Raw genomic sequence first — 72,089 nt, 5'->3', positions numbered from 1 at the left:
TGAAATACCGGGACAAAATCTGGCTAAATTGTCTGATCCTGGATCACAAAAAATGGCATTTAAAAATCTGATTGGATCAGATAGGGATTAAAAGTTTTGAACTCCTGGGCCCAGGCCATCAGGATGCTCAATGGGTCTCATTCCCGAACGGATTTACGACAAACAATGTGCTCTCAGGCAAATTTCTGCCAATTTAAGACATATTAGCGCTAGTAGCGCGATTCCCCAAATTTTCCTGAGATCGGATTTGGCCGTGGCTGAGAGCAGAATTTAAGAGTGCTGAGGAGCACACTTATGATTGATTGACTGATTGAAAATTGTATTAGCTTGACAGACTGTGTTCTCCGTGTTCTTAATGGCTTTATTTGGGAGGAATCATAGTGATTCCTTCATGTCAACCCTATACAGGCCTCATTGGAATTAATTACTTAATCATAATTAAAATAAATATGACAATATTTGTACGATAAGAAATTACGTGGATGTCGGAAAAATAAATAATATGGATTCATCTGATCACAGGGCAGCTGGATTAACCATATCTGGACAAATGTATAATTACTTTTTAATTACTCAGATATTCAAACACAATTATTGAAAATAATCATTTTAATGCCTTCTGTGGAATTTGTATTTCTTATTTGTTACATATCTGTTTTATTGATTAATTATACATTTGAAAGAATGCAGGTTATAGCCAACATGATTGGTACAATGGGACAGACATTTGTTTGATATAGCTATAACTTGCATTCCTTCAAATGTATCATTAATCAATAAAACAGATATTGAAATACACTATGTAGACTAGTACACCAACACTGCAAATGACAGTGGATACATAAATAAATAAGAACTAAAGCTAATCGCGTGGAAATAGACTGCATTAATATTCCATAAGTCTTGTGTGCGCCAGTATGGCCTACGTGTCTAATGAATGAACAGTAGGCTTATATTATTCTAGTTACTTGTTTCATTAGGATTTAGTAGATACTATATATGCTCTGCCCTACGTACAGTAAGTACAGTACTGTACACATATTAAGAGTCGGGCGTACCATGAGCGGACTGCATGGTGGACTGTACTACGGTCTACGGGGCGGGCAGCGCAGTGTCTTTGCTGCTCTCCTAATGAAACAAGTCATTGGAATAATATAAGCCTATACTGCGTTCATTCATTACGCACGTAGGCTATACAGTACTGCGTGTGTGTGTGTGTGTGTGTGTGTGTGTGTGTGTGTGTGTGTGTGCGTGCGTGAGCGCTGCGGCAGGTGCACCACGAGCTGTATATATATGATGACATGCATTATAAATGTCTTTTTTCAGTGTCTAGCATTGTATTATAGTAATAGGAGTTCGTATCAATGGGTCTCATTCTCGAACGAAGTTACGACAAAATATTTCGTCTTAGCCAGATTTCGGCCTATTTAAGATATATTAACGCTGGGAGTGGGAGTCCTCAAATTTTCCTGAGATCTTATTTGAGAGCAGATCTAAGAGTGCTGAGGAGCACACTTAAATATGCTCTCAAGTCAAGTCAAGTCAGTTTTATTTGTATAGCACATTTCCAGGCAGCGGCAGCTGACACCAAAGTTGATAAAAACAAAATAGTGTGATGCAAGGTATAAGATAAAAAAAATAAAAAAAAAACATAGCAAAGCAATGAAAGCAACAAAAACAAAACAATATGGTGCAAGATATAGGATTAAAAACATAATAAAGCAATGAAAGTAATAAAAACTGGTAGGACACAGTAAAACAAAGAGGATAGAAGGGCCAGGGGTCTAGTGGTGGTTAAGTAGGGGGGAAGGCCAAGGAGAACAGGTAGGTTTTCAAGAGTGATTTAAAAGCCTGTACGGTCTGGGCAGTCCGTACGCTGAGGGGAAGGCTGTTCCACAATCTAGGCGCTGCGGTGGAGAAAGCTCTGTCTCCCCTAGTCTTGAGCCTGGTTCTGGGTACCACCAATAGCATCTGGTCAGCTGATCTGAGGGATCGGTGGGGGGTGTGGCGGTGCAGGAGCTCGGACAGATAGGAGGGAGCCGTGCCATTTAATGATTTAAAAACATTTAGGGCTAATTTAAAATCGATCCTGAAGCTAACAGGCAGCCAGTGGAGCGAGGCCAAAACTGGGCTGATGTGTTCGTGTTTTCTTGTTTTGGTGAGGAGGCGCGCAGCTGCGTTCTGCACCAGTTGTAGGCGGCGGAGGAGGGACTTGTCGATGCCCGTGTACAGAGCATTGCAGTAGTCGAGGCGAGTGGTGACAAAGGCATGTATCATCGTCTCTAGGTTACTTTGGGAGAGGTATGCCTTTGTCTTCGCCAGGAGTCTAAGGTGGTAAAAGCTGTTTTTAACTACGGCACTGACTTGCTTGTCGAATTTAAAATTGCTGTCGAAGATGACCCCGAGGTTCCTGACAGAGGTGGAGAGGTTTGGACCCAGGGGACCAAGTGCGTCAATGAGGGGGGCCGGGGGGGCACTATTAAAAACAATGACCTCGGTTTTCCCTTCGTTCAATGTCAGGGAGTTTTCGGACATCCAGCACTTGATTTCTGCCAGGCAGTCAAGCAGTGGTTCTATTGACGTCTTCCCTTGGGTGGGCTTTAAGGGGAGGTAAACCTGCACGTCATCGGCGAAGCAATGGAATGAGATATTGTGTTTTGCCAAGATCTGGCCTAGGGGGAGTATGTATAGGAGGAAGAGAGTGGGACCCAATATCGAGCCTTGGGGCACCCCGCAGGTGAGGGGGGCCACAGAGGAAGTGAGGTCACCGAGTTGGACAGAGAAGGTCCTATTACTCAGGTAGGACCGGAACCAGTCTAAGATGGGGCCCCTAAGGCCTACGTAATGCTCGATGCGAGCTATAAGGATGTGGTGATCTACCGTGTCAAAGGCGGCTGAGCAGTGGCGGCCGGTGGGTACTTCGCCACTAGGGGCGCTATACCAAATATTTTGCAAACATGTACAGTACAGTACTGTACCACGCAAGACTCATGGCAAGACGTGAGCGATTCGACTCACGCTCACGGCAATGAATCGGCTCTTATGAACGAGTCGCTCAGCTGTTACTACAACAACACACAACCAGTCAAATAAAGTATAGTCTAGACTCTAATTCACAACTTGAAACACAATATAAATAGAAAAGTTAGAAACAAAACTCGCCCGTCTCCAAACACAGGCAGATCTCTCCCTCTCTCCTTCTCTCTCTCACACACAGCGCGACGTGGAATCGATTCGTTACACAATCAGACCTATTATATACCAAGAATAACTTCAGTATGAGTACAGGGCTGTACACATATTTTGCATATTGTTAAACGAGCCAAGGCTAGCTCTATTAAACTATCGATATGAATCGAAAATCTGGGACCCTGATGTAAACAAGACAAACGTCTTTCTCTGGTCTGCATCCCCTTAACAATTGTGTGTATTGAGCCGTACTGTATTGTACCCATTCTGCAATCTGTTAATAAAGTTCTCATTCATTCATTCATTCAAACATAGACGATATTGAACAAGCCATAATCCACGTATTTTCAATCCGAGAGAGCTGCAGTAGTTAAATCAATGAGCCATCGACATAGTCAGTGTGGTAAGTAACGTTATTATTGCATCCAAGATTGATACACGGCTGGCTAGGCAGTTGGTAGTCATAGTCTTGTGTTATAAAATAAATAAACAATCAGCAATGTCTCGCTTCATGAATGGCCAGCAGTAGTACTGCTCCTAAAAAAAACAATTTACAAACGTTAACGTTAAGCACAGAGAGAGAGAGAGAGAGAGAGAGAGAGAGAGAGAGAGAGAGAGAGAGAGAGAGAGAGAGAGAGAGAGACTCACTGTTTAGTTGAAACGTCCAGGGCAGGAGAGCTTGATAAACGTGTATAATCCGCCATATAGCTTGTTAGCCAAGTGTTAGCTGAGCTCGTTAGCACAACACTCAACAAGTACATTCCTTTGTCCATTTCCGCTCGAACAGACTGCAAACTACCTGGCGTTCTATCGCCATGCTCTAAGACAAACTCTAACCTTAACCAACTTTGAAAGAGTGCCTAAGCTTAACAGTCTAAAGAACTTGCAGTCACGGCACGCTCTAAGACAAACAACCTAGACCAACCTAGGAACCAAGCTAGAAGCTAGAATTGGAACATTAGAAATTGGATTCGGCCAATCAGAGATCGTCTCTGTGAAATTCTGCCATGGAAAAAAATACTGGCGTCGGCCAATCAGAGAGCGTCTCCGCGAAATGCGGCTATGGAAATTCTTCACGGAAGTTCACGCTGCTGCCTAGACCGCTTCAAATCGCGCTCGGATTCCAACATAATAGTCATATTTCAACGCACAACGCCGTATGCACTGATTGGCTGTGACGGAGACAGCGATCAAACTGTGACTGGCACTCAGAGCGCTATCGCTTCTAGCCCGGGCGAGAAATACGAAAAAATTAAAAAAAACGTCACTTCCTGCTCATGAAAACGATGTTTTTTTAATTTAGATAATAACGTTATATTGTGCATTGGAAATACAAACATACTTAAAATGAGTAAATATTATTCATTTTAAACATGATTATATATTTTTTATAGGGCTATAAAACACAAAAACGAAAAAGTTTTATTGTCTTCTTCTCTGATTTAACAGCAGCTGGCCAGCAGGTGGGTCGGCGCCCTTGCGCCCCTAGTGGCGAGCCGCCACTGCAGCTGAGAGGTCAAGGAGTAATAGTAGGGATGAGTTTCCTGCATCAGCAGCTGTAATCAGGTTGTTTAAGACACGGAGGAGGGCCGTTTCAGTGCTGTGTCGTGGTTTAAAGCCAGATTGGAATTTATCATGGATGTTGTTGTGTTCAAGGAATGATTGTAGCTGTATGTAGACTATGCGCTCCAGGATTTTTGATAAAAATGGTAGTTGTTAGATGGGTCTAAAATTGGCGAAGACAGAGGGATCGAGGTTGGGCTTCTTTATCCGGGGCTGGACCACAGCGTGCTTGAAGGCAGCCGGGACACATCCAGTGCTGAGGCAAGCGTTTAGTAGTGGTAATAATGTGAGGAGGACAGGGTCAGGTACTTCCTTTATAATGCGTTTAGGGGAGTGCGTCTGAGGGGCAATTTTTGGTCGCAGGTGTTTAATGGCATCGGAAAGGGAGGAGAGGGAGACCGGGGCAAACTGGTCAAAAACAGCAGGCAGTGGGTGGGGTGGGGTGGGAGGAGGGGGGGTGGGGGGGACAAGGGGGGGCAGGGGGGACAAGGGGGGCAGGGGGGAGAGAGATCTAAGGGCAGAGACTTTGCTGATGAAGAAGTGTTGGAAGCCTTCGCATAGAGCTAATGAAGGTACGACAGAGGGGGCGGCACAGGGGTTGGTGAGGGAGTTTAGGACTTTGAACAGGGCCTGGGGTTTGTTTGAATTTGCTATGACTAAGTTGGAAATGTAAGCTGTTTTTGCAGTTTTGACAGCCGTTTGGTAGATGGACAGAGCGCTGTGTAGGATTTGGAGGGATACATGCAACCTGTCCTTCCTCCACTTCCTCTCGGCACGTCTACATGCACATCTGAGAGTACGCGTGGATTCATTTAGCCAGGGTGTGGGGAGGGGTTTTATGCGTTTAGTTTTAAAAGGTGCTACAGTATTTAAAATATCGGTGCATGATTCGTTGAACATGGAGAGATAGTCATCAATATTTGGGACACTGTTTGCATTTAGGACACAAATTGGGGAGCTGGAGAAGGCTTCAGAAAAGTGGGCAGCAGTGTCAGAGGTAAACGTGCAGGATTGTTTTGTAGGTACATGAGGGGAAATAGCAGAGCAGGGGATTTTAATGGAGAAAACAATAGGTGAGTGGTCAGAAAAAGCAGCAGCACATATGTCAATTATATTGACAGATAGCCCAAATGACAGAACGAGATCAAGTGTGTGTCCTTTTTCATGCGTTGGTACTGTGACAGATTGGGTGAGGTTGAGAGAGTCAATGAGATTTAGGAAATCTCGCGACAGGGGATGTGATTCGCAACACACATGGATATTAAAATCGCTGCATAGGAGAATGTGATCGTATCTAACCATCAGTCCGGAGAGGAAGTCCATGAAGTCATTTAAAAAGTCCTTGTTGTATTTAGGCGGGCGGTATATGACGGCGCAGAACACGACGGATGACAAGTTTAGTTCAAAAGATTGAACTTCGAAACTAGTGTACTTCGCTGCCGGCTGTGACAGGCGGCAGTGGAACGTGGATTTGAACACCGAGGCTATTCCACCCCCTCTGCCCGAGGGGCGAGGAGTGTTGAAGAAAGTGCATTCGGGGGGGAGAAGTTCAGAGAGCGGCAGTAGCTTGCCAACTTGGAGCCACGTCTCAGTAATGAACATGAAATCCAGGCCACAGGAGGTGAAGAAGTCATTTATAATGAACTTATCAGCCCACGATCAAATCTCATGATTGATTGACTAATTTAAAATTGTATTATAACTTGACAGACTGTGTTCTCATAGTGATTCCTTCATGTTAACGCTACAGGCCTCCTTGGAATTAATTACTTGATCATAATTAAAATAAATATGACAATATTTGTACGATAAGAAATTACGCATTTGATGTCGGAAAAATAAATAATATGGATTCATCTGATCACAGGGCAGCTGGATTAACCATATCTGAACCAGCTATTTTGGACAAATGTATAATTACTTTAATTACTCAGATATTCAAACACAATTATGCAATTATTGTGAAATGATTGAAAATAATAATAATTTAATGCCTTCTGTGGAATTTGCATTTCTTCTTCTGTTTTAATGATTAATTATATACATTTGAAAGAATGCAGGTCAACATGCAATGTATCCCATTGATTGGTATACAATGGGACAGACCTTTGTTTGATTGATTGATTGATTGATTGAAAACTTTATTAACAGATTGCAGAATGGGTACAGTACAGTACAGCTCAATTACATAAGGGGATGCAGACCAGAGAAAGAATTTCGTCTTGTTTACATCAGGGTCCCCCATTTTCAATTCATCATAACATATATGACACACACGACACAGATAGACAGTACTGCTACATCTATACATTTATGACATACCAGATTTGCAAATACAGTACTGTTTGTGATACAAAAAGAGTCCAGAAAAGAGAGTACATTTGACGTAGAAACTGTTGGAGGAGGTTGGGTAGGAGGGGTGGTAGACTTACACTGTACAAGCAAAACTGTACATTGGAATATTGACAAAACCATACTTGGTAATTTACTGTACATTGGAGGGGGTTGATATAGCTATAAACCTGCATTCCTTCGAATATATCATTAATCAATTAAACTTATATTGAAATACACTATATAGCCTATACACCAACACTGAAATGACAGTGGATAAATAAATAAGAACTAAAGCTAATCGGTGGAAATAGACTGCATTAATATTCCATAACAAGTCTTGTGTGCGCCTACGAATGAACAGTATAGGCTTAATTATGGAATAATAAGCCATACTGCGTTCATTCATTACGCCCGCCGTAGGCTATATATATTATATTTCATTAATTCATTCATATACAGTACTGCGCACGCGCGTGTGTGTGTGTGCGCACGCGCTGCGGCAGGTGTACCACGAGCTGTATATGATGCCAATACATTAATCTAATCTAGTTTTGATGGCTCGCAAGACTCGCAAAGCACTTCCGCCATTCCATTTTCACACAGCTGCGTCACTAGTTGCCTTATAAGGAGCTCTGGAGGCGTTGTTTTGTATGCAAATGACCTGAACAGGAACGCGCGTTTCGAGTTTAAGACAGAATGCCATTCTCCAAGCAGATATCAAATCATATAATTTGTGCGACCGTTTCAGCCACCCTTGTGCCTCCCTGGTCATGAAAACTACTTTCGTGTGTGTGTGTGTGTGAGCACAGCGGTGTCTGTGTTTATTATTATTTCATGAAATTGGGAAAATATCTTCATTTTACATATATGTTCATTGTGTCAAAGGCCTATAATTTGAAACACTCTAAAAAAAAAGTTATAGTGGTTAGAACCAACGGTGGTCCTGGTCATGTTTTCTACTCCAACCGCTCCCATGTTAAAGGGCATTTTTAATCTGCTCTCATTCGTTAAATTCTAGATACAATTACCAAACGCATTGCATAATCCACAACAGTAGGACCTGCTCTAATTTTAAGATGTGCTGTTACCGATGTAAAACACAAGGTGGCGCAATTGCTCTACAGCTCACTTTGCCATAACTCAAGGGAAGGTGGGAGGTCTTCAAGCCGGCCAAAGTGACTGAATGGTGGGATATAGGCATTCGGGGGGTGGGGGGGGGGGGGGCGAGCGAATTTTCAACAGAGTGCACCAGGAGAACCGGACCCCCCTGGTCTATAGCGTGTCACACGCTGAAACACGAGCCCCCCAGGGCCGCCTCTCTCCAATGAGGAAGTGCATGTCACGGAGGACCTCTGGTCGTCTGCCGACCAGCGACCAGTGTTCAAGATTCTACCGGGAGATTTACTAGAGACCGCCCGCAGGACTTTCTGGTAATTATAAGCGTCTACTAACGTTTAGCGTCTCCGCTATTTCTGGCCGAATTAGTCAACGTTTCTTTTTTTTTCCTTTCTGATTCTTATTCAGAGGTATTTCGTCGAGATTACATACCGTGTAATGTGGTATCAGAAATGTGTAGAAATATGATAAATATGGCTATTTATCCGGTTCTTTTCCGATAAAAACGGACGTGGTATCAAACAAACACAGATTTAAGTGGTTACAATTCCGAAATATATGTAATCTGTTAGAGATATATTGAGATTAGGCTATTACTGTTAATCATGGGGATTTTTTTTTTTTTAAATAGTAAACAGTTAAAGTTATATGGCTTTGATCCAAGGCTCATTTTTGTCAAAATCCTTCAAAATCCTTAGGGAGTTACAAGGGTTAAGACATATTACCAGCATGTTCAGGACTCAGAGTGAACTTGTCATTGATTCTGTCTTAGTAGTTCCAAGATAAGTCTTCCAGAATAACTCTTTGAACATTTTTCGGGAATGAGACCCATTGCACACACATCCACACTCACTTTTAAACAAACACTCACCTTAACACTCACTTTAGACACTTTAACACTACATTATATTTATCTATTAAAGAGATTTGCACTACATTCATACCTCATTTGCATTTGCACCTTACCTTAAAGTTTTGTATATTGTATTGTATATTGTCTATGTATATTGTATATTCCTCTTTACTTACTTCTGGGGAAATACTACCTCTGGACTACTAACTACTACAGAAAAACTTGAGTAACAAGTTTTTCTACAACTCAAGTTCAGACCTATGTTACTCCCTTTCATTAGCACTAAAAGTGGATTTTCTTTCTGGAATCAGAATCTTCAGAATGTCATCTTTCAAAAGAGACCAGGCTCATGCATGTGCTATAAGTATAAAGTATGTTGTTTTGGTTTGCAAAGTATGCAGTCCTCAAAACTGAAATGGCCACTTTTGGGGGTGCAGGTTAAGCGGTTTTAATGCACCTCATCAGGACTGAGCCTGATGTTGATTCAGCGGCTGTAGTCTTGTATGTTATCAACAAATGTACATGCTGTGTGAATTTATGTGTGCCATTATTACTGTCAATGTAATAATTGTGGAATATTTGTATAATGAGGCTGTGGCTGTATGTGTATGTCACTGAATTTCCCCAAGGGGATTAATAAAGTTCATCCTTATCCTTATCCTTATCCTTATCATGGAATCGCTTGCAACTTGACCTAAACTTGAGTTCCCTTGTCTCTCTTGGACGTTTTAGATTTTTGCCCGTCCACTGTTGACCTGTAGTTGTTTTGCTTGATTCTGTTACTATTTCACGATGCTACTACTACTGTATTTATATTTCCCCTGTTTATTCGTATTTTATTTGTGTGTTTGGATTTGTTGATGCCATCATATAAACTTGGCTTCATTGAAAATGTAGGTCCCCCTCTATTGGGACTCCAGACTCCAGAGTTTAAATAAAAGAAAGAAGACCTGCTCCAGCAGAGCCTGGCGCCTGGACCTGGCCTCTTGCTCGGGGTCTGTCTCCAGGGTAACGTCCCTCCTCTGCTTCACCTTCCTCCTCCTCCAGGGCAGAACCTCGTCTTCATCCTCTGCCTACCAACAGAAGATACTGTGAGGCCGACATCAGTGGCGGCGGGGGGGAGGGGCTAGCAGGGGCTTAAGCCCCCTCTGAAAAAGGCTTAGCCCCCTCTAAGCCCCCCCTCCCAGTTATGTTTTTTATTTTATTTATAAACATTTAGTAACGTGCATTTTCAATGATGTAGGGATCGGCAATAGGCGGCCCGTCAGATTATTTTGAGAATATGATATTTATTTTACTCGCGGAAAATATTCACTCGGGACGCCAGGGTGTCTTTTATTATGAAACTGTATCTATCTACCGGTAGTCATCAAAAGTGTCTGTCTGTCACTATAGCCAATTGAAATGCTAGAAATGGTCACGTGGATTGGGAGAACCAATGGAATAGTCCCACCGGGCCATGTGTATATTTCCCTAACGCACTTTCACTTCCGCGTTCAAGATGCGAGCGAGTAACAAACTGTTACAAAACAAACATCTTTGGATACGTTGCAATGGGGAAATATAACGCTTCTTTTAATAAACAGGAGCCATACTTAAAATACGGGTTTATCGCAACAGGTCGGTGATTCTTGCGTGCCGAGCCGACGTCCTCTCTGCATAATATGTGGCGACAACATCAACAACAACAACAACAACAACAACAACAACAACAACAACAACAACAACAACAACAACAACAACAACAACAACGATGAACAGCAATGATGACAACTGTGTTCAAGTTGGCAGATAAAGTAGCTGCATTCAACACCAATCTGGAATTGGAGGGCGGCGAGTGGATATTTGACATGTTTCAAACATTAGCAGGGATTTTGGAGGACTTAACAACAAACAAGGTATGGTGAGTCGTGTTTTCATGCTGATCTGTTCATCACTTGCCGCGGTGATCTGCTGTTCATGAATGAATGAATGAAAACTTTATTTAACAGATTGCAGAATGGGTACAATACAGTATGGCGCAATACACACAATTGTTAAGGGGATGCAGACCAGAGAAAAACGTTTGTCTTGTTTACATCAGGGAAACCCCATTTGCGCCTGTTTTTTACTGTTGTGAAGCACTGTGAACTGCCACCTCTGTATGAAAAGTGCTATACAAATAAAGTTATTATTATTATTATTATTATTATTATTATTATTATTATTATTATTATTATTATTATTATTATTATTATTATTATTATTATTATTATTATTATTATTATATATTTATATATATATTATAAGTGTATGCACCCGACACGGTGCTGCATTTTTCATTATCGGTATATTAAATTGTTGAAAAATTATGATCCTGGCCCGCCAAGCAAAGGCTTGGGGAAAATCTGGCCCGTGGCCAGACCTAATTGCGGACGCCTATATTAGCCGTTATTTTGTTTGTTATTGTTTGTGCATTAAAATTCATTAGCACCTGCTATAAACAATCCAGCGCCCCCAGAGCTCCCCCAATGCCAATTCTCTGGCGCCGCTACTGGCCGTCATAGGTGGCATGGATCCCTCCATACAACGGCGCAATACGGCATAGCCTATTTCGTAATGCCTTTTGTCTGCCAAGAGTACAACCTCCCACACAGTAGCCGTGACATTTTGTTGTTGTAATTTCCTGCTAAAGAAAAAAAGAAGACAAGAAATCCCTGGTCCTTCTTCACAAGGCCTGCGCACTTGTCGCCTTCCTAGAAAACGCCTAAAGCCCATCACTGGTCATCCCTGTACCTCGATCTTGTGCCATGCAGAGGACCGTTTTTTATAGAGCTGCCACTCTATGGCACAAATGACCCGGTGTGTTTAAAAAGTGCATCCAACGAAATCAAATCAAATCAAATGTATTTGTAAGGCCCGACAACACATGTTAATGTCCCCATGGGCCGGACACGTCTTCTTTAACAAGTCAATATCACAATAAATCAAGAACAAAACAAAAACACCATAAAGTAAAATTCTTTAAATAAATGCAACACTCCCAGACATACCCCACGCAAAGGTAAGGAAAACTGACTAAAACCTAGCAATAGGAAAAAATGCACCACAGGCAATGTGGAGGAGAGAAACCTTAGAAGGGCCGTTCAAGGGGGGATCTCCCTTCTTAGATGTCGGTGATAGTAGTGTTGCAATAAAACAGGCGAAACCACAGATAAGTGAAAAGGTGCTTTAAAAGACAACTGAGGGGATGGTTAGGAAATAGCCTGGTGCTTGTTTTCAGTTTTGATTTGAAGTTGTTTGTTATTCTCTTCTTATTTTCTATTGTTTGATTCTTGAATCTTTAAAATGTCTTGTGTGTGCTTGCATGTCCGTGTGCATGTGTGTGTGTGTCCAAGTGTGTGTGTGTGTGTGTGTGTGTGTGTGTGTGTGTGTGTGTGTGTGTGTGTGTGTGTGTGTGTGTGTGTGTGTGTGTGTGTGTGTGTGTGTGTGTGTGTGTGTGTGTGTGTGCTCGCGTGCGCACGTCAATGTGTGTGGGTCCATGCATTGAATTTGTGTGTCGTGTGTTGAATTTTTGGAAATGTATGTGTGTATGTTTTTGTTTTGTTCCATGTCCAGGAAGAATAAAATTAAGCAATAATATCAATCAATTTAAAGGTAGCTATAAACAAGCACTTATGGACACATATAAGAGAGAGGAGCTTGAGCAGTAATGTGACTGACTGCCTAATACATATATTTTCTCATTTGGATAATTGGATATATAAAAAACTGTACTTTTATTTAATTTTTCATTATTTGCTATATTATCTTTATTTGTATTAAATTATAATGTAAAATATTGTAAGGAAGGGCCAGGGCTTGATACGTTTTTTTTTTTTTTTTTTTACTTCCCCCTGTTTCTTCTCGAACACTTATTGTATGGAATATTTTTTTTTTTTTTTTTTTTTTTTCTTTTTTTATCACTTTTCCTGGTCAGACATGACCGACAGATACAGTGAGGGTGAAACGGGAGAGAGAGCAGGGGAAGACATTCGGCAAATAACGGCGGGTCCGGGAATCGAACTCGGGTCGGCCGATCCGCGACATCCGATCCAGTACATGGTGTGCTACTGGAGCGCCCTCCTTTTTGTTTTTTAACCTGTTATTTTGTAGACCGTTTTCGCCTAAAGGTACATGCCTAAGTAAATGGAAGATTGCTCCACTTCTGCAAGGTCAATTTGCATGTTCTTGGTATCTAGGAACATCTAGGGACCTGGGGGTATGTATTTCCAGTGTCAGAAATATTGTGTCTGTTACTAGGCTGAGTAAATTGTAATGAATAAATTAATTATGATTTATGATTTTGAAAAAAATTGATAACATTTCTGATAAATGAGATCATGTGTACAAAAAATCTAAGCAAATGAACCGCGGGAAGACGATTAAACAGAAGGATTTGTAGATACAGTAATTAATGATAATCGACTTTAATTATAAATTCATATTTGACCTTGAACTTGACCTTGACCTTATTATGGCCAAATCATACATCTATGGATAGGGAAAATGCTCCTCTTTCCAATGGCAGGTTTGAATCTGGATTTAGTCATTTCTTGCGGTTTTTACGATAATTAGCATTTTCCGATACATTTGTATTTCCGATAAAACATTTAAAACATCGGTAAAAATTAAAATATACACTTTGACTACTGTTTTTGATAGGGTTATGGTCTTTACTCTTGGCTACAAAAAAAATATTTAAAAACATTGACCTCTTAACATCCAAGGGCCCACATGTGGACAATTCTTTGCCGACCTCTAGTGGCTCGGGTGTGCATTTCTTTTAATAGAATATTAATTAATAATTAATTAAATTAATTAAAGCCCTATTTGTTGCCTGTCGATTGCCCTTTCAGGTGACAAAATCCGTTCATCGGTTCTCGAGTTACATGCCGATATGTGAGGCGTGCCCCAAAGTACGCAAAAGTACACATTACCACCCCTGACTCCCGGGGCTCTAGCTCCGTCAATCATTTGGTGATCTCGAAAGTCTTTGCACAGGGTTGTAGCCAATGAGTGTGGCTTTCCAATGATACCCCATGATATGATAATTGGGGATCTAATACGTATGATAAAGAAAAGCAGGGTCCCCCTATAGGGGGACCTTAAGGCTTAACTTGTTTTGTGTTTCTATGTTCGAGACAAATAAAAATCTAATAAAATCAAATCAATAGCTGTTGCCTAGGTGACAGCTAATGGGGATACGAATAAACAAATACTGGGTAACAGTGTTTTTATCTAATCCAAGTCTATAGGACTCAGAGTGACACAAAACAGAGGTTGCTGAAGCAGACAGCAGTTGAGCTGAAGGCAGCAGAGACTACAGGGAGATAAGATAATGTGAGAGAAGCCAAGAGAATTTGGGCACTAAAGCATATTTAGTGCCCTTTATTTATAACATATCACTGTGCCTCACTGCATCACTGAACACAGTGTGACAGGACTATCTGGCATAACCTTCCTGGACGTTTACTTTTAAATCGACATTTTTAAAATGTTACACTTAGTACTGTACACTTACTGTATATATCTGTATATTTTTGGCTGTATATTTAATATTTTAGAATGTATATACATAACAGAATGTATATCCCGGACCGTATTTTATTCTTATTCTTATTTGTATTATTATTCGTGACTTTTGTTTCTGACTACCTAAATGTTTACTGTTTACTGTGAGCGATCTGTAGTGCTGAATTTCCTTTCGGGATAAATAAAGTATTTCTATTCTATTCTATATTTAACACAGGAAGTCCAAAAACATAACCAACAAACTGGGGACTGTATGATTCCTCTTCGTGACCATAATGTGTGTTATAATATGTTGTTGCACGTTTTCACAACTTTCTATTTAATGGTCTTTCTGCAAGACAAACTCAGGGGCAATAACAGCTTGTTCCTTTTCTTCTCCCTACATCCCTTAGTCAGCGTTTTCAAGAGTGCCGTGTCACAGGTCAGAGGTCAAACATGTAGTGAGAGATGACCTGTGAACTAGTGCTCTGTTCTCAGGAAAAATGTGTGTAGATATAGTAGATAGATAGATGGATAGATAGATAGATCTGTGGATAGACAGACAGACAGACAGACAGACAGACAGACAGACAGACAGACAGACAGACAGACAGACAGACAGACAGACAGACAGACAGACAGACAGACAGACAGACAGACAGACAGACAGACAGTGCAGCCTAGCCCACAAGATGAGTGATTAAAGGGAGATGACACTGACTACTGGTACTCTTTCCTCTGTGATGAGTCTGAACAAGCCTCCATTCTGAGCTGGTTTGGGCCCTGTGTAGGAAATGCCAGTTGCTTAACAGGCTGCCGCTGAATGGCCACATTACAGAAGTTTATGAGCCAAGACAAGGAAGTGAAGTTCAGGAAGTGGCCGCTTTGTCTGTCCTCACAAAAGGCTGTTAGAGACACAGAATTTATCAGTCCCGTTGCCACAGTAATACTGTCACAGCAAGGCTAAGGGGGCCTGCCCTGGGGCCTGGCGTACGTCTCAGCTTTCTCTGGTGTGTGTGTGTGTGTGTGTGTGTGTGTGTGTGTGTGTGTGTGTGTGTGTGTGTGTGTGTGTGTGTGTGTGTGTGTGTGTGTGTGTGTGTGTGTGTGTGTGTGTGTGTGTGTGTGTGTGTGTGTGTGTGTGGCAAAGGCAGCATCCATCTGCACAGCTGCACTGCCTGTCACTGTAAATCATTGGTGTAGGATGCTGGCTATCCAGCTCTGCCCACTCACACCGTCTATCCAGCTCTGCCCATCAGATACTGTATACAGTACTATATAAGACAGCCCTGAGCAGAGAATGAAGGCATCAGATACTGTATACAGTATATAAGACAGCCCTGAGCAGAGAATGAAGGAATCAGATACTGTATACAGTATATAAGACAGCCCTGAGCAGAGAATGAAGACATCAGATACTGTATACAGTATATGAGACAGCCCTGAGCAGAGAATGAAGACATCAGATACTGTATAGTCTATAAGACAGCCCTGAGCAGAGAATTAAGATATCAGATACTGTATAGTCTATAAGACAACACTGAGCAGAGAATGAAGACATCAGATACTGTATAGTCTATAAGACAACACTGAGCAGAGAATGAAGATATCAGATACTGGACACAGTCTATAGGACAGTACTGAGCAGAGAATGAAGATACTATACACCAGCCATTCTTAAAATGTGGTCCACTGGCCAATGGTGGCCCGCAACTCTGGGTACCTTTCACATTTGAACCGATACCGGTACGATACCGGTACCCAACGGTACCTTTTTTCGGTACTTTAGTCTCAAGAAATTTAATTTACCTACCTCAGTCGTAAAAAAAAAATCCAAACTTCAAATAACTACAATTTCGACTGTTTTCGGCTTGTCATTGCTCCTAGGTAAGCATATATTGTGCGTGTGAACGTTGACATGAAAAGAAAAAAGTAATAAAAAAAAAAAAAAAATTTAATAACATTTTTTTTTTTTTTTTTTTCGGTTTCTCACTTGATTCGATACTCGGTAGTACCGACGTGTTTCGGTTCGGTACCTCAAAAGTACCGAATTCGGTACCCATCCCTATTCTGCATGCATTATATTTGGTTCGGTTCCAATACAGTTTTAAACCAACCTACATTGTACAGTACTTTGCTTTTAAGACGGGTAAAACTGCACCCCCTGGCTTAAGCTGTCAAGTTAAGAATGACAGCTTGTTGATAGCTTGCTAGGCTACTAGTTGCATGGCAACTAGGCATCTCACGAGTCGTCTCTAAGAGACAGATTACTAATTATTTGTGTGCACCATTTTTTCTTGGGCGGCCCTCAATTCAATGTTTGGTCCCTACATTGGCCCTCAGTCATCAAAACTTTGAGAATCCCTGCTGTACACAGTATAGCACTGAACAGAGAAAAATAAATGCATGAGTAAAAGTGAAATGAGGAATGGGGGAGGGGAGGTTAACATCTTTGAATGATTAGAACAGAAGGGCAATACTGAGTGTTTCAGTTAGTAGCCAAGACAACCGTTTCAAAACTGTTGCTAGTTTCTGCTTTGTGTTTTTAAAGTCTACACATTTCTAATAATGGACAGGAACACACAAGTGTTTGATTCAGCTCTACAGATTTGGAGAACACTGGCTCTTATTCCACCTACCCACCCGAGACATACACACAACTGTGAATAGAGCCACTATATAGAGAGCAAGATGCTTGATTTAATCAGACTGAGATTAATTCTGCTAACAAAAGAGAGGGAGGGGGGTAAACAATGCCACGATTCAAATTACACAACGGTGTAGAGAGTTACACAGTCCCCACTCGCTGTGCTAGAATATTTGTATCATGGCAGGTACCATGGAGAACTGAATGAGCCTTGGTACACACAGCACAACTTCACCCAGTGATCTCACAGTCTGCATGATGCCACAGTCAAACGTGGCATGAGGTCAGATTAAATTTTTTTTAATCAGGGCTTGTTTCTTCACTGATTGAGCTTTGACATCTGCACCCAAATAGATCAAATACTCCAGTGAAAGATAAAATAAAAGTGCTCTGTTTTTTTTAATCTTTCTCAAGTATTTTGAATTTAGTAACTTAATTACAGATATCATGTAATTAACTTACTAATAACTAGGGATGCTCGATATTGGCTTTTTTACCGATACCGATATTCCGATATTGTCCAACTCTTAATTTCCGATACCGATATCAACCGATATCAACCGATACCGATATATGCAGGGTTTCCCACCCCAAAAAACGGAATAATTTCAGGTAACTAATAATTTCACTGGATATATATATAACAAATATTGTTATTGTTTTTTATTTTTTTTAAACCGATACCGATATTTTCCGATATCACATTTTACTGCCGATATCGGCCGATAATATCGGTCGGCCGATAATATCGGACATCCCTACTAATAACCCTATGTAAAAGTAATTGATATTCAATGTAGGCTTAAAGTACTAGTTCTATATCATGTCCTCCTGTTTCAGTATTCCATCTTTGATGCATTAAAGGGGAAGCTAATGAAATATGATGGAGAAAAATGTAGGATATTTATTTTAAAATGCAGGGAAGTTAAAGCACAAAGTCTCATAAAGTGGAAATACATACTTTCTATCCGTTTAGAACATTTTTGTTACCTTTTTGAAACCAACAACAGATGGCAAGTATGTATCCAAGATGGAGGGCAGGGTGCTTGATTGGTGGATGTCTTTACACTTAGATCTCATCGCCATTCTTTTTTCTTTTTATATGAGCCTTTAGGAAAAAACAGGCAGGTCAAATTACTCTTTGTTTGAAATCAGGTGCACCCAGACAGACAGACGGCTATTGTCGTGGCTGGAACCGCCAGGACCCGCATGTCATTGAGAGTCAGCAAGCGGCCTGAATGCCCCGCTCACGTGCGTTGAGCTAGAGCAGACATGTCAGGTCTCATTTAGTTAATGGTACCACTCTCACTCTGGGTGAATATATTTAGGAAACAATCATCTAGGAAGCCCTGTTGTTCCTATAACGTACAAATAACAATTCTTTTTTAAGAATCATTCCAGGCTCTGCAAATGTCTCTCCCCAAACTTTAAATTAGTATTTTTATTTTATTTTTATAAATACCTTGTTGATGTATGAGCCCAAAACATTCTGTCTGTCCAGCATGTCAAAAGATTGAGTCCTAGAGTGTGGTCTAGTAAAACGTTGGTTACTAGGTAACACAGAATACAGTGGGATTTAAGCCCGCCCTCCCCCTCCAACACATATGCAGGAACATGTGCACGTACACATGCACACACTTCATTAGTATGTAAATGTGAGGAATGAATGAATGAATGAATGAATGAATAAATAAATAAATAAATAAATAAATAAATAAATAAATAAATAAATAAATAAATAAATAAATAAATAAATAAATAAATAAATAAATAAATAAATAAATAAATAAATAAATAAATAAATAAATAAATAAATAAATAAATAAATAAATAAATAAATAAATAAATAAATAAATAAATAAATAAATAAATAAATAAATAAATAAATAGACAAATTAGGTAGATATGTGTGTGACAGTTTCCCCTTCAAAAAACATTTAATCTTTGGTTAGTTAATTTGCACGAAACACAATATTTTCAATTAATGTGTTGCAGTATATTTCCTCCTCAGAACAACAGCATCTTCATTTCAACAAGAAATGGCTTGTTCAAATTGGCCTTGTGAAATAAAAGTAGAGGCTGGCTGCCTCTTTTTGACTTTGTTGTTGTTATGCAATTATGAAAATGAACAAACATTTTTGTATTCCTGTGTTGTTTCTTTCTCTACACATTATTTACTATAGTGAGTCAATATAGAAACATAGCATTTCTATTGTAAAACCACAGGAATACTAGAAATTCACCAGACATTTCACAAAAGAAATACTAGGTGAATCACTGCAGTATGTATGTGGTAAACCTACAGTATGCACGAAAAAAAACACAGGAATACTATAAATCAATACAGTATTTATGTGGTAAACCCCCCCCCCCCCCCCCCCCGCCAGGAATACTACAGCATTGTACTAGTTCATTTTTGTATAGGTGGCCTTGTTGCATACTAGGCTACTACACCGAGCAAGGTCCACGCCACTGACCGCTGTGCTTCACTACACAGGTCAACCCGCTCAACAGGAAATCTAAGGAGCTTAGTAGGCTAATGCCCAATTGGCTCAAGGTGGCAAATAATGTTAAACTCTGACAGCCAAATCACATTACTCTTCTGAATCAGAAGAATCAAGGTGAGCTGTATGGGCAAATGCACAGCACACACATTTTTCGTTACTCACAAATCTGCTTTTAAAATGCTCATTGGTACGGCTTTTTTTTTATTATTATTATTTTTTTTACTTCAAATTGGCATACAATTGTCAGATGACAAAATATTTGACAGTACAAACATTTAGCAAATATTGAATACTGTACAATGATACATACATCTACATCATCTACATAACGATATAAAAACAAGTGCCTCTTATAAGAGGAAAAATAAACAGTCCAATTTGGTTCCAAAAGAGCTCCGTTGCCGTTGACAGCTTTTGTTCTCGGACACAAAGGAATGGTTTTCGGGGGTGATTGATATCAGTGTTTTCAGCCTGTAATCAACTCGTCACCTGTGGTTCCGTGAAGTTTCTGCGTTTTTTTGTTGAATGATGATTATCTTGGAAATCGACCTCCCCTGTACTGGCTGTGACACTGTTTCATGGAAGACTTGAAGCGCCCGACTCCAGTGCGTAGACGGTTCAGCGAGGTCCATAGATGGCGTGGCAAATCGTCTCCTTTTACACCACCTCCTGGTGTTTCGTTCCTATACACGCTATATTAAAAAATTCAAATGCATATGATCGCTATACATTATGCTCCATCATGCGTGAAGGAAAGGGGGGGGGTCATTTATGATTCCTTGAGTGTCACTAACAGCTTTCTTTAGTACAACACCATACGTTGATCGGATAGATTGCAATGAAATAAATGGACAATCGAGCTGGAATTAACGTTAGATTCCTCTTCCTCCGATGCATCTGGTAAAAAAAAATCCAATTATTTGATGTCGATCTGCTATATCCATTTTCGGTTTGTATGACGCAATAAACGCTGAAAGCATATTGATTCTTGCGTCTCGAAAGCGATCCCATGCACTCGAGTGTGTATCTTGATCCACGTTACAAGATAGCTCTGCCGGAGCTTTTTCCTCGATGCACAGAGCGCCACATCCGGTTTAGAGTGGAGTGCCACCAGGCGGCGGTATTGAGGCGTTGAAATATCAGACAGGGTCCAGCTGGCTCCCGGAGCCTTCCTGGATGAATTATGAATGCCAATAGCGAATAAAGGAAATAACGATCATAAAAACGAGTAAACTCGTTGGTGGCGTTATTTGATTGGCGGGCAATAACGAGTAAACTCGTTTTTGGCGCAAGTTTCAAGTTTCAAGTTTCAAGTTTCTTTAATAGTTGTCATACAGAAGTACAGAATACTTTTGTACAAAATGCTTCTTACTGTTGCGCTCCAGAGACTGTGCATGACAAGATAAGTATGAAATAAAAACATAGTAAAAATTAGAAGTAAAAAAAGAGGTCACAGTGTTCAGTTTAGACATATGTACAATGTTCGTAGACGTGGTTACCATACAAGATGTGTTAATGCATCCGTACAAAGAATTAACGCGAAAACGTTGTCTCTTTCCTTGATGTTGATGTTTATTCCATAAACATAGACTCGTATAAGATGGAAACAGTTCTGAAAGTCTTTGAAAAGTCTATTAAATTAATTAATTCTACCGATCTCTCCTGCTACCCTGTTAGCCGAAGCTAGCTATCTCGTGGCTATAGAGGGTGGAGGGGCCTCCCATCCCCCACCCTCCAGCTGCTGCAGTCTCTCTGTCCACCTGTCTACGCGTCTGCCTCGTCTCCTAGTCTGAGTCAAACCGGAAGTACTCACAACTATAAAGTATATTCCTTAGCAACGGCTGCTAGCCCATAGCAACCCCACCCTATCTCATCACTATAGCAACGGCTTCTCCCCTCCCTAGCCGACCAGCTATCTTTGTTGATGCTAAAACACCTCTGCTGATGACCTCTGTGCTGCTGGCTGCTATCGCTCCCACAGAGCCTGTGCCCAGACTCTGTCTGTCTTACCGTTTCAAAGTTCAACACACAATACAATGTTTAAACTAATATCTCTATAGATATGTACTTTACCTACATGTTATAACCCTTTAGACCTACAACGCCTGCTAATAATGCATTATATATCCTGTATATACACACAAATGTGTTTCCCCGGATTCAATAGGATAACACACACACAGAGGAGATGTATGTCTCAGCGTTTACAGTTTAACACGGTTAAACTGATATCTATATGTTGTTATAACCAAAAATGAAAACCCTTGATTTCATCAGGGGGCTCTACAGGCGCGCGCACCACATTCCTTTAATAGACCACTGCACTTCCGCGTTACATGGAGCTTGCGGTGGGGGGGGGGTGTTGATTAGAGCCTTGACGTAAGTGGTTGTTGTAGGCTCCCAATGACTCAACGGGTGTTGGACTGAAGCAATGTGCACTAGTCTATCCAATGCCCGTTATCTCGTCCCGCACAGGGATGTTACTTTGCTGAGTGTTTTTGCCTATCCGGTTTTTGTTAATTTGTTTGAATTAAGTACCTTAATATTATTTTTGTTTGCACGTGGCTTTTGTTTTCAACAAGGGGCAGAAGGGTTAGACCACCGCAACACATCCGGTATTTTGAGCTCATGGGAGAGAGCGAGGGATAACATTTATGAAAGTTAATTAGAGCCTACAACAACCACTTACGTCAAGGCTCTAATCAACACCCCCCCATGAGCTCAAAATACCGGATGTGTTGCGGTGGTCTAACCCTTCTGCCCCTTGTTGAAAACAAAAGCCACGTGCAAACAAAAATAATATTAAGGTACTTAATTCAAACAAATTAACAAAAACCGGATAGGCAAAAACACTCAGCAAAGTAACATCCCTGTGCGGGACGAGATAACGGGCATTGGATAGACTAGTGCACATTGCTTCAGTCCAACACCCGTTGAGTCATTGGGAACATTATTGTAGTCTACATAAAAAAGTCAGATGTCAGCAACCTTTAAGGTGCGGTAGTGCAGAATGTCTGTCCACTTTTCCAAAAGCTGCGGCACTTTCAACTCCTTTCAGCCACTCTTTGCATTTCCGTACAACCGTCTCGTCCACATCCCCGTCAGTGGCGGCTCGCCACTAGGGGCGCTCGGGCGCCGCCCCCCCTCAGGCCCTACCCTGGTTATATGAGAGAACAAGAAAAATAAGTTTTTAGTTTTTAGTTTTATAGCCCTATAAATAATATAAACATGTTTAAAATTAATAATATTTACTCATTTTAAGTATGTTTGTGTTTCCAATGCACAATATAACGTTATTATCGCAATTAAAAAACACTCGTTTTCCAGAGCAGGAAGTGACATCACGTTTTTTTTTTTTTTTTTTTGTATTTCTCGGCCCGGGCTATACGCGATAGCGCTCTGAGTGCGCGTCACAGTTTGATCGCTGTATCCGTCACAGCCAATCAGTGCATAACGCGTTGTGCGTTGAAATATGACTATTATGTTGGAATCCGGGCGCGATTTGAAGCGGTCTAGCCAGTAGCGTCAAGAATATCTGTAGCCGCATTTCGCGGAGACGCTCTCTGATTGGCCGACGCCAGTATTTTTTTCCGTAGCAGAATTTCACAGAGACGATCTCTGATTGGCCGAATCCAATTTCTAATGTTCCAATTCTAGGTTATTCCTAGGTTGGTCGGTGGAGATAGTTGTGTTGTTGTGAGAATGATGCAGGCAGCTGTTTGTCTTAGACGAGCGTGCCGTGACTGCAAGTTCTTTAGACTGTTAAGCTTAGGCACTCTTTCAAAGTTGGTTAAGGTTAGAGTTTGTCTTAGAGCATGGCGATAGAACGCCAGGTAGTTTGCAGGCTGTTCGAGGCGGAAATGGACAAAGACACAGCTCTTCACTCACACAGCTTGTTGGCTAACAACAAGCTATATGGATGCGGAGGGACAACAATGGATGGACATCAACACAGGCTGGATGGACAATGCCATGGAGTGGATATACTTTATCAACAAGCCAACAACAAGGTAGATTAGCGATCTTAACTCTAGTTTAATACATGATACGTTGTCTACTGATGCCGCATAACGTTGTAACGTTACAGCTTTCAGCTAACGTTAGCTACTGCTAGCTGTTAGCTCCGTTATCTTAGCTGGCCACTTTTATAATTACTTCATGGAAACGGAGTAACATTAACGTTTAAACGTTATGTCGAGGTCATACAATACTACAGTCGACATAAGGTTAACGTTACCCCGTTTCCATGAAGTGTTTAAATAGCAGCAATCTTGTTGAAAATGTAACTTTACTAAAATGCTCTCTCTCTCTCTCTCTCTCTCTCTCTCTCTCTCTCTCTCTCTCTCTCCTCTCTCTCTCTCGCTCTCTCTCTCTCTCTCTCTCTCTCTAATTTCGCCGCATGTGGGGCATAACCACTCAGACAATGAATGGTAACTTGTTTAAAATAACGAGCTTTACAAATGTGTTTATTATTGAATGGATCTGACATCATCTGAGAGAGAGAGAGAGAGAGAGAGAGGCGAGAGAGAGAGCGAGAGAGAGAGAGAGAGAGAGAGAGAGAGAGAGAGCTGTGCGTGTTTGTGTTGGGCTATTGGAAACGTCGTTGCATTTGACTGACTGATCATATATTGATCGATGGCAATGGTGATAATATTCGCCAATGCGTGCCTTGTACATGTTTGCAAAATGTTTGGTATAGCGCCCCTAGTGGCGAAGTACCCACCGGCCGCCACTGATCCCCGTCCTCTTCCTCTTCCTCCACATCGTCATACTTGTATTGATCGTTCAACTGTGAGATTTTAACGATGGCGCTGATGTCCTGTTCCGCACTCTCCAGCTTGGCGACCAGGAGGCAGCCCGCCTTGGAACCTCCGTGCGTCTTTTTGGACGGGAAAACTTTTCTGTGCCGAAAGTCAGCGGAAGCACAGCACTTCTGTTGTTTAGCCATCATTTGCTTTTCTAAATTGTGCTTCTGAATAACGAGAAAAGCTTCGGGGGGGGAGACTGAGGGTGAACCGAATCTCCCTTTCCCGTTCTTCTTTGCCAACAGAACTCCGCGAGGACGGGTTGCTGCTCCTCCGATGGGCAGTAGACTCCGTGGAGCTCGAGCGCGTAATGCTGTCCTGAGCGTGTGAGTCCTGGGCTTTGGGCACCTTCAGCCACGAGCCCTTGGCCTGAGTGTCCTTACCGCCAACTGCCATCTCTTGTTGGGATTTTTGTCCCAGATTCCTCAAATTTGCTGCAGTCCAAGAGGTGGACAGCTTTTCTCTTTTGTCAGATTCCCTCTCTTCTCCCGATTTGTTCGTAAGCTCGGGCTGAGTAGGCACAATGGTTTTCTTCTTCCTGAATAGTTCCCTGCCGGGAGAGGATGAGATCCATTGGTGGAGATTTATTGGATTATCTAACATAGGAACCCCCCCGCAGCAGATGATTTGTCAATCAATCTTGAAAATGTCCTTAAAAATATCATATAGGACGGGTGTTACAGGTGTTAATCAAGTCAGTGGGTCCCCGGTGGGAGAGGCGGAACACTGAGGCCAGTACGGGATATAACTGGAACATTCTAAGAATTCACCTGCCCTAGTTTCGTAGCATCTATAACGGCACCAAACATCCCTTGTGGATTGCTTAACCCTTTCACTACCACACTACAGAAGGTTAACCCTTTACTATCACACTACGTAGTGTGATAGTAAAGGGTTAACCTGCTGTTGTGTGGCAGTGAAAGGGTTAACCGTTTGGTAGTGTGGCAGTGAAAGGGTTAAATAACCATGCTGGATTTGAAGCGCAACAATGAAAGTTGTTTTTAAAATGTAGCAACGCAGATGAAACCGCACCATGATTCTGCGATACGACTCGGCACAGTTTGTTTTTCTTTCCCATTTACATTCACGGTTTATAATCACCCCACTCTGCATTTGTTTTTAATTGTTTTGTTGATTGACTTTATTAAATGGTAAATGGTGAGTTATATAGCAGCTTTTATCCAAAGCGCTTTACAATTTGTTCCTCACATTTTACCCATTCACTCACACATTCACACACCGACTGCAGAGGCAACCATGCAAGGTGGAGGGGGTTAAGTGTCTTGCTCAAGGACACTTCGACACGCTGCCTGGGAATCTTGATCTTTTGAATACAAGGCAACTACATACCCCATATTCATACTGCATGTGAGTATTCTGATGGGAGAGTCCACTATACATATTACTCAAAACCTCTAGATACAATCCACAGAATGACATTAGTCATTAGAAGTATTTACATTAACTTAAACAATGGTGATTGTGATGATTGTGGACTTCAGGAGGTCGGGGGTCAAGGACTACAGCCCCCTCAGCATCGACGGGGCACCGGTTGAGAGAGTGAACAGTTTCAAGTACCTCGGAGCCCACATATCCGAGGACTTGACATGGACCACACACATTGACAGTGTTGTGAAGAAGGCACGACAACACCTCTACTTCCTCAGGCGCCTAAGGAAGTTCCAAGTCAGTCAGAAGATCCTTAGGAACTTCTACTCATGTACAATAGAGAGCATCCTGACCGGCAACATCACCTCCTGGTTTGGGAATAGCACTGCACAAGACCGTAGCAGACTACAAAGAGTGACACGTTCAGCCGAACGCACAATTGGAGGGGGGCTTCCCACCCTCCAGAACATTTACAACAAGCGGTGCAAGGGGAAGGCTAAGAGAATTATTAAGGACTCGAGCCACCCGAACAACTGCCTCTTTGAACTGCTGCGGTCAGGCAAGCGATACCGGAGTCTTAAGGCGAGCACAGAAAGACTCAGAAGAAGCTTCTATCCCCAGGCCATCAGGCTGCTAAACGAACAATAATCACTATGCAACAACCATCAAATGCACACAGCACACACACCCACACGCACACACTCACTCAAACAAACAACACACTGCAGCACCCACTCTCCACACTTTAGATCACACAAACACACTTACACTTTATATTTATTGATAAAGGATTTGCACTACAACTCGTACACCTACTGTGAATTGTACCTAAATTGCACCTCGTCCCATTTCTCCATTTCTGCCTTGCACTATATAGTATTGTATATTAGTACACTGCACAGTATTGTATATTGTATGGTAACTACGTCTATTCTGCATCGAACACTGTACATATGTCTAAACTGAACACTGTGACCTCATTTTTTTTACTTCTAATTGTACTATGTTATTTTATTTCATACTTATCTTGTCTTGCACAGTCTCTGGAGCGCAACAGTAAGAAGCATTTTGTATAAAAGTATTCTGTACTTCTGTATGACAACTATTAAAGAAACTTGAAACTTGAAACTTGAATGTTAAACATGGTCAGTTATGGAAAGAAACCTAGCTTTCAGCACTTATGTGTATATATCGGTACTAAATATGATGCATGTCATACTGCTCCCACTGGAGGAGACCGTGTGGGACCAGCAGTGCCTCTTAGTTGCCTCCTCACAGACTGCAGGTCTAGTTTAAAGAGCAATGAAACGCAAAGGCCTGATTCCATTTGCTTTTCATTCAAGCTCTTGGCCCTTGGATCAAATGAACACTTGGTGACATTTAAGCCTTCATCTAAAGAAAAATAAAGTCTCCTGCACTCACACAATAAAACCCCTATATTGATTTTATTTAGTTTTGTCCACTTTTTCTCCTTATTTTCTATTTTTCTCCTATCCCAATTTCGTGTTTCCAATTCTCCCCTCCCCTGTCTTGAACGTTGCTCGACTATGCCCCCCACTGGTCGGTTGTAGGGAGGATAGAAGCCTTGCATCACGCGTCCCCTCCGGTACACGAGGGCAGCCTGTCACATCTTTTCACCTGCCAGCGTGGACTCTCATTGGCGAGGTGTAACGCATGGGAGGCTCACACTACCCCCGCCACTTCCTGTCTCTGCTGTGCAGGCGTCCCTAGGCTGGTAAAGCTATGCCTCCTAAAGTGTGAAAACGGAAGTACAGGAAGTACCGGCTACAGGCTTTCCGGTTTCGACAAAACAATTATAGAAATGTGTGAAGTGCACAATATTTCCTCGCTTAAGCCACTGCAACGGCTTTGCCTGAAGAATTTACTACATGACCGGAACGTTCTAGCTTGTTTGCCAACAGGATTCGGGAAAAGTTGGGTCCGTTGGGAGGCAGCTTCCAGGGGAAGTACATACACCGGAAATTCACACTTTCGATCGTAGTGCTTTACCAGACTTTATCTCATGGAGGAGATAAAACTGGGAACGAGGTTAAGGCGTCCCCCAACCGACCTGTAGGAGTCGCTGTCCACAACGTCCAAACTACCACCCATCGACTTCCATCCGCTGGCTCTGCCAATTGAGCCAGTATGACGGCCGGCCCAAGCCGGAGGCAATGCTGACACCCGGATTCGATACCGGAGTCTCTTGCATTGGTGACGAGCGCAATCTCCGCTGCGCCACCCAGCCGCCTCCCTATATTGATTTATTAAAGTGAAGTCTGACTTTTCTTCCCTTTGGATTTGGATCTTCAAGGGAATTGATTCCCTGCACTAGGAGACGCAGCCTGCTGCCTGGAGGGGTGAGGGTGTGATTCCCTGCACTAGGAGACGCAGCCTGCTGCCTGGAGGGTTGAGGGTGTGATTCCCTGCACCACAGAGGAGACGCAGCCTGCTGCCTGGAGGGTTGAGGGTGTGATTCCCTGCACCACAGAGGAGACACAGCCTGCTGCCTGGAGGGTTGAGGGTGTGATTCCCTGCACCACAGAGGAGACACAGCCTGCTGCCTGGAGGGTTGAGGGTGTGATTCCCTGCACTATAGGAGACGCAGCCTGCTGCCTGGAGGGGTGAGGGTGTGATTCCCTGCACTATAGGAGACACAGCCTGCTGCCTGGAGGTTGAGGGTGTGATTCCCTGCACCACAGAGGAGACACAGCCTGCTGCCTGGAGGGTTGAGGGTGTGATTCCCTGCACTATAGGAGACACAGCCTGCTGCCTGGACGGTTGAGGGTGTGATTCCCTGCACTATAGGAGACACAGCCTGCTGCCTGGAGGGTTGAGGGTGTGATTCCCTGCACCACAGAGGAGACACAGCCTGCTGCCTGGAGGGGTGAGGGTGTGATTAGGGTTAATACTGTCCCCAAGGTTATTTAAAGTGGTCTTCTCATGGTTAGGGTTAAAGTTAAGACGGTCCCTGAGGTTATTTAAAGTGCTCTGCTCATGGTTACATCACAGATACACTCTCTCTCCTTCTCTCTCTCTCTCTCTCTCTCTCTCTCTCTCTCTCTCTCTCTCTCACACACACACACACACACACACACACACACACACACACACACACACACACACACACACACACACACACACACACACACACACACACACACACACCACATAAACATGTAAACACGTGCATTCTCATACACATACACAAATGTCCATATGAATACAACATCTCTCTCTCTCTCTCTCTCTCTCTCTCTCTCTCTCTCTCTCTCTCTCTCTCTCTCTATTCTCTCTCTCTCTCTCTCTCTCTCTCTCTCTCTCTCTCTCTCTCTCTCTCTCTCTCTCTCTCCTCTCTCTCTCTCTCCTCTCTCTCTCTCTCTCAGGTCTCTAAATAGCCATAACCTCCCACACTGTCTTATATAAGCTGCCAATATCACTGAGAGTGGGCTTGGAGAGAGAGAGAGAGAGAGAAAGAGAGAGAGAGAGAGAGAGAGAGAGAGAGAGAGAGAGAGAGAGAGAGAGAGAGAGAGAGAGAGTGTGTGTGTGTGTGTGTGTGTGTGTGTGTGTGTGTGTGTGTGTGTGTGTGTGTGTGTGTGTGTGTGTGTGTGTGTGTGTGTGTGTGTGTGTGTGTGTGTGTGTGTGTGTGCATGTGTCTGTGTGTATGCAATTTCCCCTTGAGGATAAGATCATTCTTATAGATCATGGGTGTTATTAGTATGTGTGTGTGTGTGTATGTTTGGGTTGTAGGAGTGTATACACACACCCATACAGTATCGGTCTTAGTGATCAAGATGTTTATTTTACACAAGAAGTCATACATTGTACAAAATTCCCAACATTATGGGAAATGCACTTACCGTCTTCTCCAGCATAGAGATACCAGTTTCCTCTCTGTGTGTTCAGTAGAAATCTATCCGACTACAAACTAGCCTATCTTAGCAGAAATTAATGGAAGTGGAGGATCAGCTAGCCTGGCTTTTAACTCCGGGAGAGGTGTTTTTGGCCAACACACAGAGAGGTAATTGGTATCTTCTTCTCTGACTCTGGAGAAGACAGTAAGCGCATTTCCCATAACGTTGGCGTGTTCCTTTGATGACTTCATACCGGTTGCCCACACTTCTCTTTTGTTAAGGATGCTACAATCACCCTACTTATAACCGTTAGTCTAAACACCTACAGGGGAATAAAGCCCATGTTTTAGATTGCTATTTATAAATCTTTCTTCAGCCTTTAACCAACCCCACATTTTTACCATGAGGCTGACGGAGCATTTGAGTTGAGTCACAACCTGGTGGGTTGGATAATGGATTTTTTTACAAACACACAAAGGGTGAAAGTGAACGCCATTTTATCAGCTTCATGATGTTCATCTACTGGCTCATCCCAGGACTGTATTCTCTCACTTTAGATTCTGTACACAAACATGTACCAAAGTAAGCATGAGAACAGGACCATATTGAAATTCAGTATAATTAGACTAGACTAGAAGTCTTTATTTGTCATGCAGTTTTAACACACACGCGCGAGATGGGCGACCCACAGGAACACACACACACACATGCACTGAGTCGCCGATGAAATGTCTCTCTGCACTTTTCTCATCCCGTTGTCCTTCCCCCCATGGGCAGCCGGGAGCAGAGCCGCGCCCCGGGGACCAATCCAAGTGCTCCTGTCCGTCTTCGTCAAGGACGCCACAGCGTTAGCGATCTGTTGTGCATGTTTTTCCATTGGGTTTATCTTATCAGGGGGGAAACCCTTGCGAGCACGGGGAGAACATGCAAACTCCACACAGAAAGGCCTGGGAGATCCCCCACCTGAGTACCTGGCATCATGGAAACCTGGTCCCCAAGCGGGAATCAAACCCTGGACCTTCTTGCTGTGAGGCGACAGTGTTAACCACTACACCACCATGCCGCAGTCATTGTGAGTCTGCTACAAAGCAATGGGTCCAGCCATAGATGAGTTTGTCACCTGGTGTGATCTTTCTTGGAGCTAAACATATCCAAGACAAAGGATATGAGATTTCAGAACTTTCAGATCTGATTTCAGATTTTCAGATTTCAGAACTTCAATCTATGAGACTATATGATCATCAAAGACCAGGCTCTTGACTGTAGAGCTACACGTATCTCGGGACAGACTCTAAATTGACATTTGAGAAGAGTTGTGAGGCAGTGTGAAAAAAGGGACATCAGCGTTTGTTTTGTCTCCGAAAACTGTCCACATTGATAACACCACGATGACCCTATTTTATCTGTATTTTATTGAATCAATCTTGTCCTTTTCCATTGTGTCATGGTTTAGTAACCTGTCTCTGAAAAATGTTGTTAAGTGGGCTAGTAATCTTATGTGAATCTCAACTAATAGAATTATTTACTATTTATACTAATGATAATTGTCCATTCATTGAGGGGTTGTCGGGCTCATATGTGGATGACAGTATTTTGTAGCTGACTCTGTAATACTTTGCAGGATGCACTTGTTCATCAGTAGTACTCAATGCAAACAAAACAAAGTTCATGCTGTTCTCTAGAGCCAAATGTACAATTTGTGATGATTTGCATATTATACACTGTGAATTGGATGAGATAGATTAAAGATTCAAGAGGTTTATTCTTCACATACACAAGACGGAATGAAGGAGATTCGGCGCAACAACAAAGACAATGACGGTGTGACCAAACGAAAACACAGAGGATGCAGAAGTGGAATTAAGAAGAGACTGAAAGGTTCTCCTTACCGGCCAGGAATCCCTTCAATCCGTAGCATGGAGAACAAGATGGACGATCTCCAGGCGAGGGTTCGCTTTGATCGCGACGTGAGAGATTGTAACATTATGTGCTTCACGGAGACATGGCTCAAAGCAACCACTCCAGACCACGTAATCTCTCCGTCGGATTCCTTCTCAGTCTTTCGAGCGGATCGCACAGAAGAATCTGGCAAGAGCGTTGGAGAAGGATTATGTCTTCTGACAAATAACGACTGGGTCAATCCGAAGGAAATAAAAATTCTGTCCCGTTCATGCTCGCCGGACCTAGAGCATTTATCGATTCAATGTCGCCCGTTTCACCTCCCCAAAGAATTCACCGCCATTATCATGACGGCGGTGTACATTCCACCACAAGCGGATACCGTCAGGGCCCTGGCGGATCTTCAAGCACATCTAATTAAACAACAGAACAAGCACCCAGATGCAGCCATGATAGTAGCCGGCGACTTCAATCAAGCAAACCTGAAGAAAGTGATGCCTAACTTTTTTCAGCACATCGCTCGACCACTGTTACACCACGTTTAGAGCCGGTTACAAGGCAGTACCTGCCCCTCCATTAGCGGGAGCTACAAGCACATCTGATCACGACGCCATATTGCTTATCCCCGCTTACAGGCAGAGATCACGTGACGCTGTCGTGTCACGTGAGGTAAAGAAGTGGTCCGACCAATCAGAGGCCACGCTACAGGACGCACTCGATGACGTCGACTGGGGAATGCTCGAGGCAAGCTCCAGTGGCGTCAGTGAGTTTGCGGATGTTGTTGTTAGCTTTATAGCAACACTAGCGGATGGCATTGTCACCACGAAAAAAGTTTGGGTCTTCCCGAACCAGAAACCGTCGGTTGACAGTACTATCCGAGCGGCTCTGAAAACTCGCACCACTGCTTATAACCTGGGCAGAGTGTCAGGAAACATGGAACAAGGCTACAGTCTATACTCTGCGCAAGGCTGTAAAACTTGCTAAGAGGACATACGCTGACAAGATGGAGGCACAAATGGCCCAGAATGACACAATAGGTTTATGGCGAGGACTACGGACGATAACTAACTACAAAGTCTGCGCCCCCTCAATGGGGAGTGCTGATGCCTCTCTCGCGGACCAGCTCAACTCCTTTTACGCACGGTTTGGTGCAAACAGTAGCGACGCTAGCTCACCGGCTAACAACGTCACTGACGCACCGGCCGCCGTGGAGGGGGGGGGGGGGCATCCGCGGGGGGGGGGGGGGGGCACTCTCTCATTGACAGAACACAGTGTGAGAAGAGCATTTATGTGGGTGAACACCAGAAAGGCAGCTGGCCCAGATGGGATAACAGGACGTATACTTAAGTCCTGTGCTAACCAGCTAGCCCCAGTGTTCACCACCATATTTAATCTATCCCTGGCTGAGTCCGTGGTCCCTGCCTGTTTCAAGGTGTCCACTATAATACCGGTACCAAAGAAATCCTCCCCAACAGGTCTTAATGACTCACCTCTGTGGTCATGAAATGTTTTGAGAGGCTGGTTAAGGATTACATTTGTGCCCCCCTCCCCAGTGATATGGACCCTATGCAATTTGCATACAGGCCAAACAGGACCACTGATGATGCGGTCTCCCAAGTACTACACAGCACCCTCTCTCACCTAGACTGTCAGAAAGGGGGCTATGTGAGACTGTTGTTCATTGACTATAGCTCAGCGTTCAACACCATAGTCCCCACCAGACTGGTGGACAAGCTGATCGAGCTGGGTCTGAGCTCTGCTCTGAGCGCCTGGATACTGGACTTTCTGAGTGAAAGGCCCCAGGCGGTCAGGGTGGGGGGTCAGACCTCCAACACCATCACCCTGAGTATCGGGTCCCCCCAGGGCTGTGTTCTGAGCTCCCTGCTGTATTCACACATGACTGTGTGGCCAAGTTCAGCTCCAACTCCATAGTGAAGTTTGCGGACGACACAGTGGTGGTGGGGCTGATCTCTGACAACGACGAGAAGGCCTACCGGGAGGAGGTTGAGGTACTGGAACGCTGGTGTCAGGACAACAGCCTGCTCCTGAACATTGGTAAAACCAAGGAGCTGATCCTGGATTTTAGGAGAACACAGCAGGGGACACACACCACTGAGGATAAACGGGGATACCGTGGACAGGGTGAGCAGCTTCAAGTACCTGGGGGTCCACATCTCAGAGGACCTGACATGGACAACACACATAGACTCAGTCGTAAAGAAGGCGAAGCAGCGCCTCTACCACCTGAGACAGTTAAGGAAGTTCAGAGTATCGGGGAAGATACTCCAGTCCTTCTACTCCGGAGCTGTAGAGAGCATCTTGACTGGAAACATCACTGCCTGGTATGGAAACAGCACGGCACAGGACAAGAAGGCCCTACAGAGAGTGGTGCGCTCAGCTGAGCATACTACGGGTATTGCACTACCACCCCTGCAGGTCTTATATAACAAGAGGTGCAAATCCAGAGCCTGCAGAATAATGAAAGATCCTTACCACCCCAACAACAGCCTGTTCAAGCTGCTGCGGTCAGGCAAACGCCTGCGAACACCAGCAACTAGGACAGAGAGACTTTGGCTCAGCTTCTTCCCCCAGGCCATCAGAGTCTTGAACACTGAACTCTCCACACACAAGCACACATGAGCACACACACAACACACACACTGTATACGCTGACACACTAGCAGTCACTTTAGCATGAACACACACACACACATGCTGCACACGCTCACACTCAACGGTCACTTTACACAATGAAAGGTCACTTTAAAAACAAGAACGGGAGTGGTTCTTTTTTGTGTTTTATTTTTTTATTGTTTTTTAAACAAACATATAAACAAACATGACAACACACGATAAGATATACAAGCATTATTAACAGTGCACATCCAATGAAATCACCATATAGTTAAATGTCTTATACAGGATATACCCCCAATACCTGCTATGTAATACCCTACACACATATGCTCTAGCTCGTACCCCCCCCTCCCGGACCCCCCATTGGATAATCCATCCATTATCCCTCGCTCCTAACCAGACACTACCATTATGCTAGCTTTTATTTTCTCCACCACTTCTAACCACATTGTCATTTTGGATTCATTGAGACCCAAAATTCTTGCTGTAGATATTTCTTGATAAATCACATCGAGATATGTAATAATCCAGACCTTTCGGCACATTTTTTCCGGTTGGAACCATCGTGATGCTATCAGCTTTTTAGCCACTGTGATACCCGATAAAACCAATCTCTTTAGCTGTGGATGTACTGCATACTCAAAAACATCATTCAGCAGTAATACAGAGGGGTGTACAGGTATATTCAGAGTTAAGAGATTTGATAATTGCTGGGTCACCTCTTTCCAGAATATCTTAACTGGTGGGCAGTCCCAGTACATGTGCATAAATGTCCCCTCGTCCCCATTTGTACATAAGGAGCATTTGGAGTCTTGTTTAAGACCCATTTTTTTCAGTCTTATAGGAGTCAAGTATGTCCTGTGAATATAGTTAAGATTTATTTGTTGATGGTCCGGGTTCCTTGATGTAAATCGAACATTTGCCCTGGCTTCTTGCCAATCAAAATCGCTTTCCAGGTCTGGTATATCCCTCCTCCAGACGGAGTCTAGGTGGAGGGTTTCATACGAGGACGTTAGTAATTGATGATACAAATCTGAAACAAAACCTCTCGATGTCTCTCTTTCATAGAAGAATTTGTGGTATCTGTGGTGTTCAATTGGTATCTTTAATGGAACACCGTGAGACTTCAAACATAACAATAACTGTGTGTAAAAAAAAAATGGTGGACTCTGTGAGATACATTTTTTTGCATATTTCTTCATAGCTACAGAAACCCTGTTTGTTAAAAACATCACCTAATGAGTGTATGCCTTGCTTTTCCCATATAGGGAATCTTATAGGTCGTTTTCCAATCAAGAGTGCATTGTTATTGAATAAGGGAGTATGATTATGCCATTTATGTGGATTAGAATGTTTTTTTTGTGTTTCACGCCATATCCGGATCGCATGAGTAATTATGGGGCCAAATTTCCGTTCGCATTGCTTAATTGATAATTTAGTGTATGCTATGTCCTTCAGTCTATGTGGGGCTACTATATTTTCTTCTAATTTTCTCCAGGATACTAATGCTTGGGGATCAAACCATGTTGTCAATGGTGTTAAAGTGTACGCCTTAAAATAGTGGAAAAAATCAGGAAATGCCATACCACCGTCTGCTTTGTTTCTCTGTGCGGTGGATCTTTTTATACGTGGTGGTTTGTTATTCCAAATAAATTTGTATGTGGAGGAGTGTAATTTTTTCCAGTAACCCTCTGGAGGGGGTAACGGTAGCATTGAGCAGAAGAAGTTGATTCTAGGTAGTACGTCCATCTTAACTATTGATATCCGTGCCTGTATTGAGTTTTTAAGTTTTGACCACCTATCAAGGTCGTCTTTGATTTTGTTTTGGATTTTTATGTAATTGTGCTACACCGTTTGTCTTATGGTGGGGAATATTTCCACTCCCAAACATCTAAAGTGTTTTACCATAGGTATCTCTACTGGGAGGGTTATATATTTTTTTGCAGGGGCGTTAAGTGGAAGGAAAGCCGACTTCGGCCAATTTATCTTAAATCCCGATAAATCTCCAAAGTCCTCAATCAACTCGAGCAGATGAGGCAATGTGGTGTTGGGGTTTTGCATGAACAGTATTACGTCGTCCGCATATAAACTAATTTTATGTTGTGTGCCCTTGATTACGATTGGTTCTATGGATTGGGATTGTCTTATATATTGTGCTAAAGGCTCTAATGATAGATCGAATAGTCCGGGACTAAGAGGGCAACCCTGTCTAGCTGAGCGTGATACCGGAAAGATTCCGGAGGTGATTATACCTGTTGTAATCATGGCCGATGGGTCTTTGTATACTACTTTAATCATATCAATGAAACCTTTACCTAACCCCATCCTTTCTAATACTGCCCATAGATACGACCATTCCAGTCTGTCAAAAGCTTTCATTGCATCCAGGGACAGCATCGCCTTAGGTATGGTGTCGTCCTTGTCAGCATCTAGTACGTGCAGTATTCGTCTTATGTTATCAGTGATCAAGCGGCCTCTTATGAAGCCAGTTTGGTCCGGATGAACTAAAGACGTCATATGCTTTTGTAATCTGATGGCTAATACCTTAGAGTACAGTTTGATATCGGGAGTGGTTCTTGTATAGTAAACAGATGGATATAGCAAGCTAGCATAAGGACACATAGTACAACTGTAGATTGTATAGTATAGCATTGTATTGTAGTGTACATAAGACCCAGTGCCTCATCCGTAGCTAACAGTGTATTGCACTATCGCAGGATCTTAGCATGTCTTACCATGCTTTTTGTAAACTTTATGTACATTATACCTGTTATGTCTTATTCTTATTACTTGTATTATTGCACAAATGTCTCATTCTCATCCTATTCTTATTACTTGTATTATTTCACAATCGCTGCGGGCATGAACCCCCGCATTTCACTGTATGCTTGTATGCTGTGACAAATAAAACTCTTGACTTGACTTGACTTGACTGGAGACATATAGTGAAATGAAGGTGGCCATGCCCGCTTCGATTGTGCAAAAAATACAAATAATAATAATAGAATAAAATAGAATAGAAATAATATAGACATGATAGGTCTGCAAGGGCCTTGAAATTAAGCCTGTGCCCAGCCCGAGCCCATGACGTTCAGGCCCTGCCCGAAAATAAGCCCGACTGTAATGCAACATTTGAAGCCCTAGCCCGAATGAAAACCAGAATTTTTTATTTTTATTTAGACTTACATTTAAAAAAAAATTATTTGTTTCTACTTTTCGAGGCATGTGTGCGGAGTGGACAGGAAGGGGAGTACAGTTGCAATTATGCCACAACACAGCCGTAAAAAATGTGAATCCCTACCCACCTTCAAAACCGCTCTCAAAGAGCACCTACGCGAGGCTGCAATTCTAAACTGGCCCCGGAAATGTCCGAACACCCTCCCACCCACCCACCACCTCCTAATGTGCATTTCCCTCCCCCTCGTATGTATATTTTTACTGTTAGGATCTCTGTTTAACAGTACTGTATATTTGCATATCTTGTATGTCACAAATGTAACAGTACTGTATATCTGTATGTCATGTATGTCATAAATGTCATGATATGATTAGATTAGATGATTAGATTCGATTTTTATATCTGTATATCTGTATGTTGCGTATGTCATAAATGTCATTATGAATTGAAAATGGGGGACCCTGATGTAAACAAGACGAAAGTGTTTCTCTGGTCTGCATCCCCTTAACAATTGTGTGTATTCAGCTGTACTGTACTGTACCCATTCTGCAATCTGTTAATTAAAATGTTCAATCAATCAATCAAGACTAGAGTGAGAGGAACAGCCTCCTACTGAACACCACCAAGACCAAGGAGATGGTTGTGGACTTCAGAAGATCCAAGCCCCCCCCCCCCCCCCTTCATCCAGACAACATCCATGGGAAGGACATCAAGGTGGTAGAAACCTATAAATACCTAGGCACGCACCTGGAAACAAACTGGACTGGTCCCTGAACACAGATGCCCTCTACAGGAAAGGACAGAGCCAGCTGTTCTTCCTCAGGAGGCTCAAGTCCTTTGATGTCTGCAGCAAAATGCTGTACAGGTTCTACCAGTCAGTAGTGGCAAGTGTCCTTTTTTATGCTGCAGTCTGCTGGGGAAGAACACTGGGCAGCTGGATACGCTGATCAAAAAGGCTGGTTCACTGGGGGTTGTGGTGGAAAGATGCACAAGGAGTAAGCTGCAGGCCATCATGAAGAATGACAGCCACCGTTTCCATCACACCTTGGCAGGACAGAGGAGCAGCCGCAGCGGATGGCTCATCTCGTTGCGCTCATGGACTGAGTGGTAGGTGTTAGACAGCAGTAATTAGTGATAGAGATTTAAAGGTCTGCTGGGTAAGCGTCAGCCAAGCGTCGAGAAACGAAGAGGGACAAAGAGGAGTTTTCCTGGGAGTTCTCCGCTGAGAGATCCGACCCACCCATCTAGTGCTAAGTATACCATAATCCTATCTTTCCCTCCCACTCTGCTATTTCTCTACCTCTCTTCCTCCCTACTCCCTTCACCTTTCTCCCTGCCACTCTTGACACCATAATGTGTCTCATACCTATATGCACTAGCCACAAGCTAGCGGCAAACATTAAGGGACAACATTCATTCATTTAGCTAGCATCACTAACACAGTGCACATGCAAATATTATCCGCAGGCTGCATTAGCAGCCAGCAGCCAACGTGATACATTACATTGTGTTCATATGTGACATAGCCAAGTTAATAAAGTTTCAATCAATTAATCAAGTCCACTCACCAACGGGCGATGTGATTCTGTCAGTGCTATAGTGAGAATGACATCAGCCACCATTTAAAAGGCAGCTGCGCCAACTGTGCATGCTCACAAGCACAAACACCTGTTAAATTATTTAGGCCCCTTTACATGGATCTGATCCTTATATTAAATAAACCAAAAGTCTTGACACACTCTATCACCCTCCAGGTCCGCTCGATCACTTCCCAGATGAGCTGGACATGCTTCTAAGCTCCTTACCGGAAGATGGTACCCCCCTCCTTCTAATGGGCGACTTCAACCTGCCTGACTCATCTCAGTCGGACACAGTGGTCTCCCTCCTACAATCCTTTGACCTGACTCCCACTGCCATGCCTCCCACCCACAAAGCAGGCAACTCCTTGGATCCCGTAACTCCAGCATCATTAACACCACAGTAACTCCCCTGCATGTGTGGTAACATTGACTGTGTATTTCATAACTAATATGTGTGTATAAATTAGAAAACCAAAATGCAAGAAGCTTGGTGTTGCTGAAGCGGAGTGTGACATGCTGGGAGAGGTTTCAGACAACCCCCACACAAACAGATTACTCAACTGGTAGCAGACTTCAGGAGACAGTCATTTCAAACCCCCACTCTAAACAAATGTACTCAACTGTTTGGAACAGAAGGAAACAGCCACTCAAACCCCCACTCGTGTGACTGAGTACTATATGTAAATGTAGTCACACTCAGCTGGGAGCAGAGTTCAGCAGCAGATAGCCTAATAGATTACAGGCAGAGAAACAGAGGTCTGATTACAGACCTAAACTGTTTCTGAGAATAGTTTAAGCTTCATGGAAATGGTCATAAACAAGATCATATTAATTAAACCATATTAGATAAAAGGTATTTGAATGCCATTTAGAAATGTCAAACTAATTATGAAGATAATAGTGTCATTTCACTCCTGGTGTAAACCATATATATAGAAAATAAGGCTTAATTACCAAAGCTTAGTCTGGTAAAATACGTATCAAGTTATCTATTAATCAACTGTTTAGTATCAAAATGTAAGCAAAAGAGTAAAACTGTGATAATACTGGAAGAGTGTAATTCATAATACACTAGAGATACTTGGTAAAATGTTTAAATAGGAGATGCCTCTGTGGAAGAATACTACAGCCCAAAGGAGGGGGGGCCACATGAAGACCCCCCCTCTGTTTATACTGGAAGAACACACGACAAGAAGAAGACAGGGGGGGCGGACCGCCCTCCCAGAAGACAAACCTGATTGGACCAAAACGTACTACTAGACTGCTATTATTGGTGGATATCAGGGTATATAATAGAAAACACAGTGTTAGAGAGAGAGGCCAGACACCCCCACCAGGGGGTTCTGCGTCTTTCACTACACGCCCATCCAGAGACTACTGTGAGCTGTTTCATGTGAGTAAAATCATGGACCCATTATGGTTGGTTAGAGTAAAGATGTACAGATTCCTATCTGTTTGACCAGGTTTACTCATGTGAAATGCTCAGACTATTCTCTATTTCATTTGATAACCATGACTACTGTTTATGTGCATACTAGGTTTGATGTGCAAACCTTATTAAGCCTATGTACAAACATGTTTGATGTACTATGAAATAATCCTTGTATGTAAACAACAACCTTCTGAATTCACTCTGAGCCCTTTGGCAAAATAAACGCTTGGAGTTGAACTAAAGTTCCTTTTGTCTGGCCTGCACAGTTTATTTCTCCACTCAGTAGAGAAAGACCATTCTATCATTATGACCTTCTTCCTTCCAGATAGCAACCTCATTGTACTGTAAATAACCTTAGATATTGATTAGAAATATACCACACATGTATCTGACCATTCCTTCATATCCTTCTCACTAACTCTCATGCTTAACCGAAAGCCCTTCACCTCAACTCAAACTGTCTCACTCAGACGCAACCTGCCCTCCCTATCCCCCTCCACCCTCTCCTCTGACATACTATCCGCTCTACCTTTGAGTGACACCTTCTCTGCTCTCCCCACAGAGATGGCAACCTCCACCCTCCTCTCAGCCCTTGCAACCTCCTTCAACAAGCTCTGTCCCCTCATTGAGAAACCTGCCCGTCGTTCCCCACCCAGTCCATGGCTGATGGATGCAGTGAGAGAACAAAAAAGTCATAGAAAGTCATGCCTCACTGCTGACATCGACACATATCACAATCTCTTGTTAACATTCTCCAAAACCATTACTAATGCCAACGCTTCTTTCTTTCACCATAGGATCGAGGCCTCTGCCAAGAACCTTCACAAACTGCATGCTACCATGTCTTCCCTCCTCACTCCCCCCCACCCCTCCCCCCTCATCTTTCTCTGCCGAAGACTTTGCGATCTTCTTTGAGGAAAAAGTGGAGAACATATGTATGTAATAGACTTGTCCTTAATATCTCCAAGACTAAATGTATTGTGCTGGGAACAAGGCACAGGTTATCTACAAATCCATAGCTTCATTTAAAGTTGAAAGTACTAAACTCCTTGGAGTGATGCTGGATTGCACTCTGTCTTGGTCTCAGCATATTAATTATATTGTTTTGAAAATGGAAAGAGCAATTGGTATTTCTAGGAAATGTGCTTTTTTTGTTGCCCGTCCCCTTTTATGTCAGATAGTGCAACGTTTAGTTTTATGTCATCTTGACTATTGCTCTGCGATGTGGTCATCTGCTGCCAGTGGTGACCTCAGGAAGCTCCAGGTGGTCCAGAACAGGGCAGCATGGTTGGTACTGGGCTGCTCACTAAGGTCTAATGTGAGCCGTATGCATGCCCGCCTCTCTTGGCTTAACGTTGAAAATAGATTGTCTTTTAAAAGTTTTAATATACTTGTGCTGTTCAAGTTGGTCATGAGCAGTAAAACTCCTGTTTTTATACATAAACAGATTGTTTTTAGTAATACTGTGCATGAGCATTACACTAGAGGTTCCAGTCAGGGGCGGATTTAGGATTGTAGGAGATCCGGGGCTTAGCCCAGATAGGTGCCCTTTATTTTCAATTTTTCTTTATTTTTAAATTTTTTTTTTTTATTAAAAAATGTTTTTCTTTATTTTTGGGCAGGCAAGAGGTGGTTTGGAGGGGGTCAGGCACGCCTCCCTCCACGGCAGATTTTTTTTTAATTTAATGAACCTGTACGTGCAATTTCCTGCAATATAGAGCCTTTAATCTTGACCAATAAAGCTGCTCTTTTCACTATAAAACTCAGTTAACCATAACGTAGTTATGGTTAGATTTATATATTGGGGGGGGATATATCATATTTTTCATATAATCAAAAAGTGGTGGAGCAAGATCATACCTTTGCTCCCCCAAGTTCAATAGTGGGAGAGCAGAGATGCTCTGAATGCTCTTATGGCCAGGCGTCTATGATTCACTGATACAAAGTAAAATAGTGCAGTGCAATAAAATAGTTAGTAAAATAGAATAAAATAATGCAATAGTGCATTGCAATAAAATAGTTATTGTTGTGAAGGGCCAGATTAAACCGAATATATATATTTATTTATATATATATATTTAATTGTATTTGTATATTCTCTAATATTCCCTGATATCCCTTGTATATTCCTTGTACAATATGCATTGAATATCCATTCTAGCCTACTGAACATCCCATAATAGTCTCCATTCTACTATTGGTCGAGACCTTGGTGCCAGGCTGCCATACCCCTCAGACCCAGTTCAAACGTACCGCTCGACATGTACGAACAAGTCCTAGTTCCGCGTAGGAATTTGGCTACCGCACCACTAATGGGACTATTTGTTCATAGTGCGTATATATACTGCGCTACTAAAGTAGGACTTTCTTTTCAGTCCAGTTTCTTACCCTCCAATAGAGTCACAGACGTAAAGCCTCCCCGCGATGCCACGTGTGGGAGTAAGGCCAAGTTCGGCCTACCATCGGTATTGAGACATCGTGTATATTAATATTTGAATAGTCATATTTGGCACTATATCGTCGAGTTGGACGTAGTCTATTAAGCTAATAATAGTCTGTTAATATATAGTGCTTCGTGCGGTGAGAATACTACCGTAGTCAGTACTCCATCGTTTCGGGCAGAGAACTGGCTGCTTACCCAGGGTGGTTGACCCTATGTGAAGCTGCACCCGAGGAGCCCCAGAGCCGACGAGCGAGTGGACCTGTATACCGGATTATTCTACCGACGACAGCCCGCCTTCCCAGGCACGGATTATGCTTTGGATACTTTGATTATTCTATGGATAAAGACCCCCGACACTACCGTGTGTTGGAACCCCCCCCCCTGGAGAGGACGCAAGGTGAGGAGACGCTCTGCAAGACGAGGTCTCTCCACATCTCTCCCCCGTGGACCGGAGAGAGCCGGCCCACAAAGAGTCCACCTGCTTTCATCTGTGGTCCAAGGATCGCCGGCGCATTGAACGGCACTACAGTGGGTTCACCTGGGATACCCTTGGCCGGACGAGGCAGCTGGATTCTACCCCCCCCCCCTCCTACTCCTGTCGGCTTACAAGCGACCGGATTAACCCCCTCTAGTGTATCCAGCCTATAATCATTAAAGTATCATTGCTGTTATTCCTTAACTATTCCAGGTCGTATATTTACCACCTGCGCCTTCAGAGATTGGACATTATCTATTGATATACCGACGAATACTCCTTGCCATATGTGGTAATATTGCCTTGGAATTTCATAATTAATATGTGTGAATAAATTAGAGAACCATACTGCAAAAAGGAATGTGTGCCCTTTCAACAGTAGAGGGTGTTTTAAGTGATACTGGTGTTACAGAAATAGTCAATAAACCCCCACTAACAAATGTGCTCAGAACAAAGAGACAAGGGTCACACCTACTGTGACCAGATTACCGCAGAGACAGCTGGGTTGAACACAGGGCAGACCAGTTTAGACTTGTTGAAGCATGGACACTAACTCACAGACAAAGTAATCTATTAATCAACTGTTTAGTATCAAAAGGTCTCATATGATGTCTGGTATCAGTCTAAGAAAGCACTGACTGTACTGGGATGATATTAGACATCTATAGCCATATAGAAGGAATGTTAAAGTTGGGACCTGTTGGGACAGAACCATCAGGAAGACAATGACGGGGGCCACTAGCGGCCCCCTCTGGGTATTGAGTCAAGATCCACACAGGAGATCAAAGGGGTAACCAGCCCCAACAGGAAGAAAACACCAACCCCCCACAAGAGATCAACCCCCACAAGAAGACGCTGGATTGGACCAGCCATATGTAGTATTGGCTAGAAATGATAGTATATAGGAGGGCCCTAAATGATAATTCGAGAGCTCTCAGGCCGGACCCAACCAAGAGGGTCTGGGGGCTCCACCGCTTCGTCCACCCAGAAACTACTGTGAGCTGATTGCATTTTACGTGAGTAAATCATGGGAAACACCAATGGTTGTTTATAGATTAGAGTAATGTACAGATCCCTGATCTGTAGACCAGATTTACTCATGTATAATGTGTACAGTAAACCATGTATGTTCAAATTATGTTAACCAGGTGACTGTTTGATGTGCAGTATTGAGGTTTGAGATGCAAACCTGATTGTGATATTTCTGTACAACAGACAGCTGTTAAGGTTATCTGATCATCTTTTGTATGTAAAAGTCAACCTTTTATTCACTCCTGGCCCTGACTCAAATAAATCAGTTGAGTTGAAATACAATTCTGGTTTGTCTGGCCTACACGTTTTATTCCTCATCTGCTAAGTCAGAATGAGGAGACCAACAATTCTATCAGTATGAATCTTTCCTCCTCCTTCCAGATAATCAATCTCATTGTATTGTGCTACAATAACCTCAAATTATTGTAGAAAGTCTGTGGGAATTTACTACAGAAATGGTGCCGTTCTTCCCTACCCTTTGTGTCTCCCCCTGAAAAGGTGCGGTAGGGTCTTGTCATAACAAATCTGGACCTTGCTGTGTGTTGGGGACACGGGGCGAAGAGCTGGGGTGTTGCTGCGTTTGGAGTGATTAACGATGGGCTTGTTGTCTGAATGGAGGAGGGAGAGAGGGACGGGATGAGGGTTGGTTGTGTACGCCACTGTTGGGGCCCACGGTGAATATGGCTTTTTGCATGCAGGGTTGGGAATTGCGGTGTCTTAGGTTAGGATGTCCGGAGGTATGACGATCGCGCTTGTTGTGCAGTGAACATGCAAACGTGGGCTTTTTGTGTTTGTATGTTCATTCAGACACAGGAGGCCGGTCTCGGCCCAGCGGGCCACGGGGGTTGGGTTGGTTGAACTCGTATGGAATATACTTTATGAACTGTACGGGGAAGTTGGAGTAATTACAAGGCCTCATGTTATATTAATGTGATTGCGTATTGGTGCCGCACAGGATATCTGGTCATGTTATAACGGGGGTGGCGTCATATCAGACGGCAGGTAAAAGGCTTTTCTTGCTAGGAAGCACGGTTATTCTGTTGTATACGACAGGAGCGCGTTCTGAGTATGTAATTGCCCTAAAATTATTCTCAGGAAGAGGGCGCAGGTAAGACGAGGAGATTTGACTGTTCTGAAATGGAAGGGGAGCTGGGTCCAAGGTGCATTATGTCCCTGCTTGTAGCCACAGAATAGGCGGGACGGGGACCGTGAGTGGGTCAGTATGGGCATAAATGCGTCGGGCTAAGGGCTCGGTTACTATTTCAGAACATGCAAGTCAAGTATGGTGAAAGATTGTTAGACCCTGGCATGATCAGCGCAGGGGTCTGTGCGATTACAGGACAAAAACGTAGTAATTGATAGGAGTGTAGGGTGCCGGCGTGTTCAGGGGGCGTTGTACGTTCTATGGTAGAATTATAGCACAATAATCTTGAGCGAAACCGGCCTGTTGATTGAATTACGTTCGCTGTGATACAAAAACAATTCGGTCGAACTGACTGATAAGTACTTAATGGTTTTGTTATGATATTTTAATGGCCAACGGACATATGTTTGAGGCGAGTCCCTGCTGGTCCGCGGTGAAACTGGGGACGTTACAATGGCGTTATGAAAGAATTGATTAAACACTGTGGCGGCGATTACAAGTAGGAGGCGGTTGAGACGCAGGGTGGCGAAATTGTTGCCGTTTTGGGGGTTATTATTGATGCGGTAGCGATAGTGTTTGATGTTAGGGAGAAGCTGCTTGTTGACGTCATAGTGTTGTGGAGAGTATGTAACGTTCGCGGTGCTATGAAGTGAGGCGGAGAAGGTAGGAGAAAGGATTCGTGTTGAACTATATGTGCGGCGTTGGTCGGTGTAAATGTTTTAGAAAATTATTTTCTGTTAGAGTGGTTGGTTATTTTAAGCTTGTGTGAGTTGTTTATGCTTTGGTTGGTACTGAGCGAATTGCGTGGATGAACGGATCTTGAAAGGCACGGCTCCCGTGAGGGCCTTGAACGTCGCATTAGAGCTGGCTAAAGCTAGTTAGCTTGCATGCCGTTGTTTTGTAGCGTTTGCGGGCGGCAGAATGTTACATTTCGAGTTTTGAGAGTGATGTTGGGGAAGGGGTAGATAACGTGATAGATGTCGTGGCAGATTATGAATGTCGTGGCAGATTTATGAATGTCGTGGCAGAATTAGGTTGTCATAGCAACGTTAACAGTCGCTTCGGTTGCCACTGCGCATGCGCGGTACAACGTGGATTGGGTCTGGTGCATTCGGTATAGTTCGCTCAGGGGATAGAAATAACGGGTAAGAGGATATTCTGCATTATGTAATATGGTTGTATTTGTATATTGTGCATTGTATTTTTGTGTAAGCAGGGGAAGGGATGTAACATGTATAGTGGTTAGGTTAGGGGAGATAGTCATTAAGGGTTTACTTAGGCTGCAAACATTACAGTGAGCCTATTGAGGGGAAATGGAATAATGGATACATTGCCTATGATAAATCTGGGGTTCACAATCCGGCTATACTGGGTAGATTGTAGTATTGTCTTTGATGCACAGGGATATATTTTTAACCAGGGGGGAAAGACTAGGGATTGATTAAAAATCAGTACAGCTCAATACACACAATTGTTAAGGGCATGCAGACCAAAGGAAGACTTCTGTCTTGTTTACATCAGGGTCCCCCAGTTTCACACGTGTATGAGGAAAGGAGCATTTAAAACTAACCACTATAAATGTTATGCTAGCTTGAATTAAGATGCTTGTATAGAATGCATTGATGTTGAAATGTCAGATGTTGATACTTGTTATAGCTTTAATAACGCTGGAGATTTAAATAGGATAATGTTTATATTATTTGCTAAATGTTTTTGTAGTGGAATTTGATACAAGCCCGGTTGTGAAGCAGGATAATTTACTGATGCTTGTTTTAGATTGTTAAATCTTTAATACACTGTTAATATGGTTAGGACATGTGTTTATGCTTGTTTTAGATTGTTAAATCTTTAATACAGTGTTAAAATGTTGACACAAGCCTCCGACTTGTAGGATAATTTATTGATGGAGGCTTGCTGAAGATGACAAATTTTGACATGATTGTTTTTATTAATCCTTAATAATTTTATACGCTGGGGAGGGGGTTGGCCTTCTCCCTGGGAATGTGTGATTAATTCAAAAACCTGGGGGCGGCTTGCCTCTGGGAAGATGAGAAATGTGATTAACCATTTAATGATTTACAGATGAAGGTTATTTCATGAAGTGAGGAGATAGGGTCTTTGTGTCAAAAGCCTTTGTGCTCAGGGGAGACTGTATGCATGAGTCATGAAAGAGGCAGAAGTTGAGAAGGTTATATTACCCAGGGGGGTAGGAATCCTTTTGAGGCGGGCCAATATGCCCAAGGGGGGTCAGGATGTACAGCTGCTTACAATAGCTGTTCTTTTATGACAGGATGAGAGAGATTAGATGCAACAGGATGAGAGAGGTCAGAGGTGAAGATGCAGGAGACAGTTGCTAATACAGAACACAGCTGGGTTAAGTGAGTGAGACAATCAAGAAAGTGGCATTCATTTGGGGTTATGACTTATGAAAGTTAACTGGTTGATAAGGGAATAATTTGAAACTGTCTGTGCACTGGACGGCAGGGATGGTTCTAAATTTAAGATGGGTCCAGTCCATCTTTGAAGTGAGGGTAGGAGTGCAGAAATAAGGGTAGATTGTGTTTAGCCTGGAGACAGCTGAGAGCAGGAAGGAAGGGAAACTAACGTTGTCTGTGGACCTAAGTGATGATTAATGAGTTAAATGTGTGTGTTGAATGGGAGAGTTTTGATGCATGAGTGAAGCAAGCGTGAATGGCTTTGGTTATGAGTGTTTACCTAGACATGTGAGGATGAGCTGAGTGTCTTTTGATTTCAGTGGGTGCTTGAGCGGGGGATGGGCCCCATGTTCTGCCTTACATTACCCATACACACACACACACACCAGTGGCGTCGTTAGCCCTGGGCTTCCGGGGCTTTAGCCCCGGATGTTTTTCTCCTAGCCCCGGATCTAAAAAAAAAAGAAAAAAAAAAAGAAAATTGTTTACATTTTTTTTTTTTTTTTTACTTTTTTTTGGTGTCAGCATCCCCATTGTCTGTGCTGAATGTTTGTTAGTGTTTGGTATTTTTTGTTGGTTTTTAGTACTTTTAAAAAAATTTAGTAAGTAGTTTTCATTTGATCCTATAATTTTTTCATTCACCGATTTGTGGACTTTTTTTTAGTGTCCTGAAAGGCGCCTTATAAATCAAATGCATTATTATTATTATTATTATTATTATTATTATTATTATTATTATTATTATTATTATTATTATTATTATTATTATTATTATTATTATTATTATTATTATTATTATTATTATCATCATCCAGGAGGGAAAATACACTTTGGATAGTAGGGACTGCATCTCTGCCTGTCCTGACAAGGAAAAACTGTAAAGACTAGAGATGAACTGTTTATTTATTTTGTACATAGGCTGTGCATATGTTTGTTTGTTTGTTTGTTTGTTTATTTGCTTATGTGTATGATTCTTAACTGTGTTTTTATTTTGTTATTGGTGTATGTATATGTGTATGTATGTACAGTATATGTATATATATTATATATATATGTGTATATATGTATATTTGTACTCCTGTTGGGGCTTCTTGGACCAGATCAATGTTTTATCTGGCTAAATAAATAAATAAGAAACTGATGATTTGGTCCTGTTAACTTTGAATGTTCTATGGGGACTGCCCAGATCCCTCTCATGGACCTGGACCTCACTTTGAGAACCTCTAATGATTCTAGTTATTCAGTATTCATCTCTAATTACTCTAAAATTGCGTATTTCTGTGTTAAAAAAAAAAGAAAAAAAGGGGGGGGGGGGGACCACCCCCCTCCACCCCCCCGGGCTGAAGCCCCCAATGTTTTCTAACCCTAAAAACGCCCCTGACACACACACACACACAGACACACACACACGCAGACACACACACACACACACACACACACACACACAGACACACACAGACACGTTCACACAATTTGATCACACATGCATACACGCACACAACTTAGCTTTTACTTAAGGTGAAACTAGTCTTAAAAATAACAAAATGTGTTTAAGTAGGGAGTGTATCGAACCACTTGGGTTATACCGTTATCATTTGTTTCATATCATTTGTTTTACTGAAGGAGTTTGTCTTTATTACGTTCATTTGATTTGATTTCTGTTGAATGTTTTGTAGGGATGAGGTATTGAAGTTGAATTTTTAGATTTCTTTTCTATTTTGAATCTATGTTGTGTGGCCTGAATGGGTATGGATGGAGCCTGTAGAAAGAGAATGTGCTGGCTTAAGAGGTGTCAGAGTCACTGACATGTGTGAATGGTACGGTTGGGTGATGAGATGTATTGATTTTCTGTTTTGGGTATGACAGGTTTAGATGTAGAGTTTTGATTTCTTTTCTTTTCTTTCTAAATAACCATTAAGGTGGTCTGCGGTTGGAGCTGGTTAATTTCATTTGCTTTCACATCTGTTGGAATGTTTTTTTTGATTATTTGCCTTTTGTTTGTTGTTTCTCTATGATCTGGTGAGCGTGAGGATACATTGGATCAGATCGATGGCAGTTAAGTAGTCCCATCACGTTTTGCATAATGATTAACCATTTGGCGTCTCTTGAGAAATATTTGACATATTGTATAAGGAAAATTTGTTCTGTGTTTTTGTTCCCTTGCAGTTCAGTCGGAGAGGGAGGATGGACCATCACAAGTGGAGGGATCATGGGGAAAATGTGTAGGAATACATTTCATTAGATTATGACACGATGGTGTGAACCCGTTCAGTCAGTTCCTGTGGGAGGTTGTTGGACTGTGGAAAGAGGTCGCTTGGGACGCGGCCCCTCCTTCAATATAGCCCCGAATACAAAGGCCGGAGGTTGAGACATACCTCCAGACTGACGGAGTCGTTCGTCTGTAGATCCGTGGAAATACAGTCATGGGACAGAATATGACAAGGTCCAGGCCTACAAACGTTGGCTTCAGCTGAGGCTGGCCGACATGGGGTGGAGGGGGGGGGGCGAAAACGGTCGGAGACTGTGCAACCAAAGCGTTGAACAAGGGCCTCTGTGTGATTGAGTGGTATGTTGGACGGGAGGTGACTGAACGGTAACAACTGGTATAGATTATGACACAACGCAAGAGTACTGAACTAAACACATACACATAGGTAGGAGATTAGGTGTGGGTTATGGCCGGTAATTTCTGGTGAACATTTTTTTTTTTTCCCTTGGGTGCTGCTCCGCCCTCCCTGTCCGTCTGTGCGCAGAGGTGGTAAGGTTTATGTCCATAGGGATGTTCATAAAAGGGGGGAGAGGTGAGAAGACCAACTGAGTTGATTATGCAAAATGTGATTGGGCTGACTTGGAAAAGGAATTAACAGGAGAAGAGAAGCAAAATGTATGAAAGAATGAATAATAATCTCTGTCTCCCCAGATCATGTAAACGGATACCATAATTTAAAAAAATTGTGTTTTATTTTAAATGAAAAAAAAAAATGAATTTTAATTTTGGGAAAAAATGAATTTTATTATGTATGGTTAGTATGAAAATCAAGTCAATATACAGTATATGACAATGTGAATTGCCAAAGTGGGGAATGTGGTAATATTGCCTTGGAATTTCATAATTAATATGTGTGAATAAATTAGAGAACCATACTGCAAAAAGGAATGTGTGCCCTTTCAACAGTAGAGGGTGTTTTAAGTGATACTGGTGTTACAGAAATAGTCAATAAACCCCCACTAACAAATGTGCTCAGAACAAAGAGACAAGGGTCACACCTACTGTGACCAGATTACCGCAGAGACAGCTGGGTTGAACACAGGGCAGACCAGTTTAGACTTGTTGAAGCATGGACACTAACTCACAGACAAAGTAATCTATTAATCAACTGTTTAGTATCAAAAGGTCTCATATGATGTCTGGTATCAGTCTAAGAAAGCACTGACTGTACTGGGATGATATTAGACATCTATAGCCATATAGAAGGAATGTTAAAGTTGGGACCTGTTGGGACAGAACCATCAGGAAGACAATGACGGGGGCCACTAGCGGCCCCCTCTGGGTATTGAGTCAAGATCCACACAGGAGATCAAAGGGGTAACCAGCCCCAACAGGAAGAAAACACCAACCCCCCACAAGAGATCAACCCCCACAAGAAGACGCTGGATTGGACCAGCCATATGTAGTATTGGCTAGAAATGATAGTATATAGGAGGGCCCTAAATGATAATTCGAGAGCTCTCAGGCCGGACCCAACCAAGAGGGTCTGGGGGCTCCACCGCTTCGTCCACCCAGAAACTACTGTGAGCTGATTGCATTTTACGTGAGTAAATCATGGGAAACACCAATGGTTGTTTATAGATTAGAGTAATGTACAGATCCCTGATCTGTAGACCAGATTTACTCATGTATAATGTGTACAGTAAACCATGTATGTTCAAATTATGTTAACCAGGTGACTGTTTGATGTGCAGTATTGAGGTTTGAGATGCAAACCTGATTGTGATATTTCTGTACAACAGACAGCTGTTAAGGTTATCTGATCATCTTTTGTATGTAAAAGTCAACCTTTTATTCACTCCTGGCCCTGACTCAAATAAATCAGTTGAGTTGAAATACAATTCTGGTTTGTCTGGCCTACACGTTTTATTCCTCATCTGCTAAGTCAGAATGAGGAGACCAACAATTCTATCAGTATGAATCTTTCCTCCTCCTTCCAGATAATCAATCTCATTGTATTGTGCTACAATAACCTCAAATTATTGTAGAAAGTCTGTGGGAATTTACTACACATAAAAGTGCATACTATTTCAATTCATAAATGTAATTAAGTGATTAAGTGCTTATTCTACACACCATCGCTGTGTAGGAAATAAAGACCTGTTTCTAATTCGTACATTTGTGTTGGATCCGTTTCATCTACGTGAGAGTGTTCATGATAATATATTTATGCCGTGTACTGGGTGGCCGAATATTAAGTACAAAGGTAGTGGTAGTAAGTATCATATCTAGTAATACAGTCAGGGAATTGTACCCCTCAGTTACAATTGGTCCTTCGAGCCGGATGGTAATTAGTGTAATATTAATATAGTGTTATTAATATTGAAATGGCCTATGATGAACACTCCACGAAACGATCCTCCTAACCAACGCCCGCAGCGCGAACGACGGCTCCCTCAGTACTTAGAGGCTTACGCTGTCAGTCAACAACCTAGTCTTCTACTAACAGTAAACGCGGTAAAACTAGAAAGTAAAAGTATGTCTAACCCCAACGCCCAGACTACCCCGACCATAGAGGCCCCTACGGGCTCTAATGTAACTGACCAAGTTCACGGTGGGGACCAGTGGGAACCAGACATGACTTCACACCCCGCCAGTACTGAAGAAGTAGTCCCCGATGAGTCCCGGGAGGAATACAACGCTACCGAGAGAGAACTCGGCACGGAAGAAGACGGGGAGAGCACCGTGGAGATAGAGCTCCAAGGCTCCGCAAGGAGTACCCCGAGGGAAGGCTCCCCTATACAACCGCCTTCTCCCAGCGAGGCAGAGAGGACCCTACAGCAGGCATTCCTCGTCAGCCTGAAAGCCTCTACTGAACGCGATAGACTCCAGGGTGAACGCGATCGATTGCAGATACAGCAACGGAGCGAAGAAGAGCACATACGCCTGGAAATAAGACGCATTCAGATGGAAGAGAATGTGGCCCGAGACCGAGCAGACAGCCAGCGAGCAGCTGCTGGTGCTCTACGGGACGCAGAGCGCGACAGACAGCAAGCGCAACTAATAGAACAGCTGATCAGACGGACAACACCCTCTCCCTCCGCCAGAGGCTCCAGGAACTCGTCTAGACACACCTCCAGGGCGGCATCCCCTAGCCGAGTAAACAACCCTGAACTTGACCAACAGACGAGGTCTATACCCCCCACAGACCACCTCCCCCCACCGGTCCAAGCGAGACCTAGCAACCGGGAAGGAGCAGCATATCCTGTGGAGAGGCTAAACCAGAGACTACAAGCACTGGATGACCTAACTGAAGACGAAGAGGAAGAGGAGGAGAACCGCGCCCGAAGACAGCACAGTACTCTACCGGACCAGGAGGTCCGGTACAGCCCAGGCTATACTCCCGCGGAGCTGCGCTACAGACCCCCGACTCTATACACGGGTGAGCACGACGCACGACCCGCACCGAGGAACAGCACCTGGACAAGCGGGCCATGGTACACTGCCGGTACCAGCCCATACCAAGGAGCGGGAGGAGACTCGCCTAGGAGGCCTCTCCCCCAACGCTCGCCGATGTATCCACAGTCAGCGTCATACATTGGCACGCCTATGGTACCCGACTTCACCCAAGAGAACCGGGCCCAGTATACAGAACTCCGCATGTGTCTGGAGACCATGTTGGTGGATGTATTGGATGAACGCCACAAATACGCCATCCTACTGCAGCACTTAAAGGTGCCCCGCGCACATAATATAGCGCTCGCCTACGCGACTTCCACCACCCCATACACAGCAGCGCTGGTAGCATTGGACCAGAGGTATGGGCGCATATGGGATTACGTGATCCAGGAGATCCGACACATCGACCGCTTACCCCCAGCAATAGACAATCGAGCACTGGACGACCTGTCCATCAGAGTGCAGTCCCTGGTAGGGATGTTGGGAGCGCAAAGAGAGAAGGGGAAGTATGAACATTTTACGCCAACTCAAATGTGGAAAGGATCCTGGAGAAGCTGCCGCCCGCTCGTCAGGAGCGCTTTAGGCGGCAGAGGGACCACAGAGACCCGAATGGCCCCGAACCGAACCTCCTCGATCTAGCAGACTTCCTGGCGAGAGAAGTCAGCAGCCTACGGCTAGATACATTCGGACGGAGCACCCCTGGCTCCAGAGAAGGAACCAGACGACTAAATGATGGAAGAAGATCGGTGACTGTGATGCACCAATCGGAGTCAGTACCGAGCAGCAGGAGCCACAGTACCCCCTCCAGAACGGAGAAGTGGAAGATAGTGTGCCCCTACTGTGAGAAAGAACACTGGCTAGCGCAATGTGACTCCTTCCCCAAGCTGAACGCGGAGGAAGCAGGTCAATGGATAAAGTCCAACAAGCGCTGTTTTCGCTGTGCGCGCTCACACATGGCAGCCGAATGCCGCTTAAAGAAAAGGTGCACCAAGTGCGATGGAGCCCATCTGGACATACTTCACGACAGTAACAGACGGCGCCCTTCACCTGCACCATCCAGCCGCAAAGCGAGCGTCATGTACATCGATCCCGCCAGCAGCAGTGGAGCCCGAGTACTCCTAAAAGTAGTGCGTGTGACACTAAGCTACCAGAATAAAGTCCTGGACACTTACGCCGTCCTCGATGACGGGTCAGAGAAGACCCTGCTGCTCGCCTCCGCTGCGGCCCAGCTAGGGCTGCGGGGAAGCGAAACCCAAATGACAATTCGGACAATAAGACGAGATTTGAAGACGATAAAGGGCGAGAATGTCTCATTCTCTATCGCAGCAAGCGGCCAGCCTGAGCGACGGTACCAGATTGCAGACGCTTTCACCAGCCAAGAAATAGGACTGTCGCGGTACACATACCCCGTCGCCAAGCTGATGGAGAAATATGCACATCTGCGCAAGTTACCGATCCCGCTCATAGACAATGCTATGCCGACCCTGTTGATAGGCTCCGACCATGCAGACCTCATTGTCCCGATAGACCGGGTTCATACCGGACCCCGAGGCTGTCCTGCAGCAGTCGAGACCCGTTTGGGATGGACTCTCCAAGGCCCGCTCGCCAAATCTCTCAACCGAAGTACAGCCACTAGATGTCTCCACTCCCGAGTCACAGAGGGAGAAACCGCACTCCTGCAACACGTAGAGCGGCTATGGAGCTTGGAACAAATGCCCTTTAAGAATGGAAAGAAAGACATTCGCTCTAAAGATGACATTTACGCCATTCACCTCCTCGAGACAGGGACCAAGAGAGTCCCGGTCAACGGCGTGTTGAGATACGCCACGCCACTCCTGCGGCGAGAAGGAATGCCTACTTTCCACGCCAAGACAGACGCCATAGAACGGTACCTGCTGAACACGGAGCGGCGCTTAGCCAAGAACCCCGCCCAAAAGAGTGTATACCGCGCTGAGATTGAGAAGCTCATCACAGCGGGACACGTCACAAAGATGGACATTAAAGAGGCTGACCAGACCACTGAATCGTGGTACGTGCCCCACCACAAGGTCCATCACAACGGTAAAGACCGCATAGTATTTAACTGCAGCTACCAGATCGGATCCCAGGGTCTGAATGGAGAGTTACTGCCCGGTCCCACACTCGGCCCCTCCCTACTCGGCGTTCTACTCCGCTTCCGCCAGGAAAAGGTGGCCATCAGCGGGGACATTAAAGGAATGTTCCTGCAGGTGAGATTAGTAGAGGCGGACAAGCCCCTGTTACGGTTCCTATGGAGAGAGAAGCCAGGAGATGAGCACCCAGCCATCTACCAATGGGAAGTCCTCCCCTTCGGAACGACGTGCAGCCCCTGCTGTGCGACATTTGCACTACAGAAACATGTAGCAGAGGACCCAGCAGCGGACGAAGAGGTCCGACACAGCGTAAAGAACAGCTTCTACGTAGACAACTGTCTACAAAGCCTTTCAACCCAGGAAGAAGCCGAGGCTCTCCTGATTAAACTCCGCGCCTCATTGATCAAAGGCGGCTTTGATCTCAGGCAGTGGGCCAGCAGCGATCCGCAAGTACTGCGCAGCCTCTCCTCCGAGGACAAGGCAGCCAGCAGCGAGACCTGGATGGCTACAATCCCGGGAGAAGCCCAGGAGATGACCCTGGGATTGGTGTGGCGATTCAAAACAGATTCGCTTCACTACAGACACAAGCCCCTGACTACGGAGCAGGGAAGGCCGGCGGCGGCGCCGACCACCAGACGGAGTGTGTACACAACACTCGCCCGACAATATGACCCGCTAGGATGTATTCTACCGTACACCACCAGGGCAAAAATGATTGTACGAGCATTGTGGGACAAGGACCAGGGCTGGGACGACCCCATTCCCGCACACCTTGCATCCACCTGGAGAGAGTGGGAGATGGAGCTCCACTCACTCCCAGGCGTTAATATGCGCCGAAGCTACTTCCCACCCAAGGTGAGGCCAGAGACATGTAAAATGGACTTACACGTCTTCAGTGACGCCTCAGAGGTCGCATACGGATCAGTAGCCTACTTGCGGGCCCAAGACCAAGGGGGAGAGATCTACACAGCATTTGTCCTCGCCCGCTCGAGAATAGCCCCACGCAAGCAACAATCTATCCCACGTCTAGAGCTCTGCGCAGCCCTAGCCGGAGCGCACCTAGCCACGCTCATCCAACGTGAGCTCACCATACCGGTGTCTAGAACAATCCTGTGGTCAGATTCCACGACGGTACTCGCCTGGATCAAATCGGACTCATGCAAGTACAAAGTCTTCGTGGGAGTCAGAGTCACCGAGATTCAAGACTTAACCGAAGAGTTAACCGGAGAAACAGAGTGGCGCTACGTTGATACAAAACAGAACCCAGCTGACGTCATCACCCGGGGGATGCCCCTGGATGACCTCACCCGTCGCAATGTCTACAGTGACGGCCCCGCATTCCTAAGACTCCCGGAAGGACAGTGGCCCATGCCTATCCCGAGGGAAGCAAGTCCAGAGGAGGTGGAAATTAAGAAGTCTGTGTTCTGTGGATTGAGCACCGTAGCCTCCACCGACCCTAACATAAACGATTGCACGTCCATAGAGAGTGCACAACAAAGAACATTCCTGCGGTACCACCCGGAGTGCAAGTCCCCCGCTGATATGTCAGCGGCTAACTACGAGGAAGCAGAATTGCTTCTACTGCAGCGAGCCCAGAGAGACTCGTTCCCCGATGAATTGGCCTGTCTACAGGGAGGAAAGCCCGTCCCATCCGACAGCAGATTAATTCACCTGGCCCCCGAGAGCGACGCTCACACCCTCATCAGAGTGGGTGGTCGCCTACGCAGAGCCCCCAATCTACCGGATGACATTAAATACCCGATCGTATTGAACAGCCGACACAAGGTCACAGAGCTGATTATAAAGAAATACGATGAGGATGTACATCACGCAGGAGCAGAAAGAGTCCTCACGGAGATTGAGGGAGTATTGAACTCTAAGCCCCTCGGCTACGTCTCCAGCGATGTGGCGGATATCGACCCAGTTACCCCCAGCACACTCCTGATGGGGCGGCTAGATCCCACATTACCCCAGACAATGTACCGGCCTGAAGAAGCGAACGGCCGACGAATGTGGAGGTACAGCCAAGTATTAGCCGACAAGTTTTGGAACAGTTTCCTACTGCACTACCTACCGTCTCTACAGACCCGCCAGAAGTGGGTAAAGGAGAGAGACAATTTGACAGAAGGAACAGTCGTCATGATTATTGATCAATCACTGCCCAGAGCTATGTGGCCGGCCGGCCGCGTAAGCAAAGTGATCACCGGTGCCGACGGCAAGGTCCGAGCAGCTGAAGTGCTCGTCCAGGGTCGCACTTACACCCGTCCCGTGGCAAGGCTCATAGAACTGCCTCGACTCCCAGACACAATCGATGATGACCATGACCCTACAACCCTATGACTTTGTGAAGTTGACTGACCCCTACAGCAAACCCTTATGTGTAAATAGACAACGCGATTAATCTGTCTCTGTTTAACTGATTAGGTCTGGGACCTATTCAGGGGGTGGCTGTTGTGAAGGGCCAGATTAAACCGAATATATATATTTATTTATATATATATATTTAATTGTATTTGTATATTCTCTAATATTCCCTGATATCCCTTGTATATTCCTTGTACAATATGCATTGAATATCCATTCTAGCCTACTGAACATCCCATAATAGTCTCCATTCTACTATTGGTCGAGACCTTGGTGCCAGGCTGCCATACCCCTCAGACCCAGTTCAAACGTACCGCTCGACATGTACGAACAAGTCCTAGTTCCGCGTAGGAATTTGGCTACCGCACCACTAATGGGACTATTTGTTCATAGTGCGTATATATACTGCGCTACTAAAGTAGGACTTTCTTTTCAGTCCAGTTTCTTACCCTCCAATAGAGTCACAGACGTAAAGCCTCCCCGCGATGCCACGTGTGGGAGTAAGGCCAAGTTCGGCCTACCATCGGTATTGAGACATCGTGTATATTAATATTTGAATAGTCATATTTGGCACTATATCGTCGAGTTGGACGTAGTCTATTAAGCTAATAATAGTCTGTTAATATATAGTGCTTCGTGCGGTGAGAATACTACCGTAGTCAGTACTCCATCGTTTCGGGCAGAGAACTGGCTGCTTACCCAGGGTGGTTGACCCTATGTGAAGCTGCACCCGAGGAGCCCCAGAGCCGACGAGCGAGTGGACCTGTATACCGGATTATTCTACCGACGACAGCCCGCCTTCCCAGGCACGGATTATGCTTTGGATACTTTGATTATTCTATGGATAAAGACCCCCGACACTACCGTGTGTTGGAACCCCCCCCCCTGGAGAGGACGCAAGGTGAGGAGACGCTCTGCAAGACGAGGTCTCTCCACATCTCTCCCCCGTGGACCGGAGAGAGCCGGCCCACAAAGAGTCCACCTGCTTTCATCTGTGGTCCAAGGATCGCCGGCGCATTGAACGGCACTACAGTGGGTTCACCTGGGATACCCTTGGCCGGACGAGGCAGCTGGATTCTACCCCCCCCCCCCTCCTACTCCTGTCGGCTTACAAGCGACCGGATTAACCCCCTCTAGTGTATCCAGCCTATAATCATTAAAGTATCATTGCTGTTATTCCTTAACTATTCCAGGTCGTATATTTACCACCTGCGCCTTCAGAGATTGGACATTATCTATTGATATACCGACGAATACTCCTTGCCATAAAAGTGCATACTATTTCAATTCATAAATGTAATTAAGTGATTAAGTGCTTATTCTACACACCATCGCTGTGTAGGAAATAAAGACCTGTTTCTAATTCGTACATTTGTGTTGGATCCGTTTCATCTACGTGAGAGTGTTCATGATAATATATTTATGCCGTGTACTGGGTGGCCGAATATTAAGTACAAAGGTAGTGGTAGTAAGTATCATATCTAGTAATACAGTCAGGGAATTGTACCCCTCAGTTACAGTTATCATCGTATTTTTTCGGGAGGCCGGTAAGGAGTGCATTACAGTAGTCGAGTTGGCTTGAGATAAAGGCATGGATCTGGTTTTCAGCGTCCTTTTGATTTATAAATGGCCGTACTTTAGCTATGTTTCTAAGGTGGAAGAATTAAGTTTTTGTCAACTTGTTGATTGTGATTTAAAGCTTAGGTCTGAGTCTACCATAACACCAAAACTTAACTCACTCAAATACAGTTAGCAGCTGGATAGACCACAGATGGAAATTAGTCTCTGCTAAATCTGGTGCAAACATATTTTCATGTAACAATGATGAATTGTAAATTTTTTTTTTTTTTTTTTTTTTTTTATAAATAGATTCGGGGCTTTTCAGAATACATTCGGGGCTTGAGCCCAAGTAGCCACCCCCTAGCCCCGCCCCTGGTGACCGCGTCCCCGACCGCCAAGAACCTTGGTGTTGTCCTCAATGACCAGCTGAACTTCTCTGCTCACATTGCAGCGACAACCAGAACCTGTAGATTTCTCCTGAGCAACGTCAGAAGGATCCGCCCCTTCCTGACAAAAGAAGCCACCCAAATCCTTGTCCAATCAACAGTCATCTCCAGCCTCGACTACTGCAACGCACTGCTTGATCTCCAACAACAAGGAGGATGACTACTAGTCAGAGGTGGAGAAGACATTAACGTGGTGCAGTGAACATAATCTCATACTTAATGAAAGCAAGACAGTTGAAATAATCATTGACTTCAGGAAAAACATACCCTCTAAAACACCCATGCTCATTAACAACCAACCCATTTCTGCCACAGACACATTCAAATTCCTAGGAACACACATCAACAATAAACGGAGCTGGGACCATCACACCACCCATCTACTCAAAACAGCTAATCAGAGACTATTTCACCTCAGACAACTCAGGAAATACAAGGTCAGGAAGAATGTAATGGTCCAAATCTACACAGCCATAATCCAAAACATTCTGTCTTTATCCATCACTGTGTGGTACGGAAACACACCCAAACACACACTGCATAGATGGGATAGGGTCATAAAAAGGGCATCCAAAATTATCAACTGCAAACTCCCCCCCACACTGTACTCCATACACAAACACCATACCATCACACGCGCAAACAAAATCATCAATGACCCTCTGCACCCAGCTCACCACCTATTCCAATGCCTCCCTAGGAGGTTCAGGTCACTGGGCAGTCGAACTGTGAGGTTCAACCACAGTTTCTTCCCCAAGGCCATACAGCGTGTATGAATTCCACCGGCCTGGCCGCGTGTAGCTTAATCCCAGAGGAAGAGTGCGTCGCGTTTCTCTGATTGGCCATGACGCCCATGTGACCGCGGCAGCGCGAGAGAGCGGCAGTGCGGAAATAGGCTGCATCCTCCACGTCAAGAAAGACAGACAGGCATTCTCTGTGACAAACCCTAACCTTAACCAACTCCGAAATAACGCCTAACCTTGACCTGGCATACCGTACGGCAAAGGGAACCGCTCCCGCCTACCTCCGGTCAATGGTCTTTAACTACACACCCTCAAGACCCCTACGCTCTGCATCTTCTGGCCGTCTCAGACCCACTCCTATCCGAGCTCCGGGAGGGTCATCAAGGAGAACCTGCCTTTTCTCAGTCCTTGACCCACAATGGTGGAATGAACTACCCACCCGTTAGGACAGCCGAAACCCGTCCAATCTTTCGCTGTCGACTAAAGACGCACTTCTTCAACCATTATCTGATTTCTTTTTTAATAATAATAAATCTAACCCTAACTAACCTTACTGTCATGCACTTGTCCTAATAAACTAACCTACACTGTAGCACTCAACACTTTGATGAACATTGTTACTCAGCTGATAGAGTTGTGCCCTTCCTTATAACTTGTCGTACAGAACTTCGCTTTGGATAAATGCGTCAGCTTTTTTGTGAGTAAATTTTTTACATTTGTCAGCTTTAATGTTGACTGGTGAGAGCTATTGGATACCTGAATTTCCCCAAGGGGATCAATAAAGTATCTATCTGTCTGTCTATCTATCTAGACTCTATAGTATAGGTAGATTATTATGAGGTGGGTAGTTTATTGTGATTACAGTGTATGGCAGTTGTAGACAGTGAAAGCAGTAGGTAGGTATAAATTGAGTATAGGCAACAGTCCTGTTGAATCCTGATGAATTGAAAATGGGGGACCCTGATGTAAACAAGACGAAAGTCTTTCTCTGGTCTGCATCCCCTTAAATTAACACTTTCAGCGCCACGCCTGATTTTCCGTTTTACCGCTTGAATGCCACCATCGGCGCCAATGTTAACGTTAATATCGCCTAATCTATGTTTTAAATTATGGCTATGTGTCTAATCTGCCCATCGCATTATCAAAGACTATTTTCCAGTCAGTGCTGTGAAGGCAGATTGTTTTTTTATCGCGTCGTTGCCGTTTCAGAGCAGTTAGAAAAGCCCCCGTTTTGATATAAAAAACAGCTCATTCTGGAGCATTCTATGAAAATCGTCTTTTAGTGGAATATTCCACAACGTTGATATTCGTCGGCCTTTTTATGAATCGTTTTCAAATAAACGCTAGATGATCAATATTATACGTGCACGCACGCACATTACGGCCGCGCATGGATAATCGCCCCGTTGATTTCCTCTCGGACTTTTACAGTGAAACCGAAAGAAGACATTTCACAAAACAGCTTATAACTTCATCAAACTTACTCTGATTATCCTACCACTGATAACATAGAGTCCTTACCTGACATCAGATGGTATCCAACTGGTATATTCCAATTCCTGATCACCATTCGAAAAAATCGATACGTGTATGGATCCAACGCGATACAGTAGAACTCCATGATCCGCGGGGATCTGAGGCTCCAGAATGAACTCTAGTAACCCCGGCTGGATCAGTGAACTGGAAAATGTGGAGTACCGGATTTTTTTCCCCATTCATTTTCATTGAGTCCATTCCAAAATCACTTATATCATCTGGGAGACGACAGGGGGCGCTTTTTTCCACAGTGATCGTCGGCGCCCCTCGGCTATACTCGGGTAGGCTCGGGTGATGCAATAATTTTTCAGATCGCAAAAAAAAAAAGAAAAAAAAAAACTGAAAGAGTTAACAATTGTGTGTATTGAGCTGTACTGTATTGTACCCATTCTGCAATCTGTTAATAAAGTTTTCAATCAATCAATTCAAACAGAGTTCAGAGGTAATGCAGTTGTCTTACCAGACTGATGCAGTTGGTGAGTATGCTTTCTATGGTGCACCGGTAAAAGTTCCCCAGAATATGAGGACAGGTGGGCTTTCCTCAGTTTTAGGTCCTTAGGTCCTGGTGAGCCTTCTTGACCAGTGATGAGGTGTTGAGGTTCCAAGAGAGGTCATCAGAGATGTGGACTCCCAGGAATTTGAAGCTGGAGATACGCTCTAACTCTGTCTCGTTGATATGGACGGGGCGTGCGGGCTGGCTCTAGTCTTCCTGAAGTCCACAATGAGCAATGAGCTCCTCCCTGTAGGCAGACTCATAATTGTTTTTGATGAGGCCGACCACCATTTTGTTGTCTGCAAACTTGATAATGGTGTTGGTGCCATGTAGGGCTGACCCCTATTAGTCGAATAGTCGACTAATCGATCGAAAGGAGCCGTAGTCGACTGCCAACCTCTTAGTCGAATACCAAAAAAATAAAATAATATATATATATATATATATATATATATATATATATATATATATATATATATATATATATATATATTATAATCATTTTATTTTATTTTTAATTTTTTTTATCATTCTTTCCAAAAGAAAATAGGCCTAGAAGCGTGGCTAACGCTAATGGCACGCATACCAGAGGCTAACTGCCTAAGAAAACAGGCACAGAGGCACTGAAAGAGGATTTCACCCATCTAATGAACACACTAGACTAGACAAATATCAAGATGTATCCATCAGTGGACCAATTGCATGCTTTTGCAGAGGACAAGTAGCCTTCAGTCAGACATTAACACTTTAAGTGCCGAAAACGTGTTTAGGCGTCCTTCCCCGCCATGCTCAAGTTGCCGAGGACGCCGTAACTCGTCTTTAATATCAATATTTCAAAAATCTGTGATCGGAATCATATTTTCCATCCGCAGCCTTCACACACAGTTCTGAGCTCCTCTCAAACCTCTAGCGGTTCAAGAGCGCCATCTGGTGGCCGATCGGCGCAATCGCCAAAGAGGAAGTTACTAGGACGATGTGCTATTCACCCATATTACTTCCGGGCACTCTCTATAGGTCCCGGGACTCGATCTCGACACAATACATAGCGATCCGTTGCCAATAACTCGATAAACAACATGATTTGGACGTATATACTATTATACAACCTGGAAATAGATCGCGTATTTCTACATCCCATAATAGGAATATTTCAGTTCCACGCTCATCGTCCAACGGCGCGAGGAAGATACGGTAAGATTCAGCGTTATTTTTGAACGTGTTCGATATAAACTGCTCTGATGATCATATCACCCACACTAGATGAATGATATAACGCTGCCCACGGAATTATAAACGATCCCCCGCCCATCCGGTCATCATCAGATGATACGTAGAAACTTCTAGAAGTACGTCCAATTGAAATTTTTTATCTCGCACAGATTCCTACCAAACTGTATTTCATCATCAATATAATGCATTTGGGGCTATAAATCACGTTCTGGAGAAAGCTGCAGAAAGAGATGAAAACATACTTATACTTTAGACCATATTTTACTATGAATATGTGAATGAAAAAGTTTAACGTTGCTACACAATGAACAATACATATAGGACCTTGAATGGGCCCTAATAATGGCAATTTAGCAATAGAATTTAAAAAGTTATAGCCCTGCAAAGAAGGGGAACTTTTCCATAGACAAATAGAGCTGGCAAGGGATGGTATATCATGAATTTAGCCTTAGGCAATCAAAGTGTTAAGCACCCCACAGCCCAAATGGAATGATAAAAAAAATGCAAGAATTTTTAAAAAGATTAAACTTTTTTTTCCAATTTTTTTTTTCATAGTCGACTATCGGCTAATTTCTGCCAATCATAGTCGACTATCCAAATCCTTAGTCGGGGACAGCCCTAGTGCCATGTATAGGAGTGCAGCCGTGGGTGAAGAGGGAGTAGAGAAAGGGGCTTAGCACACAGCCTTGCGGAACGCCAGTGTTCAGGGTGAGGGTGGAGGAGGTGAGATTGTCTATCCTAAGAAACTGTGGTCTGTTAGGAAGTATCCAGCAGACAGGGGGGTTGATGTCGAGGTCCGAGGTCGAGATTGTTACGCCCCCTGTGGCCACTCAGTGGAAGGGCGCAACATAAGGCAACAGACATGAATTGATGGGTGAGGGTGCAGCAACACAAAACCAAGATACCACAGGAAACAATAATGTTTATTTACAAACAAAAAGGCAACACAGTGATCAAGGAGGACCATCAGTGGCACCAAATTAAATACAAAAATAAATAATAACCCACCCCCCTTTGACAGGTGCTAAGCACCCATAAATACAGTGGGTGGTGCTCACACACACGTAAACCTATGTGATGCTAAGATGTAGACCCCAGGGTATCTTCCTATCCTCACTTATCCCTGTGTGCAAAAACAAGAGATTGAATACACAGAAATAGAACTAGAGTAGGCTGAAAAACAAGAAGGATAACCAAATATATGAATGTTAGAAGCTAGAAGCAAACAATAATGGGCAAATGGAACAAAAATATAGAAGCTTCACCTAAATAAAACAGCAAACATAGAAACAGGAAACAGGAAAAACAGGAAAAACCAGAGCTCTGCCACAGCTCTCCTCACACAACATATCCAAAAGGAAGAGCGAGAACTGAACAGAAAGGGGACTATATAAGATGTGGGAATGCTTGATTGCTGATATGGAACAGGTGGTGGATGATGACTGAAACCAGGGGTGCATCTGAGAAAAAGTAGAAACAGAAGAGGGAGACAAAAACAACAACACAAAACAGAACCAAACAAGATATGCCTACATACAGTAAATACAGCATACATAAACCCCATATGTAACAGGGATGATGGTGTTGAATTGCCCTCATCCAGGTGGGAGAGGGTGGAATGTAGTGCTCCCATTGTCACGGTAGGCTTTGGTGACTGTCCAGTGAGGGTGAGAGGCCAGATTTGAGGTGAGCCAGGACCAGCCTATCGAAGCACTTCATGATACTGGGGGTGAGTGCAACAGGGAGGAAGTTGTTAAAGTGCTCTTCAACCAGCCTCACTGTAGTGGGAAAATAGGGACGTAAAACGAAGATGATGATGATGACATGTCCCAATGGTATTCACAGGCTGACAACACAATGGAGACAACACTCCCTGACCTCAACCCTTAACAAGGACATCCCCACAGGCCTGTACCATGATGGAGACAATACCGACTGACCTTTAACCCTTAGTGGGGGCGACTGTGACTCGGGAGGTAGAGCAGTCGTCTGGTAATCCGGAGGTTCCCAGTTAGATTCCCACTCCTCCCAGGCAGCGTGTCGAAGTTTCCTTGAGCAAGATACTTAACCCCTAATTGCTCCCGATGAGCAGGTTGGCACATTGCATGGTTGCCTCCACTGTAGTTGTGTGAATGTGTGAGTGAATGGGTCAAATGTGAGGAACAAAAAGCACTATATAAATGCAGCCATTTACCATTTAGTGAGGACATTCCCAACCAGGATGTGCCAGGTGTACAGTAGGTGCTGAAGTACTCAGTAATCATCAACAATAAATCAAATACAGAAGATTCCAGGTTGAGCATGGCATAAAATACATGTGTGCGTATTCTATTTTACTCTACTCTTATCCTAGGCAACTTGATTTGATTTGTGTTATTATTCTAATTCGTGACCTGTCCTGTCTAAATGTTTAAATGTTGAGCGATTTGCAGTGTCAAATTTCCCACGGGATAATAAAAGTATTTCTATTCTATTCTATTCTATTCGTATCGAGTACAGAAGATGAAAGACAACCTCAGCAAAAACTGAATTGTGCATTCGTTCTGGGTTGAAGAAGACGTGGTGCCTGCTGTCCAGGCAGTTCCAGGATTTGATGGAGACCAGCTGGTGTCCATCAACAGCTTAACACACACACACACACACACACACACACGCACTATCCCACACACAAACAGACTGGAATACACGCACACACAAACAGACTGGAACACACACACACAAACAGATTGAAATATACGCACATGCTCAGTGACCAAGCAGTCACACGCATTATTTAGAACATTAGAGAAAGAACGTTTCCCTGCCATAAGAAGACATCTTCCAGCGACTCAGCTCATCCCGTATGCAGTCTACAGGAGTGGTAATTGTATCAAACCTGTACCAAACCTTTTCCAGTTATAACCAACTGAGGTATTGTGTTAAAGTGATAGTTAACTGTATCAAACCCATGTCAATTCAGAAGACTGAATTAATACTGTTGTGTCCTACTGTTATACACAGTGTTTAAAGAATGCAGTTACTTATTTGCACCACCTGGTGTCACCGTGACCTGCCTAGACAGGTATGTAGAAGAAGGTAGATACAGGAAGTGAAGGCTTGTATGCCATGATGTGTGATGCTATGCAGAGACTAAGTAAAGAATAGTCAATTGAAATGGATCCACTCTCTCCAGTGTCTTATTCATTGCCATCCACCTCTACAAATTGGCGACGAGATAACCCACCTGCTACAGTTTGATTACAGAAGACTATTTTTGACAATTTATTTGTGAAGATGGCTGTAAATGTGCCTTATCCTGCTCCGTTTTTGCAATGCCCTGGGAAGCTTACAATTCTTTTCAAGACATGGATGCTAATGTTTGACAACTACCTACTGGTCATAAATGCAACAGGGAATACTTGGCCTACTGCAAGGAAAAGAGCTGTTCTTCTTCACTGCCTTCGAACAGAAGGACAGAGGACTTTTCACTCATTGCCAAACACAGGTGATACCTATGATGATGCTGCTGTTACTGCATTAAGTGCACACTTCACACCAATGACTAATGTGGTAGTGGAACGTCACACATTCAGAAAAAGGGTACAAAGCCCACATGAGACTGTTGCCCAATATGTGGTTGTTCTCAGAGAGCTTGCATCTTCATGTGACTTTGGTGACAAGAATGATGAGATGCTGCATGATCAGCTTATCCAATATGTTACAAATGCCCATATTAGGGAGAAGCTACTACTGGAGCCTAATCTCACTCTAGACAAGGCTATCACACTTGCTACACAGATTGAGTCTGCAGATGAACAAGCTAAATGCATGGTTGGAGATAAACCTAGCTTGCAAGTACAGGCAGTGCAAAAGAAACAATTTTGATCACGGCCTCAGCATAAACCATTCACACCTGCACCTACTGCTGCAACTGGGAAGTCCTCCCGTACATGTTTCAGATGTGGATCTGACAGTCACCTAGCAAATACTCCCTCATGTCCTGCTGCTAAGGCTACTTGCAAAACTTGCAACAAGAAGGGACATTTTGCCAGAGTGTGTCGCTCTGCCCCTACACATCAAGTAAGAGAAGTGGAGATTCCTGAATTGACTGTCCTGTGCATTCAAGAGGCTGCCGGTAAATCTGATAAAATGAAATGCAATGTCAGGCTCACCAGTCTATGCCATGGACCTGGTTGTTGACTCTGCGTCCCCAGTGTCCATACTGCCCAGAAGTGTGTTTGAAGAAAATTTTGGTGAGTCACACCTAACACCACCTTCTATTCAACTAATCACATACACCAAGTCACCCATACCTGTGCTGGGATGTCTTTCAGCATTGGTGACTAGAGATGATGTCACTGCTGCAGCAACCTTCTTTGTGGTGGAGAAGGGGACCCCATTGCTGGGCCTGGATTTGATGATTGCACTGAACATTCACATTGTAGGGGGTGCTGTGGTTCCTCCTCCTTTTGCCTCTGCTCCAACTGCCCCTGTGCTGCACCTCTCTACCTCTCCCCCACTAATTGGCTGTGCTAAAAAGTTTGTGCACCGGGTCAAAGTCTTTGCCTCTGTTCCCCCGGTTCGACAAAAACTGCGCCGTTTGCCCCTGTCTGTGAGAGATGCAGTCACAGAAGAGATAAACAGACAGCTGGCTATTGGTGTGATAGAGAGGATTGATGCTTCCCCCTGGGTGTCTCCTATCGTTGTCACACGAAAGAAGAGAAGAGGCATTTGTATGTGTGTGGATCTCCGAGAGCCAAACAAGGCTATCATTACAGACTGCTATCCAATTCCACACATAGATGAGCTGCTGTCCACTCTGCGTGGGGCCACAGTGTTTTCAACCATTGATCTGGCTAGTGCCTACCACCAGGTGCCCCTACATGAGGAAAGTAGGGACCTGACTGCTTTCATTACCCATGAAGGACTCTTCCGCTACTGCCGTGTGCCCTATGGCCTCTCCTCTGCACCATCTGCATTCCAAAAGATGATGGCTACCATCCTCAAAGGCCTGCCAGGGGTGCAGAATTATCTGGATGATATTATCATCTATGGAGCCAACAGCACAGTACATGATGCTCGACTGAAGCAAGTTCTACACCGCCTGCAAAAGGCAGGTCTACTCCTGAATGAGGAAAAGTGCTGCTATAATCAGTCAAGTCTACGCTTCCTGGGCCACGTGGTGTCAGCTGAAGGTATTGCGCCTGACAAAGAGCACATCAAAGCTGTTTTGAATGCCCCAGCTCCGACAGATGGCGCTGCCCTTCGCTCTTTTCTAGGCCTAGTCTCATGGTATTCAAAGTTCATCCCGAACTATGTAACAGAATCTGAGCCAATGCGGGCATGCATCAGGAAAGACATTGACTTTCACTGGACGAGTGAGACACAGAAGAGTTTTCAGAAAATTAAACTGCTACTGGTGAACAGTACTGCCCTTGCCCTTTTCGATCCTTCCCTGCATACAGTGGTGTCTACTGACGCCTCAGACTACGGCTTGGGAGCTGTGTTCACCCAGCTTCATCCTGACGGTGAGGAACATACAGTGGCTTTTGCCTCCCGGGCTCTCAACACAGTGGAACGCAAATACTCCACTGTAGAAAAGGAAGCGCTGGGATGTGTTTGGGCAGTGGAAAAGTGGCGCACATACTTGTGGGGGCGAAAATTCACCTTACGTACTGACCATCAAGCCCTCACTACACTACTTACTACTAAAGGCATAGGTCGTGCTGGAATGCGCATTGCACGCTGGTCTGCCAGGCTCTTGACCTATGACTATGATGTGATCTACCACCCAGGGTCAGACAACTACACGGCTGACTGCCTGTCCCGTCTTCCACTTCCTGGAACTCCTGACCCTGCCCTGGATGCGGAGCCCGAAATGGTTGCCTACATCACTGATGCTCTTGCTGCTCTGCCCATTACTGACTTTGAGGCTGCTGCTGCCTCTTGCCCGGAGATGTCTGCACTCCGTAAACAGATTGCACGTGTCTGGCCACAAAAGGTGAAAATGTTGAGTCCAGAAGTTGCCCCATACTTCCCCATATGTCATGAACTGTCAGTGGAAAACTCACTGGTGCTTCGGGCAGTGGCGTCATTTTGGTATGGCAAGGTATGGCACTCGCCATACCTTGGCAAATAAAAATTAAATCTTTAATTTAAATTTTTTTATTACAATTTTTTTATGTTGATTTAGAATTCGAATGTCAACATTATGAACGAAGCTTCGAACTATTCGGTACAGCCCTAGCATGTTTTGATATTGTCAATTATCTCAGTTTTACTAAGTGACTTTTACTATGCCACACAAAAAAAGGAAAATGGACATACAGACGTTTTTTAATCAAAGGGCAGCAGAGACAAGTGATACAGGGACACAGGTAAGGTCTTACAATGGCTTAGTGATTATAACAGTGCAGTTCAGCATTCAGTAACCCATACTTTTTGTGAATGTGTTTTTGATACTACATTCTGTTGAACACACACCTCAAAACCGTACCTAAGGAAAATTGGCTCAATTGCAAGAAAAATAATAGACAGTTATGATATTACATTTACCAGGTTTCCATGATGCCAGTTACCCAGGTGGGGTATCTCCCAGGCCTTTCTGTGTGGAGTTTGCATGTTCTCCCCGTGCTCGCAAGGGTTTCCCCCCCGATAAGATAAACCCAATGGAAAAACATGCACAACAACAAGATCGCTAACGCTGTGGCGTCCTTGACGAAGACGGACAGGAGCACTTGGATTGGTCCCCTGTCGCGGCTCACGTTGCGCCTGTCTGCTCCCGGCTGCCCTTGGGGGGGAAGGACGACGGGATGGGTTAATCGCAGATACGAATTGCATGCATGCATCGCATGTGTGCCAATTGATGACCTCGGAGCAGGTCCTAAATTATTATTATAATTTGTATGCAAAATATTGTGGTTCCCTGCTTTAGTCTGTTGACACATTTCTATACAAAAAATGCTTGTGTAGTCCTGTGTCATACCTAAATGTCATATAAGTGAATTGTATAGAAACAACTCACCAAAAGTGACTATTGCGCAACTGATTTGACAAAAAAAATCCACCAAGGGGGGGAAAACCCCCCTTCACCCCCCCCACCCTCCCTAATTGCCATACCTTGGCTTTTACTAAAACGACGCCACTGGCTTCGGGCAGCACGTCTGGTTGTGCCAATCGCACTGTGTGCTACTCTGGTGGCTCTTGTACATGAGACACACCAATAGGCCTGCCACGATAACACATTTTGCTGGGCGATTAATTGCCCCCGAAAATATCGCGATAAGCGATATTATTGCGACCGGTTAGAGAATTTTTTTTGAGAAATTTATTTCCCAAAACTTTTATTTTGAAGCCCACCGCTCCGTCTTTTCCGGTTTTAGACTTTTATTTTGAAGCCCACCGACCGGACCGGAAGTATTGATGCGATTATCCTAAGCAAAACATATGAGCCGACAACATGTCTCGTCCGGTTGTTTTTGAGCTAATAACAAATGTTGAGATTGTTGGTGAACAACTAACTTTAGGTTCGTTTTAACGTTAGCTACTAACGTTAGATGCAGCTACTACAGGCAATCAACGATGAGGAGGAAGCGTCAAAGCAGTATATAATAGAATAGCTGTGGTGCGTAGGCACTGCAGCACGACTCGAAACTACCGGAGTGTTATAATAAATTAATTCATGTTTAACTTGTCCCCGTGTCCAGTCCTTTGACCAGCCCCACCCGTTCATTGTAAACAATGATGCATGTAATTGTATTAACGTTATTCTGTGTTGTACTTGTAGCTATGCTATACGTTGTATTTCGTTTGTTAGCTAATGTTGTTAGCATGGAATGAGAATCAAAGCTCTATCTTTCATCTTTATTTAGCAGTCCAGTTTCTCCGGGCAGTAGCGAGTAACTACTTGGGTCTA

General features: G+C 43.8%; 1 protein-coding gene across 1 annotated transcript; it reads right to left on the bottom strand.

Annotated features, from left to right (window-relative positions):
* Window positions 1-22,721: 22,721 nt before the first annotated feature.
* prr18 (proline rich 18) lies at window positions 22,722-25,149 on the bottom strand (the record flags this gene model as incomplete). Its single annotated transcript, XM_084321183.1, is given in 3 exon segments — window positions 22,722-22,844; window positions 24,486-24,740; window positions 24,742-25,149. Coding segments are annotated over 3 exon segments (786 nt in total).
* Window positions 25,150-72,089: the final 46,940 nt, after the last annotated feature.

The sequence above is a fragment of the Notolepis coatsorum genome (genome assembly GCF_963971535.1).
Source record: "Notolepis coatsorum genome assembly, chromosome: 9".
Classification (NCBI taxonomy): domain Eukaryota; kingdom Metazoa; phylum Chordata; class Actinopteri; order Aulopiformes; family Paralepididae; genus Notolepis; species Notolepis coatsorum.
This window is presented reverse-complemented; position numbering and strand designations above follow the sequence as displayed.